Source organism: Lethenteron reissneri, chromosome 37, assembly GCF_015708825.2.
Source record: "Lethenteron reissneri isolate LAM-NWPU_2019-01 chromosome 37, ASM1570882v1, whole genome shotgun sequence".
Lineage (NCBI taxonomy): Eukaryota > Metazoa > Chordata > Hyperoartia > Petromyzontiformes > Petromyzontidae > Lethenteron > Lethenteron reissneri.
In genome coordinates, this window is record NC_083815.1 from 8,678,512 (window position 1) to 8,750,600 (window position 72,089).

Sequence of the window (72,089 nt, forward strand, 5' to 3'; positions counted from 1 at the left end):
CCTGCTGTATATTTATGTCTCTCTCCCCGTGGTCGTGTGTTTTTTTCCTCCGGTTTTTACCTCCACATTTAGAAACGCGCGTTTCTAGTATTTGGCTGCCATCAATATCCATGTGATAACCCACTTTGCGCTATATAGCTTCATGGGCCATACCTAGTAAAATAAAAACATTTTTTGCAGCACACACACATATATGGAAGTGGAGCGGTGGAGCAGTGACGCAGTGGTTAGCGTGCTGCGTGATCAACCCAGCGACCACACATAATTTATCCTGACCACGGCTAACTAACATCATTGGCGAGTGATATCAGAACTGGTCCTGCCCTTTCCTCCTTCACCAACCAGGCCTGACTAGAGTGGTGAAGTATGGCAATAAAGAAATCCCCAAGCAAGGGGCCTTCTTACGCCATCTATTGATAGATTGAGAACGTCTGTAATTCGTTTTAACCAATTATATATTGTATATACATACACGTCCATATATGTATTTACAAATTCACATATGCATGTATACACGTGTATGTTTAGGTACTGCAAATGTGCATGCTAAAATACATTCCCAAGTGGAAACTTTCATAGGTATGCATATGTATTCAAATGGAATGCACGCATTTAATTGATTGCTTAATACAGTATAGGCAATCAATTTATGTACCTCAATTTCTGGCTTCATTATCTTGTAACTTATTTATGACTACAGCATTTGAATGAGACACGATTCAATCCAAAGATTTTGAGAGCTATATCCTCAATAGATTACGAATGATTATGGTTACTTTAATTATCTTCATTATGTGCTAATATAATGATATTCTTACGAATAATCTTCTAAGCAATGTTCCATCCACTGCTGGATGAAAGCCTCCAAAGTTGTCACAGTTCTATATCGCTCCTAAATGCTTTCAAGCTATCAATTCCGGTTCAGTGATTCTGCACTTTCTCTATTACTATAGTACTATACTGCCTTCAGCTTTTATGAACGACTGGGTGTTTAAGGTTAGCGATCTGTCTCCCTCCTTCAGCTGCCACTCTTAGCCTCCATCTTGTTTGGGCAGCCATTGTCCATTCAAGCAACACGTCACTTGCCCAAACCCACTCAATCCGTACTCTTCTCTACAGTCGAGATGATCTCTCACTCTCTCTTCTGATTGCTCCGTCTCTCTTCCTGAGTTGCACATCCATGCGTTCAGTCTTTTTTCGCGTCGCTCTGTGTACACATTCGTCGGTAACCATATTCGTGTTTTTCTCTGATCTACGTCATACCGTAGCAGCTGATGTGCACCCATTGGAAACGTTCTTCTTGAGGCACGGTGGTATGTTGCTTTTCGATACCAAGTTCAGTCCAACCAGCTCGCACTCGCCTATTTAATTCATCACATTAATCTTGGTATGCCCTTAATAATCATCCTAGTAATGGTTTTTTTTTGCAGTTGGGTCCCTCTAACAGATATCTGCATTCATTTCGCAAACGATGTTGTACGTGACTGTCATGTTACTCACACTTAGCTTGAGCCCAACTTGGTAGCCTCCTTTCCCTGATTCTTCAATCGCTTCCCGTGAATAATTTCCATCGGTACTAATGAATGTCATCGTCATGTATCTCTTGCTGACCCCCCCCCCCCCTCCTGCTGATGTGTCTTGCCTAATTGGTTTCTATTTGGTGTTTGAATATCTCAACGCCTGTATTTACCCCAGAAAGGTGAAAGCCTTTTTATCATTCAACATCTTGATACTGGCGAAAGAGTCCCGTGGTTGTATCTTGTTACTCTCGTAATGGCGTCTCAGTGTAGATAATCCTTCATTTTAAATGTTTAGTAAATGTTTCTAAATACCCTTCATTTAGGCAGTTATTTCGTGAGAGCTCGGATGACTGCATAGATTTTAACGGACTCCACTGACCACTGCCCACTATGTTAATGCCCTGCTAAGGCTCTGCGTTATTGCTATCTGACATTCATTAATGTTTTCCCGAAGATAATTGGTGATATTTGCGTGGTCGAGGGCAGAGAAACCTTCCGCAATCGGGCTTGCGAACACGATTGCTTGGCCTCTAAATTGTCCATTATTCTGTTCCCAATGATCATCGCGAACAATTTATATGAACGGTTATAGCAAGCTAATGATCTGTAATGTTTTTAAGTCAGTCAGCTATTTCTCCATTTTTCAATAGAAGAATACTTGAGATAGCATTCCATGGCTGAGGCATTTAATTTCTACGTAAATAGGTCCACTCACGTTGTTCTTTGATGCCGTCCATAATGTTGCCATCGCGATCAGGAGCTTTCGTGTTTCACAGAAGGTGTTTTCCAAAAAAACACATAGGAAATATAAACCATCAATATAAATTATTATCTCAGATATGATGATGGCATAATCATTATAGCAAGCAATGGAAATTAATTACAGGGCTTAACTGAATGAATCAGGTGGCAAAGTTTGGCTCAGGATAATGTCGTAAAATAAATACTGTGTTAGATTTTACGATAAACACGAAGGTGCTTGTTGGAGGGACACATACGGAAAATCCAATCACTCTATGTATACTTGGGGCAACTACTGAAGGCAGACCAAGATCAAAATGATAAAATATCAGAATCTATATTTAGACTGGAGGAATCCGATGAGCTATGATGCTCTTTTTCACGCATGTTTAATAAGGAGTTGAAAAAGAACAGGTTGTGGTGGAAAACGCACCTTGATAATTCCAATAATCATGACCAATATGTCTAAAGAAAACAAGTTTAAAAATATATATATATTTTACTTGCTGTGACATTATGGATTGGAAACGTTGACACCGACAAAGAAAATGGAACAAAGGCTGAAAACTGTGCAAAGAATCGCAAAGACGTGCGTGCTTGGACTTGCACTGACAGACAGAAAGAATAACGCAGACATCAGAGAACAAAGGGAAATTAAGAATATCTTCGTAGAAGTCACGTGAACTTTGGCAGGATATAGTGTTGGGAGGGAGGAATGAGGGCCAATTGATGAAACTGGCGTTGGGTATGGCAGCCAAATGAGAAACATAGCTGAGAGGACAGCCACGACGGAGATAGACATCTCGATTGTTACATCATGAAACCAATGAGGTATGGAGACAGTTTGGGGAGAACTTCAGCAGTGGATAGAGACAGATGCAAATTAATATCTTCTTGTCAAAGGCCCCTTATGCGTGCTTGTGTGTGATTTGCATTGTTGTGGCTTCGCCAAATGTGAGGCGCGTCCCTCCGTGTTCGTGTTACATCGTGCGTTCATTGAAGATGCATTAATTTTGCACGACGGAAACCTTCCCAGTAGAACAATAAATTACAACATCACCCTTTGGTGCAACAAAAATGCACACAATAGTGGATTAAAAGTCATAAATTATCAAGCCAGGTCAAGGGCACAAGCAACAATGCCACCTTCTGGATGATGCGCATTAATGCTCTCAAGCATGTTCAAACACAACAGGGCACTTTATTTCGCCATGTCATACTCTTAAGACAGGGATGGCACTACAGAGGTTGTCGCCGTTGTGCTGTACACATCTCCGATGTGTTTCTGGTTGTTATGCACGTTGCTCCACGCGGTGTGTGACATTGCGCTCCACACGCTGAAGGCGTGAATGCATGTTGAACTTCTTTCGCACCGTACGTGGCCAGCCGTGCTCATTGGATGTGCCGGGGAAGGACAAACCAGCGCATTGGAGCGTAGCGTGGTACAGCCCAAACACACGTCGGGGAAATAGAGAGCGGTGCCGATCATGCTGGCTCAGGACATGTGTTAGATTCCAATGGTCGTTGTTTATATTATTATATTGATGGGTTCAGTGATGACGTCGTCCTGCTGCTCTGTTTAGGCAGGTGGATTGCTTCACTATTCTGGCAAATAGCCCGATTATGATGGATGTAATTACCAGCGAAACGTCGGACTGAAATTGTAATTGTTGTGGACTTACTCACCAACACACCGGTGGGCTAAAGTCGGAACTAATTGGCGTTTTGTTTACGTGATAAATCCCTTACTAATTGGCTGTGTCGGGTGGTGGAGGGTTACGACACATTTATACTTACGCGATCTAACCCAAAAACCTTCATCATGAATAATATTGGTCGCAAAAGCCTACGTGTTAAACTATTATGTTATGGTTTTGCAGCTATTATTATGTTCGGAAAACACGAAAACGCTGCAAGATCCAGTGAAGGTGTTGGCGACCGTTCCTCTTCAGCTGCCGATGGTAATCTTCACGGGGGGAGGGGGGGGGGGGCTCGGGATGAGTTTGAGCGAAGAAAATGTCATGGGCGGCAAGTTCGCTCAGCAACTGAAGAAATCTGTCAGAGGAACACGAATAACAAAAACACATCGGAGTTTGTGTAACTCGGGCAGCTAGAGAACTACTTTTTGTGCCCTTAGTTCGTTGTCCTTCCCCCGCACCTCCGATTCGCACGGTTGGCTACGTTCAACATACATGCATGCATACATGAAGGTCGACCCGGATCACAATGTTTAAATAGAGGCACATTAGACAAGCATGTGCAGCATTACCTTGTTCAAACGGGACACACACAAAGACTCAGGCTGGGGCACGACACAGTCAATGTTAAACAAACTTTGAACAAATCAACCTCATGGCGGTACCCCGGGGTCCATAGTACCCCGGCTCTCGCACAATGTCCGTGATGCAGTCATGTTTAGTCTGTTGATGGTCGGCGATGCGGCAATCGACTCGTCTCGACGAGCTGTGCACGATGCACTATTCAAAGTTAAAATTTTCGATTGCGGATTTTTTGCATTCTAATATTTGGCGTTTCGACATCGCAGAGTAGCACCGATTTCGGATTGATTGGTACCCCAGTCGCGGAGTTAAGTACACCCCTGGAAAAAATTGTGTCCCAGAAATAACATTTAATTGCCTCGGCCAGTTTGTATTATTTGGTTACCCCGGGTTAGCGGCATAAGGATACATGTTGGACGCTTAACACGATCAGTAACAATGAGATCAAATTGTGTCTGTCGTCCATACTGCGCTGTGTATACGAGGAAAGGCTGCGATGCTCGTCGCTTCAATGAGTTATGACCGAATCACGCCGAATGACTCCAATCTCATCAGATCCCTGGAAGCTAAGCAGGATTGAGCGCGGTTAGCTCTTGGATGGGAGACTGCCAGCGAAGGCTGGGGGGGGGGTATTGTGAGCTTGGGTTGCAAGGCGGCCAATTGACCCTTGAAACAGTTCTGTACGTGCAGAGCTTTACTCAAACGTCACGAACGTAGATCCCAATGCAGGACCATTGTGGAAAAAAAATATCTTCAGACTCCAGGCTTCCTCGCCGCATAAAGGGCTTCATTATTTTTCACTTTAAAGCTTTCGTGACTGCAGGGATTCATCTTCTTGGTTCTTTCGGTAAAGTCACGTAGAAGGAAGATAATAAAATAATAAAAATAAAACATAACAAAATAATTCTCACGACGTTTCGGCCACAACGCAAGCAGCCGTCTTCAGGTGGAGAACAGGTCTGTCGAGACCTGAAGACGGCTGCTTGCGTTATAGCCGAAACGTCGTGAGAATTATTTTATTATGTTTTATTTTTATTATTTATTATTTTCCTTCTACGTGACTTTACCGAAAGAACCAAGAAGAGGCTTCATTATTATTAACGTGTTACCATCGCTGTTGTTGTACCCAGCCATTCATCTCTCTGGGGTCAATAAAATCATTACCACGTTGTGGGCATCTCAACAGTGGCTTAGGTCCTTTGGATAGACTTGTCACCATCACGGGAATGTGGAATTAACGCCACTTACTCGAGACTGTTAAACCGGCAGAAGAACACGCGCGCATGTGCTCGTTCGAACGGGAAAACCGCTCTTGATGCCAGATTTACGAAGCGTGTTAGAGCCAGCGTTACATTTCTTATTTAACGACGCCCCAGATATAAGGCCGGGGAGGAGATATGCCTCTTTTCATTACGAGGGCGGCAATGAATCTATCACGATCACAGCTGACTCATCAAAGCGCCATCACGCACGCCAGGCAACGGGTTCACAGCACGCATTGGCGGGGCCCTCCCTCAAGCCACGAGGGTTCACCAGTGGTCCAGTGGAGAGTCCCGCAGTCGGGATTACATTGGCACTCCGCCAGCGCACAACATCGCCCTGTGATATCGCTCATCTCTTCATCCTCCGCATCAATGTTATGGCGCCACGTGGCACGCGCACGCGCGCCGTCCTTATACGTGCATGCGTGCACAGGCTCTGAAGCCCCATTGTGTGCATCTGTCAGGGTTGTACCGCCCTATTACACCACGCTGACTAGTGCGGGTTGGTGACAGCAGGGAGAATAGATTTGGGAAGCATGGAAGAAGAATACAGCAACTGATGTCTTTGCACTGTCCTCCACGGCCCACAATGTGTACTGTATAGCATCACTGTGTTGGGTAAATATACGGGGTGGAGCGGTGGCGCGGTGGTTAGCGCACTGCGTTATTCACCCGGTCGCCCATCCATTTGTAAACATCGGTGGCAAGGGATGTCTTCGATCTGTCATGGGCCTTGCCCATTTGAACAATCCGCAAGTGACCACCAGAGTGAAATACGGTAAAGCATGTTGTGGCGAAGCCTTCATCCAGCAGTGGATTGAAAGAAAGGACTGCACCATCACCAATATTGCTCATATATTTTTCTAGACCACCGTGGTCACATGACAGAAGACATTGTTGACGTTATGGGCAGCACAGAGCAGTGCAGCAAAACACATTACAGTATTTATCATAAACTTCACCCATCTTCACTAACCCCCCCCCCACCCCATTGACCATTGTGGTGAAGTATGATCCGACAACCCTCATTACGTGTGCGGTGTGCGAGGAGAGGCCTGCATCCAGCAGTGGATCAACGTGGATATTGTGTCTCTATCGACATGTGTACAGCATATATCTATTTTTTTAACATACCAGAGACGCTTTAAACATCAAGTACTATTCACGTGGGTCTTTAGCGCTGGCTTTTCATCACAACCTTCTCGGCGTCCTGTATTTGAACCTCGTGGCGGGACCCCAGGGTCCCATAAGCCCTCGGCTCTCGCATGAACTGCGTTGCGACGTCATTTTATGTCTGTTGAAGGCGAACGACACGGTGATCTATTCCTCTCGACGAGTTCTACACGATGCGATCATCAAAGTTTTTTTGTTTCTTCTGCGCATTCGTCATCGCCGCTGCGCTTGGACACGACACGACAACAACGATCCGCGCCAGGCGGGTCGCGACATTCACGTGCGCGGTGGGACGGAGTCGCCAAAAATAAATTAAAATGAATCACGATTTTGACTTCCATTTAGTCGGGACCCCGGGGTCCCGCCGTGAGGTTCATTTGTCCGAGTGCATTAGGGTTTGTTCAATGATCCCCGTGCTTTTCTTAATGAATTGCGCGACACCTATGGATTGTGGAAACCCAATGAACCCAGAGAGGCGGACGCAGCCAATGGCAGCGCGACTGTGGCCGATGCCTTTGTCACCACGGCGCACCGCCAGTGGGGGTGGCACTGCGACGTTTAATTTGCTGTCGGGGAGAGGGAGGGGGGATCCATGCCCCCCCCCCCTTCTCCCCCCCCCCTCCCCCCACACACACCTCCGTACTCTCGCTCTATAGGGCACATCACAGCGAGCAGTCATCATCGCCGAGACGGTCGGTGGGACGAGGCGGGCAGCAACGACTGCAAATAATTCGAGCTCCCACGGGAGCAATCGATGGCCATTACTCCAAAGGCGGAGAAGCAATGAACACGGGGAAGTCGCGGGGTATAGCCGCGTGGAGTCCACCACTGTGGCTGTGTGGAATCGCCCCGCTGCTGGCGCCGCTTTACTTGCCAGGGCCGGTCCCTGCACCGTTCATTCATCATTGAATCTTCCCCGTGCATGCTAAAAGCAGCAGCAGTAGCACGACCTGCTAGCAAAATTGCGGTGAGTTTAATGCGGATCAGAGATAACAGCGGTTGTGTGTGCCTTTGACCAAATTTCCCAGAACGCACACTTCTTCATTTGCTATGAAGAAGGGCTATTGCCCGAAACGTCACCCATTGAATAATGTATTTTTCCTTTTAAGGCCACACTGTTATTGACGAATGTGTTGAGTTGTTTCAAAATGTGCCCGATCATTTCAGATTTCGGAAGCTCGAGATAGATTGAGCCTGGACAGAGCTTGGATGGGCGACCACCATTCATAGGTGGTATAGACTGCTTCCAGACTACGGGGAGCCACGGCGGCTAGGAGATGTTAACTACCTCGTCTGGTATGCAAGAGGTCGTGGGTTCAATCCCGATCCTGACGTCTGTATATTTTGAGTTTGCATGTTCTCCCTGTGGTCCGGGTCCTTTTTTCCTTCCACATTTAGAATCAGCATCACGCGTTTAGAGTATTTGGCTGCAATACATTTCCACGTAATAAGCCGCTTTGTTGAGCTATCATTGGCGGCCAGGTCGCTTCTGGAAAAAAAGCTCTATAGCTCAGTGGCTCTTAGATGGCAAAATAAATAAAAATGTTTAGTTTTACGTTGTCAGCAAGAGAGGGCAGGGTTGCAAAATCCACCGTGTGTATGATATCCGCCTGCACCACAGTGATCAATGTTGCGAAGTATGGTCAAATAATCTCCATGACCCACACGCCGTCGTGAAGCTCTCAATCAGCACGGGTGTACGTACGTACACGCGTGTGTGCTTATTGGGGAGTGGCGCTACAGTTGTTAGCGCACTGCGCTATGAGCCAGGGCAACCTGAAGTCGGTGACTGGCCACGGTGTGTGGCGATTGGTGTCAGAACTCATCCCGGGGTGCCACGTGAGAGGAGGCCCAGAGAGTCCCATAGTCCAGGAGGGAAGATCTCAGTTGAGTCTCGTAGTCGGGGAGCCACATCGAAAAGGCTCAGAGATCGTCCTTGGACTTGAGCTCCGCTGCAGGAATGCAGAGGAGATCCGAGTCCACGACCTCAAAATCCACCACAGTGCACTTCTTTGGGAAATGCTGATGGTGTTTTGTATAATACACACGCGGGCTGAGTGTTGGGTTTCTTTCTTTTTTTCTCTCTCTCACTCCGCTCGTTCGTGCGTGTCGTCGAAACAACGCGACCGCCGATCTCGCTGCCCCAGACGCTTCGCTCGTCAAACTGCCGCTCGCTGGTCATCCTCTCCCCTCACCCCTTCGACCAGGTGCCCTGACATTGCGAGGATGACGCCTGAAAGTCGTTCTAGTGTTCGGGTGTTGTTGTTGTTGTTGTTTGACTCGCATCCCACTGGGATTGTTGCACAGCGTTGGTGTACGGTGCTTTTTTTCTGGAAGACTTTGCCGTTTTTTCCTGGATTTTTCTGTTTGCGCGTAGTCACTTTAAGATGTTTTCTTGTTCATGTTTTTTGTTTGTTGCGGTTGCACCCGATTCAAGAGCCGAATGGCTCACAGGGCTATACCAAATAAATGAAACTGAAACTGGGTGACACCGTGGCAGCTCCTGCCGTTTTCATTTTATTTTTATTCTGACACGAGAGCCCGGCACAGAGAGCTGCAACGATCAGACACAAAGGGAAGGTCGCTACAGACATTCCGCGGACAAAAGCCCGAGGCGCGGTACTCACGGAGCAGGAGATAGATGGGCTCGTCACGTGTGTGTGTGTACGTATGTATGTTGAACTTCCTTCCCACCGTACATAGCCAACCGTGATAATTAAAGGAGGTGCGGGAGGTGGACAACAAGAAAAACACAAACAAGCAGTTCTAAAGAAGTTAATTTTCAATCAAGATCATGTAAAACTGCATCGCTCTAGTGGCTTTCTAATATCGGAAGGAAGAGCGAACGGTCAGTTCCTGTTCTTTTAATTTTAAATAGATTTCCAGTCAACAATCGTCTCTATATATATTGTATATAAAAAAGACTGGCTATCTCTGTGATAGGTTTATATGAGTATATTGCATATGCACCGTGTATTTAGCGTGTGCACAATACGTTATACATCAGCTGCTGCTGCTGCTTTATAAACACTATCAAACAAGAACCTCGTCTGCTAATTTGTGCAAACATCAAAGGACTTGGGGCATTTGCTCGCAAGAAAGGGCCATTGTGCATTGGTTACGAATCGCGTACGTGGCAGCTTTCAATACATTGTCCCTTCATGAATGCGTTCCGGCTGTATGTACAGTTTTTTTTTAGAATTGGTGGCAATCAGAAACAGTCAATGTTGAACAAAAATGAAAAAAATAAGAATAGGTTTTGCCCTTTCTGGCAATTAAACAGGTGTTAAGGTCTAGATTTGAGGTTTTCGTGACTGCATGGATCCATACTCTTTGGTTCTTTCGGTAAAGTCACGTAGGTATAAAATAAAATAAGTTAAATCACGACGTTTCGGGCGCAACACAAGCGTCCGTCATCAGGTGGGACAACCACAGCAAGAAACAATTTCTGAAGTGGGCAAAAGGGCTGCTGTAACAGGAGGCTATATTGGTAAGAGAGGGGGGGGAGCCAGGGAGGAGAGACAGAGAGGGGGGTGGGGTAGGGGGAGTGGAGCGCTGCCGAGTGAAGAGCAGCTCTCTTCCTCTCCTCCCTGGCTCCTCCCTCCCCTCTCTGTCTCTCCTCCCTGGCTCTGTCTCTCTCTTTGAGTTGTGCGCCTTTTGGCGTCATCTGGTCCAACACCATGTGAGACGAGGCTCTAAGAAAAGCTGTCTCGGGTGTGGACCAATCAATTTCAAGGACAGTGCATACATTATCAGAGTTGTGTTTTTTGTTTGCATTCCGACCGCAGGTATTGTGGTCAATGCAAACATGACTCCTTGTAAAAAAAAGGTGTCAGTTTTGTTGCCAGAGAAAAGGGTAAAAAAACAATTATCAAAGAGTAGGTGTTAAGATGTCCAAACACCAAATAGGAACCTTTTGCATGGAATCAAGTTCGCATTGACCACACGTACTCGTGGCGAACACGCTCTGGCTTACATTCGCATTGTCTTTGAAACTGATTGGCCTACACCAGAGTCAACAGGGTTCTTTAGGGCCCAGTCTCGCCAGCGTCAGACCAGAGAACGCCGAAAGGTGAACATCACAAGGACAATGCCACACGTATCGGAGCTTCTGTAACTCGAGGTGTAGCAGCTATAAAATGGGAACCTTTTTTGCCGGCATCAAAGTATGAAACGTTTATAATAGGTTTTACCCTTCCTGGAAATAACACGGGCGTTAAGATGTTCAAACACCAAATAGAAACCTTTTGCAAGGAGCACGTGTGGTTAATGCGAACTTGATTCCTTGCAAAAGGTTCCTATTTGGATTTTGAACATCTTAGTGCCAGGGGGGGTAAAACCTATTATTATATTTTCATACTTTGATACTGAAAAAAGGGTCCAATTTTGAACAAGATAACTTTAACAAACAAATGTTACATGCTAAACAGAATGAGCAACATTATGAAGAAAACTGCATAAAATACGTCGGTGTATGTTTCATCATCATCGTCAACATCAGCCATGCTCAATCTATTGCTAGATGAAAGCGTACCTCCCATCGTATATTGTTCATTACATTTGCAATACGTGCATGGCATAAGCATGTGTGTGTATGTTTTAATTCAAACACTGAGTTCCAATCTCAGAACACCTGGGTTCGATCCCTAGTCATGGACAACATCAGTTTGTGGATGTCCAACGGTAAGTTTTGTTTAATCCATCTAAGTGCCGTTAATTTGAGTAGACTTTTTTGGAAAATCGATTAGATGCATAATAATGTTCACGTCCTTCCAAAAATATCACTCTACTCGTGTAGAGGATCAAACGTCATGTGACCTGTATGGGGGAGGGGGGGTTGTTCTTCAATAAATGTGGCGATGCCACGAATACATCCTTTGCACCTCCAGTTGCAATCAAAGACGTGCTTCTAGATTTGAAGCTTTCGTGACTGCAAGGATTCATACTCTTAGTTCTTTCGGTAAAGTCACGTAGGTAAAAAAATGAAATTAAAATTAATTAAAATAAAATAATAAAATCACGACGTTTCGGAGGCAACACAAGTCTCCGTCATCAGGTGGGACCGTCACAACCAGATTTGCTGCATCAAGTGATGCAGCAAATCCATCTAAGTGCATCAGGTGGGACCGTCACAGCCAGATTTGCTGCATCAAGTGATGCAGCAAATCTGGCTGTGACGGTCCCACCTGATGACGGAGACTTGTGTTGCCTCCGAAACGTCGTGATTTTATTATTTTATTTTTATTAATTTTAATTTCATTTTTTTATCTACGTGACTTTTCCGAAAGAACTAAGAGTACAAAGACGTGCTGTAAGTAAAGTACGAATCACCATCGCACGCTACCGGTGGTGCCTGCTGCAGATAAACCACTCCGTCCTGGAAATGATGACGTTACTCAGCTTATCCAAGAGGGTTCCTATTCAAATACGTTCATTTATTTCTCCCACCTTTTATTTTGTTATATTTCACATTTTCTTGGTTCTTTCGGTAAAGTCACGTAGAAGGGAAATAATAAAATAATAAAAATAAAACATAATAAAATAATTCTCACGACGTTTCGGCCACAACGCAAGCAGCCGTCCTCAGGTGAAGAACACCTCCTACGCATTTGCACAAGTAGTGACTAATCCCATATCTGCATTTACCATAAATATGCTAAATTCCTTTTGATATGCAAATTCCTTTGTCGAGGCGCTCTTCCCCCTCCAACCCAGCTTAAATATACGCTGCCAAGCCTGGTGGTGTTCATTCAGACGCTGTCTTTCCGACAGACCTGTTCTTCACCTGAGGACGGCTGCTTGCGTTGTGGCCAAAACGTCGTGAGAATTATTTTATTATGTTTTCTTTTTATTATTTTATTATTTCCCTTCTACGTGACTTTAACGAAAGAACCAAGAAGATGAATCCCTGCAGTCACGAAAGCTTTAAATCGAAACATTTCACATTGTTATTCAGAATGCAAAGTTAATTTTAGAAGAGGGGGGGGGAGAGCAACAGCAAGTAACGTGTAACAAACCCGGAGCGATGCAACCTCAAAATTAGCCTACACCAGATACAACTGGCTGCCCTTCGGCGGGAGGGGTAACGATGGGGAGCAGTGCATTTCATGGGGGAGGATTAGAAGATGGACGAATAGGGGTGGGGGGGGGATAATGAAACCAAATATATATATTTTTTTAAACATTAACGCGATGTCCAAGTTTGTTATTCATGTTTTCTCCAAGGTGCAGCGATTGTCGCGTGTTCACAGAGGTGGTGCAGTAGCCAACGCACATTCCCTTCTCCCCCCCCCCCCCCCGGCTCACATTTTTCCGGCTAATTCATACCGAGTTTCGCAAGAACGGGGACCATATGGCCTTGTACTCCCTTTCCTTCCATTTTAGTTCGTGGATAAGATGTTCCGTTCCTGCCAGGGCAAGGAGAGTTCTGTGCCAGAACATCTGGAGGGAGGGTTCATGGTCTTTCCAGTTTGCCCAGCATACTTTTTCTTTCCACAATATAAGAAGGTTTGGAGCAGAGCGTGTCGGCACTTTGACACTCATTTTGGTTCTTAGTCCCACAAAGTTGAGTCCACTTAAGGGCTCAGCTCTGTGCCGCAGATCCGGTTAAAGTAGTCCGCAATGTCGTGGTAAAAATATTATTATCTGGGCATGTCCAAAAGGCAATGTAGGTATGTCTGCACCCGTACCCTGTGGGCATCTAGGGCAGTCTGGGGCAAGAGTTGGTGAATTTGGCTCTCCTGTCGTTCGTCATGTAGGTCCCGTGCATGAATTTCAACTGGATGAGTTTCAGCGGCCGTGCCAAGGGGCCTGTAGCTGAGGCCCTCCATATCTGGGTCCACTCCTGATTAGGAATGTCTTGTCCCATAAGCCTTTGCCAAAGCTTTCTAGTTGTGGGTGTTACCCGGACCCCCTCTCCATCGATCAACTGGTACGCCTCTGCGAGTCTGTATTTTCCCTTTTTGCCTCCAGCCAGTCCAGGATGGGATGGGGAGAATGATCCAGAATCCTGTGCGGGCTGTTTGATAATGTAGGTATCTGAAGAAATGTGACCGTGGGATGTCGTGGTGGGCCCGTAGCTGTTATAACGACTTCACATTTTCATTCTTATTTACATTTACAACCCAGTACATTTGCAATTGTTTTCTAAACCCCTCCTCAACATTTTCTAGGTTGCCTTACATAAGTACGTTGTGCAATATGCGAGCATCAACACTGGATAGACACAGACAAAGGTGGCCAGCGATGGCTTCAGTCACGTCACCCCATCACATGCCTCAGTGGCCTTAATAGATGCTTACTAACAGCACTTTCCCCCCCACAGCCTTCACGCCTAATTTGAGTGTCATCGCCTCTGTGAACGAGCGAAGGAAAACTGAAGGTTGCGTCCATTGCGCAATGCCATCTTCAAATGTCTCCTGTGGAAGCATTGGCTTGCGTCCTCATAAGCTTTGGTGCATAATGTTAATTTTTGTAAGTGCAGGATAACCTGGCGGCTCTCACCAAACCCGATGACTTCAGCACTCGCAGCTGCAGGCAATCGGGCCGCAACCGCCAATCCGCGCTGCTTCACCTCTGCTGCGTGGACACGTGGAAGGCGACTTGCAAAGCCAAGGCGTCCGCGAGTGAAAAAGCCACCGGCCCAGGACGTTATTTTTGGGGCCGCTCACTGAAAATCGGTGTCTTTCACGGGACTCCTTCTTCCCTCTGTGGGCAATTAACAAAGTCAAGCCCTCTAGCGTGATCTTCTTTCAAGGGGGGGGGGGGCACAATAAGGTGAATGTTAAACAAACGTTAAAGAAATGTTGAACGCTCAATGGAATGCCAACGATGGCATCTGATTTTGCCTGTCGTGCATTCTGCTCTCACTTTCACCGCCCCATGAATACGAGGAATCGCTCCAATGCCCATCGCTTAATTGCCACTCGTGTTTAATGGTGTACCGACATTGTTTGCACTTGACTAAGAAACGAGAAGGTGGGGGGCTGATGTAATGCAATTCCAAATACGCATCCTTTTTTTGCGCCCTCGTCAGTTTTTGTTCAATCTTGTTTCGTCAATGTCGGTGTTCTGATCCGTGCCACAGCAGGCACAAATTTACTGATTAAAAAAGATCCAGTTTTAGTAAGTGCCGCGAAGTTCTTATGTAATCTTTTTGGTGATTTGTTTTTGTTATCATCAACCTAACCTTGCTCTCTGTTCGGGTATTCGAACATTTCCTGTAGTACGCGTAGCTATGCACTTTTAAATATAGCTAGAGCATCTCAATTCTTTCATAACTGACTTTTGTGTTTCGTTTGTTGTGCTTCGCCTGCACCTCCGATCAGCGTGGTTGGCTACGTACGATGCGAAAAAAAGTTCAACATGCATACACACATTCCCATTGCACATTATGATGACTGTGTCACAAGAAAATCTCAAATGGTTCATGTGTGTCTCTTCCTTCTTTCATCCCACGTGACCTTGCATGACTCCCCTTCTCAAAGTTACGTATCACCTTCGTTGGGCAATTGCGGTGCAGCTGTTCCTTTCTTGTAAATGCGTTTTTATCCTTTCGACATATTATTTAAGCTTTGGTTTGTGTGAGAACATGGATTGATAATGTTGGATAACTGCATCAGAGTAGAATGTCTATTAAGAGTGCACAAAGGCTAGGCACAAGGGCATGTGACATTCATTAGCCTGATTGATAGTATGTATATGGGCGATGGTGGAGAAACTTTAGAATTACAGATCCATTAGGCTCTTATCACACGTATATAAATTGGGAATAGAATAATGAAAAATGTAGAGGCCAACCAATCTTGTGAGCAAGCAGGATTTCGGATAGGCATGTAAATATGCCGAACAAATCACCGTGCACTATCGACAGTTTGTGGCTTTGACCGGTTAAAAAAGTCACTCGTTTTTTTTTTGCTGCAAAGGGAATAAGCTAGTGCTCATATCTTGTTTTGTAAACCTGAGCTACTATCATCATCAGCCACGATCAATCCACTGCTGGATGAAGGTCTCCTCAAGTCAACGGCATCTCTCATGATGCTGCGATGGAACCAATCACCTAGGATCTGCTCGCTAGCTGATTGCATCGCCCAGTCTCCACGGTAGATGCCCTCTCAGATGCGATTCATTCCTTGGCTGCCAATATTCTTGACCACAGGCCCTCTCATCTTTTCTGGTATGCAGGAGGTTGCGGGTTCGATCCCGACCTTGACGCCTGTATATTTGGAGTTTGCGTGTCTCTCTTCCCATGGTCGCGTGGATTTTTCTTTGGGTCCTCCGGGGTTTCCCTCCACATTTAGAAACGTGTGCTTAGAGTATTTAGCTGCAATACATTTCCTCATGATAGGCCATTTCGTTGAGCTATCATTTGTGGCCAGGTCGCTTCTGAATAAGAGGTATACAGCTCCGTAGACATTAACTGGTAAAAAAAATTAACCCGTAAAAACAAAGTTTTTCACTCTAAATCCTTTATATGCGTGGCGGCTAGAGTCCTCTCGTCCTCTGGCTTGAGATGGCTGCCACCTATGGGTCAGATGATTGTCTGCCAGCATTAAGCAATTGGTAAATAAATATTTAAAAAAATTTCCCTAAACAATGTAACATTTTTGAAAAAAAATTTTACGAAAATTTATTGTCACGCACAACGAGTCTGTGTGGAAAATGTCAGCTCGATTGGATCACGGGAAGTGGGTTAAAAAACGACCGAAAGATTTGCATGGTCGTAAGCAAGCAAGCAAGCACGCAAGCACGCGAACTTAATATAAAGGATTTAATAAACATAGTTTCGTGTAATTTAATCATATACTTAACCTGAGCATATCATCTAATCCATGCGTTGCTCTTTCTTTTTAAATTTAATTCCGACCACGTATTTTTTTTCATGCTTCCTTGAGCACTTTTCAGTTTGTATAAAAAGAAAAAGTTAACAACGTGTTCGTAAATCACGTGGCATAGTAGGGGCTACACACAGATTACGACACTTTCTTCCTGAACACATTGGAAAACTACTGCTCATAATCAAATTCAGCTTTCCAGACGTTCTCCAACCTGCTCCCATCCACCTCTTTATATCATCATTTTGATTCCAGCCGGCCTTCAATAAGTTGTCGGTAGTCCACGCACTCTGATATTATTCAGTTGCGTCCTCTTCCTAAGAGATATCAATGGGAGAAATTCCACATCCTGGCAACCGCATAAAGCTGTAAAAAAAATATACGTACGAATATCACGCGCGTTCTCGTTACCACTGAGCAGAACGGTGTTGTTACCACCGTCGGAACAATGACAGCGATTTTTAAATCCTTTATATTAAGTTCGCTTGCTTGCTTGCGTGCTTGCTTGCTTGCTTACGACCGTGCAAATCTTTCGGGCGTTTTTTAACCCACTTCCCGTGATCCAATCGAGCTGACATTTTGCACACAGACTCGTTGTGCGAGACAGTTAATGTTCGTGAAAACGTTTTTTCAAAAATTTTACACTGTTTATGGAAAACAAATTAAATATTTAATTACCAATTACTTAATACTGGCAGACAATCATCTGACCCGTAGGTGGCAGCCATCTCAAGCCAGAGGACGAGAGGACTCTGGCCGCCACGCATATAAAGGATTTATAGTGAAAAACTTTGTTTTTACGGGTTATACTTATAGTAAGTTCACTTGCGCGCTTGCTTGCTTACGACCGTGCAAATCTTTCGGGCGTTTTTTAACCCACTTCCCGTGATCCAATCGAGCTGACATTTAGCACACAGACTCGTTGTGCGAGACAATTAATGTTCGTGAAAAAAAATTTCCAAAATTTTACACTGTTTAGGGAAAACAAATTAAATATTTAATTACCAATTGCTTAATACTGGCAGACAATCATCTGACTCATAGGTGGCAGCCATCTCAAGCCAGAGGACGAGAGGACTCTAGCCGCCACGCATATAAAGGATTTATAGTGAAAAACTTTGTTTTTACGGGTTATACTTATTGTTCTTGTGCCAGACAACAGCACAAGCATTGTGTTTTTGTCCACGTCGGCTGTTTTTTCTCCTCTTCTAAATTATCCTCCCCTCTCGCGTCTCTCACCTTCACTGATGAATTGGGAATGGCTGACATTCCGGCTGAGTGATTTTCTAATAGCATTAAGTGAGAGAGAGAGCGAGGGGAGAGAGACGGAGACGGGGATAGAAGAGAAACACGTTTAGTCGAAAAAAAAAACACATCTCATCATTGTCCCCTTGGTAAACATCCCATCATTTGTTGTCTTGCAGGGATGGTGACGTTTTTAAACAAGATTTGCATTTGTACGTTTGCGCAGCCTTCCGTTGAGCATTATCAGTCTAATTTAGTGTTATTGTTCATTTGTTCTGAAAACTTCCTTTGGCATGCCGCCATAGCTAAACTGAATGAACACACGACCACGGAGTGCACTTACCAACACGTCCTCATTGCGGCAATTGTCAGTTGTTTGCAACGCAACTCGTACGCTCTACTAAAGCGCTATCGGGCACATATGGAAGAAACCCCAAACGTAGGGCCATCTTCACCGCAGCGGGTCTGCACATTTTTCGATTTAAAGCTTTCGTGACTGCAGGGATTCATCTTCTTGGTTCTTTCGGTAAAGTCACGTAGAAGGGAAGTAATAAAATAATAAAAATAAAACATAATAAAATCAAGTAATTCTCACGACGTTTCGGCTACAACGCAAGCAGCCGTCTTCAGGTGCACATGTTACAAAGACAGCTGCTTATCGCAAAATAACTGTCCAAGCTTAGCGAGCGCTGTAGAGCTTCGTAGCTTCAACAAACCCAGTTCTCTCCCAGTAATGGAGGAACTGCGGTCGTCGGCGTTAATGTAAGGATTCCAATCTTAGAGCACAAATAGGCATTGATTTTTTTGAGATATAGGAGGAAGCCAGCGAAACGAAAAGAAAGCCACCACTTTTCCAGACGTGAAAAATGTCTCCACGCACATCGCTGAGCCAGCACTGACACTTTTAGCCAAATGTGCAAGTTAATTTTTCTTATGGATATGTTTCACGCTGAAGTGTTATTCTCGGGCCAAGGCATTTCATTTGGGCAAAGTGCTGCGGTTGCCTTTACTGAATGCATGAATACAATCACTTTGATGATATAGTGCTTTACACATTCACTATTATTTCATATCGAATTCATGCTGCATGGGAAGAACGGGAATGGGTGAATACTGCGAACAATACATATTTTACATATAATCCCGTTGGCTGTCTTGAAAGATTAATCTTTAGTGGGTTTTTTTGTTTTCTACTATACAGCGGTATAGCCAGACGGTTGTCCGAACCAGAGGGACAAACTTAAGTGTGTGGCAATGGGATTTGTAAATGGGAAAATGTCAAAACTGGGTGGTTTTTAACTTTTGCCGACAAAACTGGATCCCAAATGTCAAAACTGGGTGCACCCTGGGTGGCCAAAAACTTGAGTTTTGGACACTCAGGGTGCACCCAGTTTTGACATTTGTCAAACATTTGGGATCCAGTTTTGTCGGCAAAAGTTAAAAACCACCCAGTTTTGACATTTTCCCCTTCTCGACGCAAACACTATCTACCGTTGTTCTACTGTAGTAGGTGTAGCATGCAAGCTGGCACACTGTACCAGTACACAAATGGCAAGTTCGTGTATGTTCGCGAGCTGAAAGTGTTACTGTAGTTGCAAGCTGGCACACTGTGCCAGTATACATATGGCAAGTAAGTGTTACTGTAGTAGCGAGCTGGCACACTGTGCCAGTATACAAACGGCAAGTAAGCGAGCTGGCACACTGTGCCAGTATGCAAACGGGAAGTTTGTGGTGCAAGGTATGGAACATGAGCCACGAGAAACATCATTTGGAACGCTCTAAATCTGTGGCGACATATGGATGAATAACGCAAGGACCTAAACGTGTACAAAATGATACATTAAATCGTACACCTTCTTCACCCAGTTTTGACATTTGTCCACATTGAACATCACCCAGTTTTGTCATATCAAAAAGCACCACCCTGTTTTGCCTGTCGTTTTCCAAGACCACCCAGTTTTGACATTTGGGATCCAGTTTTGTCGGCAAAAGTTAAAAACCACCCAGTTTTGACATTTTCCCATTTGGTAAATGCAGATCCACACTGTCACGTGACCCGATGACGTCACGAGAACCACAGAGCAAGTGAAATGTCACTTGCAGGGTGTATCACCCTTGCTAAACACTCTGCGAATTCAAAACAGTTTCTCATTTAAATTAAGAAATAAGTTGAAAAACAATCATAATTTACTGCCGATTGTCAATCCGATGATGAATTTCAAAGCCCCCCTCCCCCGCCGCCACCATGCTGTGTTGACTTTGAAGGTTCAAGTTCATTTATTAAGTATATTAGGTATAGCCCTGTGAGCCATTCAGCTCTTGAAGGTTGTATCACCGTACTGCATCACGCTGGTCGGTACGGTTAGTGAGAATCAAACTCAGGTCGCCGACTTCATCCTGCTGTGCGCTAACCACCGTGCAACTGCGCCACCCCCGGTGATAACAACGATGCCCGTTTCCGAGGAAAGCCTCGCTGAGTCTCGAGACTCATTTTGCAGGAGGGTCCTGCATTAGAATGTCTGGTCGGTGTTCAATGACGAGAGAACGACTCAGAGGCAGCCAGGCGGCGAGCCAGGGCCAACAGTTGCCCAAGCTCTGTGGGCCTCGATATATTAAGATGATTGCAGACAATTCGTGTACACGTCTGAGGATGGCGTAATGTGCAGTGGACACTTACGGGCTATCTGCCCACGGATCGTGATGATGATGACGATGACGTTTTAGGACATCGGAGTAGCATCATCAGCATCATCTTACGAGGCGAAAACACTCGAAGCTCCGCACAGATAGAGTTCATCCGCAGACAGAACCATTACATTCAATTTACGCGTGGACTCAACCCGTAACTGTACAACTATCCCAAAGGCCATCTCCCAAGCTCATATGTACAACACGTGTACAACACGTTGTATTCCAAGGCAGTCACATCACCTACGCCAGCACTACTGCTATCAGAGGTTTGTATCTGAGAATCAGCAACCCATGATATAACGAGCTTCTCTAAGTCCATCGAGTTGATCGTCTCAGCTCAGTCTCCAATGAGCAACGCAAACAAAATCATAATTGGGGTTTTCACATAAATTGCACATATCCTAGGTCTACCATACAGAATACAGCATACTAATTCTAGATTTAAAGCTTTCGTGACTGCAAGGATTCATACTCTTAGGTTGTTTCGGTAAAGTCACGTAGGTAAAAATAAATAATAAAATAAAGATAATAGAAATAATAATTATAGAAATATAATTATAAATCACGACGTTTTAGAAGCAACACAAGTCTCCGTCATCAGGTGGGACCGTCACAGCTAGATTTACTGTCTCAAGTGATACAGTAAATTATACAGTAAATCTAGCTGTGACGGTCCCACCTGATGACGGAGTCTTGTGTTGCCTCCAAAACGTCGTGATTTATTATTTTATTTCTATTATTATTTCAATTTTATTTTTAAAAAATTACCTACGTGACTTTACCGAAAAAAACTAAGAGTATGAATCCTTGCAGTCACGAAAGCTTCAAATCTAGATTTAATGTTCAGAACATCGTCAAGTGACATAATTCCAGGTATGAAATTAAGGATCCTGTATCGGGTTACTTTGGTGAATGCTTAATACATTATCTAGCGAGGAAATGTTTTATGACTTGTCAAGCTCAATATAGAGACGTTTTGAGGTTAGTATTTTTTGCGGATGTCTACTTTTCAGGCGTTGGTAACACTATTATTTTTATTTTATTTTTTATTTTTACCTACGTGACTTTACCGAAAAAACTAAGAGTACAGCATACTAGCTAGTAAGTTAACTAGACGAGATGCAGCTGTGGCCTCGTTGACGCTTTGCTACCAAAGTTGTGCCTGACCATTCCGCTGCAATGGAGGATAATTCGCTTTGCAGCAATCCCCACTCCTTCTCATCACGTCCGCCGAATTAGCACGGTTGGGCTACGCACGGTGCGAAAAAAGTTCGAGGTCAAAAAGGTCGCACCCCCCCCCCCCGCCTCACATTCTCGGATGGCAGGCAGCGAGGCGGTGATGGGCGAGCTATTATCTGTCAACACTGAACGAGGTTTGTGTCTCCTCTCCCGGGGCAGGTCATTTCCCTCTGTAAAAAAAAACAAACCTGCGTTTTGAAAGAGGGATTTTGTATGTGTGTCTGTGTTTAGATATTTGTGCGGGAGCAGTAGTGGCGTAGTTATAGCACACTGCCCTACGAACCAAGCGACCGAGTTCAATTCCCACTCACGATCAAAAAAAGGGGTGAATATTTTAACCGGTTCCTGGACCTCCGCTGGCATGACGCAGCCTTAAATGATAACCTGGTGCAGTGTGTAACCATCAGCACTGGGGAGACAAAGACGGCCGGGTGTGGCGTTGGCCACAACCACCCCCTCGTGTGCTATGCTGACCTTCATGAGGTTCTCGATAGCAGCTCTTGACCCAACACTCAGATGAAGGTGAAACAGGGGATCTTTGTCTTTTTTGTGGACAGATTTGTGTTGCGTTACTGTATTTGCTGCTCGCGTTATAATCAGAATGACAGGAATATAAACATCTTTAAATAAATTATGAATGGTATGATAATGACGATGATGATTGACAGTGTAGCAAAGCAATGTTAGAGCATGGGAAAGCTCTACTCAGGGGAGGGTAGGAGACGCCCATTGCTATGAAGTCGTGCTTGCTGTGTCAACTTCCAGGGAATTGCCTGATGTGACATGCTGCACCGTGGAGTGACAGAATTCCAAATGGACGTTTGCTCATTTCCTATGCGAAGATCCTTGGCCAATTACTTTCATCATCCTGGGTCAGCGATACAACTCGGCGCTGTGTGTATTTCAGCATTGCAGGTTTTGTAAGCATGAACGTCAAATAAATGTGAATATCGATCCTGTTCTTCGCAACAAAAGTCCACGTTTTTGTCAGTGAAAATAATTCACAGCCCTTTGTCAACCCACTGCTGGATGAAGGCCAGCAGTTGGTTATACTTCACCATGCCTGTCAGTGCAGGCTGGTGAAGTGGGGATATCCAGGGCTGGTGAAGGTATCACTCACCACCGATGTGAGCCGTGGTGAGGAACCTAACTCAGTCTGCCGGGTCCATAGCGCAGTGCGAAAACCGCTGCACCACCTCTCATTAAGAAAACAAAATCCAATTCATAATCGGAGTGTCCATTGAGCACGTGAAGAGCCATAAACAAATAACTAGGGTGGAGGCTTCCCTCTGCTGGGAGAACAGAAGTAATGTCTAGACCATAGAAAGTGCCGAGGGTCTGCATCCCATGACATAATGAATCAAGTGTAGGCCCATTCATAAATAGTTTGTCAGTAGGCAGGTCACGTGTGGTGGGGTGAACTGTGGGTACTCTCACAAGACGTGTGGCTATCCTGGAAGAGTAGGCCCAAATACGCCTCTACAAGGACTCGAGTGGAGGCCCTTCCTCCAGCAATGTTGTGACAAGCAATTGTAGGTCAGCACCTTTACCTTGACCATTCGTGATGTTACACCAAGTGTGAGTTTACAGCCTGTTCCGTCTCTCCGTCACTGGATGAAGGCATCCCCACGGAGTGTTGAGTAGTGGGGGTTAGGGGCCGTCCATAAATTACATCACGCGATTCTCAAATACGACGTCACAAAGCTCTGCCCCCCCCCCCCAAACCATATTTCTATTTTGAAAATAAAACATGCTTCAAATCGCTTTAAACTATTGTCATTGTAGTGCGTATTTAATGTGGCCCTGCACTCTGATGTTATAGGCGACAACACTTATTAAAAAGGAGGCGTTGGAAAGCTGAAATTTAGCATAAAATTCACTTGAAAATATTCAACTGCAGATGTTCAGAATATTATATTGAAATTCTCTTAGAATTATCTATATATATAAAATCGTTCACGTCTGTGTGTCTGTGTGTGTGTGTACTGCACTTTCATTGGACGGCGGTTGCCCCTGGCAACGGCTAGCCACGCCTTCGCCGCTTTCATTGGACGGCGGTTGCCCCTGGCAACGAGTAGCAACTTTTCTCCGCGGGGTGGACGCCATTTTTAATAGCGCGGGGGGGGGGGGGGGGGACCGGCACCCGTACCCAGCGTTCGCCGGGTGGGAAAATCAGGCAAGGCGGGAGGCTCTGCACGGTGCTAGGCCTCGACACCCAACACGCCACTCTGCGGTAAATTCATACAAATTTCACGTCCTCTACAGAGTGGCGAGGGAGGCAGAGTGGCGAGGGAGGCAGAGTGGCGAGGGAGGGACTCAGCCTCAAAACGAGTAACTGGTGTGGCGTATTAACATCGCCACTGGGGAGACAAAGGCGGCCGGGCGTGGTGGATACAAGTCCCGGGCAAAGCCGGGTCATGACTATGTGTGTATGTGTTTATGTGTATGTCTGTGTGTCTGTATGTATGTGTGTATGTATGTGTCTGTATGTGTTTGTGTGTATGTATGTGTGTGTCTGTATGTATGTGTGTGTGTATTGTGTATGTGTTTGTGTGTATGTATGTGTGTGTTTGTATGTATGTGTATGTTTGTGTGTATGCATGTGTGTGTATGTGTTTGTGTGTATGTGCGGTTATGTATGTGTGTGTATGTGTGTGTCTGCAGCAAGCGCGTGTATGTGTACCTATGGACGCGCGCGCGTGTGTTGTGTAGGGGGAACGGTAGTGTAGTGCTTAGCGTACTGCCTGTGTCTATGTGTGTGTGTGTGTGTCTGTGTGTGTGTGTCTGTGTGTGTGTCTGTGTGTGTGTGTCTGTGTGTGTGTGTCTGTGTGTGTGTGTGTCTGTGTGTGTGTGTCTGTGTGTGTGTGTCTGTGTGTGTGCGTGTGTGGTGTGTAGGAGGAACGGTAGTGTAGTGCTTAGCGTGCTGCCTGTGTGTGTCTGTGTGTGTGTGTGTCTGTGTGTGTGTGTGTCTGTGTGTGTGTGTCTGTGTGTGTGCGTGTGTGGTGTGTGGGGAGCGGTAGTGTAGTGGTTAGCGTGCTGTCTGTGTGTCTGTGTGTGTGTGTCTGTCTGTGTGTGTGTTCTGTGTGTGTGTCTGCGTGTGTGGTGTGTGGGGAGCGGTAGTGTAGTGGTTAGCGTGCTGTCTTTGTGTCTGTCTGTGTCTGTCTGTGTGTTTCTGCGTGTGTCTGTGTGTGTGTGCGTCTGTGTGTGTGAGGAGCGGTGGGTGTAGTGGTTAACGCTACGCTGCGCTACCAACCCGGCGAACCGAGTTAGATTCCCGCTCATGGCCACCACCGATCAAGATTATTTGAACCTCACATAGGTCGACTCAGCCGGCCGTGGTGGATACAAGTCCCGGGCGAAGCCGGGTAGTACAGCTAGTCATATATTAAAAGTAATTATCACTATAGAAAAAAATACATGAAAACTTTGTAGTGGAATGAAGCAAAATGGACCGTGCAATTATTTCAATCACATATTCATTCCACAGAATGAAAATCAAAATGTTGAATAACTACATTTTTCTTCTCCATCTGAGAATGGAGAAGCAAAATGCTCCTTCATGGAATAAATAATAGGTGACCTTAGTAAATTTAAACAATAAAATAGTTAATAATGAAAATGTATCAAAATTAGTGTTATCACAATTCTATTTTATTAAGTAGAACGTGTTGTTTATATTTAAAGTTGCGCATTTTGATGTGACGTCAATTTCTCAACACCCCCCCTCCCTCGTCACACATTGTCACAAATGTCTGACCCCCCCCCCGCCCCCAGGTGCGTGACGTCATTTATGGACGGCCCCTCATTTTGGCATACTTCACCACCACGGATCAGTGAGGGTTGGTGAAGGCGGGGTGTTTAGACATTGGAACGTACAAGAATGATATTTGCTCCACTGCCCTCTGCTGGTTCTCTCATCACAGATGAGCGTCGCCTGCGAGTAGCTCCGCAGTACTTTCCTAAGCTGGTCCACAGGGTGGGTTAAGCTGGAGCATAGTACAGTACAACAATGGATGTGGCTGCTGTGCCATCTGCTTCCTTTGCAGTCTTGAAGCAGCCTACAGCCCCTGTTTAATGTGCAAGTGGTCACCCATGGTAGCACTATCCTGGACCCAGTGGCGTGGTCACTACATCATCAGCTCAGGGGGTGCGGCATTCGGTCATGCGGGGGGGCCCAATCCTGCTCTAATTACATAGAAATAAAACGTGGAACGTAAATTAAAAAAAAACCTTTACATTTTTTATTGAAACCGCGTTTTAAGTAAGTGTTTGTTGATCTTTTACACTTGTTGAAAACGTACCTTTTGGTGGTTGTCTCAAGGTCGGGCCCCTAACTCGTCGCTTTGGCCACCAAGGGGCCGTCCATAAATGACGTCACGCGATTTTGGACGATTTTTGACCCCCCCCCCCCCCTTGTCACACGGCGTCACAAAAAGTCAGACTCCCCCCCCCCTCAAATATGACGTTACAAAGCTCTGCCCCCCCCCCCACCCAGAAAAAAACATGCTTCAAATCGCTTTAAACTATTGTCATTGTAGTGCGTATTATTTAATGTGGTGCTGCACTCTGATGTTGTAGGAGAAAACATTTTTTAAAAAGTCTATTTGATTAAGTAGAACGTGTTGTCTATATTTATTAAAAGTTGCGCATTTTTATGTGACGTCACATTTCTCACCCCCCTCCCCACCCTCGTCACACATCGTCACAAATGTCTGACCCCCCCCCCCCCCCCCCCAGGTGCGTGACGTCATTTATGGACGGCCCCGAAGGGAGGGTCAAGGCACCCACCACCTGCATGTCCACGCAAGTTCCGCTACTGCTCAGATTCTGAGAAGTGATGAGGTCTGGGGCATTGCGTGTGGCATGACCTTAACAGCTGTCAACCCCGACACTTTACCCGTGTTCGTGAGCATGGGAATTGAGCGTTCAGGTCCAGTCGTGTGCAGCCGTTTCAATATACAGGCAACATATTCTTAGGTTTTTTCGGTAAAGTCACGTAGGTAAAAAATTAAAATTAATAAAAGTAAAATAAAATTAAAAAATAAAAATCTTCACCTGAAGACGGAAGCTTGTGTTGCCTCCGAAACGTCGTGATTTGATTTTTTTTTACTTTTATTAATTACTAGCTGTACTACCCGGCTTCGCCCGGGACTTGTATCTACCACGGCCGGCCGCCTTTGTCTCCCCAGTGGCGATGTTAATACGCTACAGTAGTTAAGTTACTCGTTTGAGGCAGAGTCGACCTAGGGGAGGTTCAAATAATCGTCACCGGTGGTGGCCGTGAGCGGGAATCGAACTGGGTTTGCCGGGTTGGTAGCGCAGCGTAGCGTTAAGCACTACACCCACCGCTCCTCACACACCACACACGCACAGACACACACACAGACACACACACAGACACACGCAGACACACACAGACAGAAACACACACACAGACAGCACGCTAACCACTACACTACCGCTCCCCACACACCACACACGCACACACACAGACACACACACAGACACACACACAGACACACACACACAGACACACACACACAGACACAGGCAGCACGCTAAGCACTACACTACCGTTCCCCCTACACAACACACGCGCGCGCGTCCATAGGTACACATACACGCGCTTGCTGCAGACACACACGACTTTCAGGGTGCATACGGCAGTAAACGACTGAAATAATAAAGCGGCAATGCTGTGTAAGGAACGCCTTAGACCCGCATTATACATTTGTGTAATGCGAGCGTAAACACACAAACACACACAAACACATACACAATACACACACACATACATGCAGACACACAGACAGACACATAACACACATACATACACACACATACAAACACAGAAACACATACACACACATACATAGACACACACATACATACACACAAACACATCCACAGACGTACATACACACATACATACAGGCACGCAGACATACACATAAACACATACAAAAAAACCCACATACATACACACACACATACATACACACAAATACATGCACACACATACATACACAATTGCATACAGACACACAGACATACACATAAACACATACACACATACACATGACCCGGCTTCGCCCGGGACTTGGATCCACCACGGCGGCAAAACCGACATACATACACACACAGACATACACACAAACACATACACACACATACATACACACATGCATACAGACACACAGACATACACATAAACACATACACATGACCCGGCTTCGCCCGGGACTTGGATCCACCACGGCGGCAAAACCGACATACATACACACACAGACATACACACAAACACATACACACACATACATACACACATGCATACAGACACACAGACATACACATAAACACATACACATGACCCGGCTTCGCCCGGGACTTGGATCTACCACGCCCAGCCGCCTTTGTCTCCCAAGTGCCGATGTTAATACGCCACACCAGTTACTCGTTTGAGGCTGAGTGGACCTAGGGGAGGTTCAAATAATCGTCACCGGTGGTGGCCGTGAGCGGGAATGGAACTGGGTTCGCCGGGTTGGTAGCGCAGCGTAGCGTTAAGCACTACACCCACCGCTCCTCACACACCACACACGCACAGACACACACACAGACACACGCAGACACACACAGACAGACACAGACAGACACACACACACACAGACACAGACAGCACGCTAAGCACTACACTACCGTTCCCCCTACACAACACACGCGCGCGCGTCCATAGGTACACATACACGCGCTTGCTGCAGACACACACGACTTTCAGGGTGCGTAAGGCAGTAAACGACTGAAATAATAAAGCGGCAATGCTGTGCGAGGAACGCCTTAGACCAGCAACACATTTGTGTAATGCGAGCGTAAACACACAAACACATACAACATACACACACATACACACAAACACATACACACAGACATACACATACACACAAACACACACATACATGCACACAAACACATACACAATACACACACACATACATGCAGACACAGACACATAACACACATACATACACACACATACACACACATACATAGACACACACATACATAGACATACACACAAACACATGCACACACGTACATACACACATACATAGAGACACGCAGACATACACATAAAGACATAAAAAGAAAACCCACATACATACACACACACATACACACAAACACATACATACACATACATACACACATACATAGAGACACACAGACATACACATAAACACAAACACACATACACATGACCCGGCTTCGCCCGGGACTTGGATCCACGATGCCCCGCCGCCTTTGTCTCCCCAGTGACGATGTTCACACACGACAGCAGTTACGCTTTTGAGGCTGAGTGGACCTAGGGGAGGGCCAGGTCCGTTTCAAATAATCGTCAGCGGTGGTGGGCGTGAGTTGGAATCGAACTGGGGTCGCTCAAGCAGCTTAATGACTGTTTGTACAAAGAACATATAAAGAATCGATTATAATAACCAGGCAAGAGTCCACATTATAGACTGCCAGTACACGCACTCAGCTTCATAAGCAGGCTAGAGTGTACATGATAGAGTGGCAGTACGCTCACCGAGCTTAATAAGCAGGCTACAGTGTACATGATAGACTGGCAGTACGCTCACCCAGCTTAATGAGTATTTGTACAGTGAACATTAAAGTAATCGATTGTTGGCGCGTTGGGTTTAAAAGTAATATTAATAGCACACATTGTGGTGGGGGTGTAGTGAAGAGTAGGAAAAACTTTGATGAATTTACCTCAGAGTGGCGTGGTGGGTGTCGAGGCCTAGTAGCGTGCAAAGCCTGCGGCCTCGCCTAAAATTGTCGGCTTGGAAGAGGCAGGGTACGGGTGGCGTTCCTTCCCTCCCCCCCTAGCGCTCCAACAATACTGTGTAATGGCTATTATTTAATTAAATACGGAGCTTATGAAAGTGGCGAAGGCGTGGCTAGCCGTTGGCAGGGGCAACCGCCGTCCAATGAAACTGCAGCCCTTGGCGAAGGCGTGGCTAGCCGTTGCCAGGTCCAATGAAAGCGGCGAAGGCGTGGCTAGCCGTTGCCAGGGGCAACCGCCGTCCAATGAAAGTGCGTATGGGCCAAAGTCCACACACACACACACAGACAGACAGACATGAACGATTTTATATATATAGATAATTTTTACCTACGTGACTTTTCCGGAAAAAAACCTAAGAATATGAATCCTTGCAGTCACGAAAGCTTCAAATCTAGAATTAATACGGGCAACAACCAAAACATCGTCTATTTGTTTGTGTTCCTCTCCCTTGCGATGGCACTTTGTAGGATGAACGTTAAGATGTATAAGGGGCACGGGGTGACCAATAAGGTCTGAATTTGTCTGTAATAAGGTAGGGGCACTGATACGTGGTTGACAGGTGTGGATCTTGGTGGTGTACTTTGTAAATAGAGTTTTCCATTCAGAGTAAAGGTTATGCAATGCACACTGGACTTTGGTTATATGTATGTGTACAGTATGTTGAACTTTATTGGCACCGTACGTAGCCAACCGCGCTAATCGGAGATGCGGGGGGAAGGATAACAAACTAAATACAAATACGAGTATTTAACAACCGTAGCATTTTCAGAATAATGATTAAAAGAAAACTCTCATGTACGTCTCCTACATACATGAAGATATCACACGAGCCGAGCATGTGAAGGCAACACTTGATTCAAACGTGCCTTGAAGGGTAGCGTTTATCTCTACAACAGTTATCAAGAGACACCAAATTATCCCCCCCCCCACCCCATTATCAGCCTATCCAAAAAAAACACTCATTTTACGACACGTTTTCCAAATTTCTCACAGAACAGGGGCCGCCCATAAATGACGTCACGCACCTAGGGGGGGGGAGGGGAGTCAGACATTTGTGGCGATGTGTGACGAGGGGGGGAGGGGGGTGTTTGAGAAATGTGACTTCACATCAAAATGCGCAACTTTAAATGAATATTAATTAAATTAAATTGTTATACACTAATTTTGATACATTTTCATTATTAACTATTTGATTATTTAAATGTACTAAAGTCACCTTTTATTTATTCCATTAAGGAGCATTTTGCTTCTCTATGGGAGAATGGAGAAGCATACATTTTGATTTTTTTTATTATTGTTAATAAACATTTTGATTCTAATGATTGTACCAGAGCTTTTCATTCTGTGAAATGAATGTGATTGTTATTATTGTACTCTCCATTTTGCTTCGTTCTACTACAAAGTTTAAAGTATTTTTCTATAGTTATAATTACTTTTAATATTTTATAATTATAAGAGAATTTCAATATAATATTCTGAACATCTGCAGTTTTAGTTAGACGTTGAATATTTTCAAGTGAATTTTAGGCTAAATTTCAGCTTTCCAACGCCTCCTTTTTAATACATGTTTTCTCCTACAACATCTGAGTGCAGCGCCACATTAAATTAAAAAATCGGCCAAAAGCGCATGACGTCATTTATGGACGGCACCACAATAAAGGATTTAGGCCTAAATTAGGCTCCTTTAGGTTGACTGAGCCTTAAATGAGTAGCTGGTGCTGTGTGTAAACATCGAGCACTGGGAGAGACAAAGGCGGTCGGACGTGGTCCCGGCCACCCGCCCCTTCGTGTGCCTTGCCGGCCTTCATAGGTGCTCGCAAACAACACTTGTACCAAAGTCGAATTAAGCTATACGGGAGCTCTTTGTCTTTGTGTTTGTGGGTGGAGGGGGGAGGGAGCGGTGGCGCAGTGGTTAACGCACCGCACGACGAACCCAAGTTCAAATCCGGCTCACGGCCAACATCGGTGACGAATATCTTAAACCGCTCAATGGGCATCCCCTAGGTCGACTCAGCCTCAAACGAGTAACCCGGTGCGGCATGTCAACAACAACAAACAACACGCGCTGGGTGAGACACGTGGTGCTGTCCAAACGCACGTGGTGCTACGTCGATGGCAGCTGTCACTGCTGAGAAGCTGACGTCACTGTTGAGCGTGACGCGCTTTCCGGTAAAGCGTGGAGGGGAATACCCCCGACCCCCCTCCTTCATATCGGCTTCATTAGAACGCGCGTTCGCGTTCGACTTCACTTTCCTGGTTTTTCTCTCACGCAACGCTGCTCTTCTCGAGGGTAAGTTTTCAACCGGCATCGTATATTTATTTGTGTGTTGCCATCATCATCATCACCAGCCAGCCAGCCATGGGCATGCTTAATTTACTACTGGATAGAGTGCCTCCGACCAGCAACCAACCACCACCACCGCGCTAAACCAAATACCATTCTCGCGAGCGACGCTGCCACGCAACTAAGTCACCCACGCAGCCCCAGCATCAGCCACCACCACCACTCTCTCTGGTTTCATCGTTCCATCTCCGTGCGCTCACTGTGTGTTGCTCCTGTGCCTGGTTGCCACGAGCGCGCCTCTTAAAGCCCACCGGACATAAACATTGCAACATCGTTGTTGTGTGTGTGTGTGAGTGTGTTCAGTTGTCCTTATCCACCGCACCTCCGATTAGCACGGTTGGATACGTACGTTCAACCTCCATGCATAATCACTTATATTTGTGTAATAAGTAGCGTTAAGGCACGATCTAAGGCTCATTGAACCATGCCTTATGGGATAATCCGGATTATAAGACGCACTTGTGCCCGCATGTATCTTAAAACAAAAGTTGGGGGGGGGGGGGTGCGTGCGTCTTATAATCCGGTGTGTGAGAGACCAGATTTTGTGTAACTTGATTGACACGAGGTTCAGGCTGCGTCTTCTAATCCGGGGAATCGAGGAATCACAAACCAGCATTGACGACGGGAGGATATAACCTTAAATTCCCGAACTCAGCGACTAACAAATAGAGGTTTTTATGTTGTTTGTTATGCATTGTGTGTACTGTGTGTCTGTGTTTAAGTGTGATATTGTAGTGTTGCAGGGAGCGGTTACCGCGCTGCGCTACGAACCCGGCGACCCGGTTTCGAATCCCACTTAAAGGCCAACACCGGTGACGAATATCTGAACCGGTCCTGGGTTTCCTCTCCTAGGTCGACTCAGCCTCAAATGAGTACTTGGTGCGGTGTGCACTGGGGAGACAAAGGCCGCCGGGCGTGGTGCTGGTCACCCATCCCATCTTGTGCAGTGTCGGCCTTCATAGGTGTTCGCTAACAGCACTTGCCCCAGCAATTTCTTGAGGCTATACGGGGGATCTTTGTCTTTTTGTTCTAGTGTATAAGGGTGACATCGTGTTTAAGCGCGATGTTATAGCGCTATAATATAGCCGAACCTTGTGTTGGGGGGTACTGTGTCGTGTTTAATAATAGTTGGGTCTGCGCGTGTACAGTCCCAGCTCTTTAAATAAAACTTGGCCACGACACACATTGGCACGACCGTTTGCTGGGCAGTGTTATTATTTTCCAGTGTGAGTTTTCTACTGAACTGACACACGAAGAGATCACCTTACGATTGAATACACAGTGTGTACACGCCACAATTGCCCGATTTGCCCGAGTAGAATTTCCATTGCTGTACAACAGCGTCTTAATAAAACACGTGAAAGAGTGCGAGACGGGTATGAAGGCGGCTACGTGTGTACGGTGATTACAGTACCGTGTGTTTTTTTTAGCGAAGAGGCGTGGGGAGTAGAGGAAGGTCTTGAGTCTGGGACCTAAACAAGGGGCCAGGGAGTCGACAACATGGGTGGGGTGTGGGGAAACTTCCATATTCAGGAGGCAACGGATGAGAAGCCACACCTGTCAACCTTATTACAGACCAATTCAGACCTTATTGGTCACCCCGTGCCCATTATAATTCTCAACGTTCATCCTACAAAGTCCCATCACAAGGGGGAAGCACAAACAAATTGACAAAAAAATGTTGTTTTGCCGTATTGAAACGAATTTACGCCGTATAGACCTCAAAACCACATTTCCCTGTACAAGAATACGGGGTAAACCGTATGGGTTCACTTCAGTGCCGGATTAAGTTAGTGTGGGGCCTGTAACATATGTTATAAAGGGGTCCTAAATAAAAAAACCACATACATATTAAACCACTAATTTGTCACTTGCATAGTAAAGTAATTGTATTTTTTCATTTGCTATACAGCCCGATAATACGACAAATCGCTAACCTTAAACACCCAGTCGTTCATAAAAGTTGAAGGCGGTATAGTACTATAGTAATAGAGCAAGTGCAGAATCACTGAACCTGAATTAATAGCTTGAAATTATTTAGCGCGGGGCCCTTGAAAGTGTGGGGCCCGTAGCTACATATGTAGCTACTTGTGCTACTAGGATCATCCGGCACTGGTTGACAGGTACAGAGAAGGGACCTCCCCTCCCTCCCTCGCCACAAAGCAGACACACGTCGTCAGCTTTTGGGCATTGTGCCTCTGTTACCGGGTCCAGGTCAGCATTCTAAACAATGTTACTTGCTGCCCAATTGCATTCCAGTTACGCTCGTTGGCATCACGTGCCGCGAGGTGAAGAAATGTCCATTCGGAACTCTCACAGAAAGCTGTGTACCTACGCTGTCAGTTTAACGAGTCGGCTTTCGCGACCAATATTATTCATAAATAAAGGCGGGGTTTTTTTTGTGGGCGAGTTCGTGTAAATATAAACGTGTCGATAAAACCCGCCACCACCCGACACAGCCAATTAGTAAGGTTTGTCACGTAAACAAAACGTGCCAATTCGTTACACGAACTCGCCCACAAAAAAAGAGAGTAACCAATTCTGGCTATCGCCTGACAAAGCTGGTTGTAACCACCAGCGAAACGTCGTACTCTAGTTGTAAACGTTTTGGGTTTGCATGTTTTCCCCATGGTCGCGTGGATTTTTCTCCGGGTCCTCCGGTTTTCCCCTCCACATTTAGAATCAACGTGCGTTTCGCGTTTTCGGCGGATATAAATGTCCACGTGATAAGCCACTTCGTGGACATTATTTGTGGCCAGGTCGCTTCTGAAAAAGTGCTCAGCGAACCTTGCCCGGCAAAATAAAAAAAATCTGAGTAATAGTAACCTTTGAATATCACGTATGAACACGTTATTCAAGGGTGTAATGTGAGACGTTTTGAGAAACCATCGCTGACTTTGAACCTTACATAAACTTTAACAGTTAAAGTGGTGAGAACCCCACCCAATGCTATCCACCCAGCTACACTCCAGCCGAAAGTGTGCCGTCGGAGCATGCAACTGCTTTAACAAAATACAACACTGTGGGTTTTTTTAACTCCACGATTCTAATAATCCTCTATTCAGCTCGGAGCGATGCAAGTGGGTGCTCTAAGATTCGCTTTTCAAGTCGATGAATGCTGGTTGGGGTGTATTATTAACTTCACAATAACTGTATGCGTGTGTGTGTTTCATGTGCTGCTGGTTTGTTAGCATGGAGTACCCGGACATGATGGAGTGTCCCATTTGTGGGCGGTTGTTTAAGCACTGGGAAATACAATTCCACTCTTCCACTTGCCAGAACTTTTCATCTCCATCGCAGTGCAGCGATGATACGGAGTGGAAAGACCGCGAGAAAGAGGTGAGTTTAAAACAATTGTGTTAGCTCATGAAAAAGTTGTACGAGTGAGAATTCAAACTGTGATTCTTTATCACCGTTAGCCATTGCCTATCCACTGCTGGATAAAGGCCTCCGAACGCCGTCTCTATCCCTTCATGGTCCTGTGTGGCTACAGTTGATCTTCTGGACATGAACATTTACCATCACTCCACGGTGGTTGCCCTCTGTGGTGCATTCTCTCCGTTGGCTACCGTTCCATCACTTTTGCCCATGAGCCATAGTCCTGGCTATGTGCATCACCTGAGGCCACTTACTCTTCTGTGCGCCATATTACCACACATTCGGTGCTTGCCAACAGCACGAGCTGTTTGCCACCTGCAAAGGCCCAAATTGTAATGACAAGGACATGGTCTCACTTGGTGCGTGCACGTACAAGCAGAAATATGTTTACACAACATTAGTACACTCTTTGTGAATATATGAAAAGCCTGTGTTGAGTTTAACAAATAGGCTTTCGCAACCAATGTTATTCATTATTTTTCTTTTTTTGGGTCAGATCGCTGTGTGAGTAAAATCTGTGTCGTAAACCCTCCTCCACCCGACACAGCAAATTAATAAAGTTGTCACGTGATGAACAAACGTATCTATGGGACTTTTCCAGTATCAAAATCATGAAAAAAAAATATGCCCAGTATCAAAATTCTGAAAAAATAAGAAAACAAAAATTCCCATAGATATAACTGCTCAAGCCGAGATATCAAGCTTGATACTTGAATTATTTTGTACTGTTCGCCTTTTTGTGTCCCCTGGCCTATCACTCATAAGACAAGGCCGTACAGAATTCTGCCTGGTGTAGGTCAATTCGTTTCAAAGACAATGCATATATTATTAGAGCATGTTTCTTTGGTATGTTTCGACACAAGCATGTGTGGTGAATGCAGACGTGATGCCTTGTTATATGTATCTATTTGGTGTTTCAAAATCTAAACACCTGTTTGATTGCCAGAAAGTGTAAAGCCTATTTCTTATTTTTTCATCATGAACAAGCGTACCGATTTATCACTGGCTTCAGCAGCACCACTCACTTGTTGGAGAACAAGTCACAACACATAGTAGTAGGTTTTTATCCTTTAAACTGGTACAAAAACTGACACCTTTATACAAGGCATCATGTTTGCAATAACCACAACACAAGCAGTCAAAATGCAAACAAAAAGAAACAACTCTGATAATGATAATGATATGCACTGTCCTTGAAGTTGATTGGTCCACACCCGAGACAGCTTTTCTTAGAGCCTAGTCTCCATTTTTTTTTAGTTGTATGCCTTTTGGCGTCATCTGGTCCAACACCACTGGTAAAGGAGATGTCTCAAAGTCACAACACTTTAACAATTGAGTACGGGCGTTCCGCTGGTAATTCCAGCCAGCATCATTAGGCAGTTTTCAAATATCTCAAACTGCCCTCCAGTTTAGGGACTTTCAAATGCGTAATTAAGGAATGTCGCAATGTGACGCTCATGCTCCTCGAAACGATGTGCACATGTGCAGTCAAAGCAGGGTGCGACAAAGCGTCACGAAGATGAAAAAGAAGAGATACCAAAACGCGTCTCTTTCGACGACCCAGGTATTGAAATTCCTTCGTGCTCTACGAAATAAACTGAGTTTAAAATAAGATGTCGGGTAAATAACTCGGCTTTTTTTCTATGTTATATAGAAATGTATATGTTGAGTAACTTTTGCCATTTTCTAAAACAGAATTGTGTTTTCTTGGTTCTTTCGGTAAAGTCACGTAGAAGGAAGATAATAAAATAATAAAAAAACATAATAAAATAATTTTCACGACGTTTCGGCCACAACGCAAGCAGCCGTCTTCAGGTGGAGAACAGGTCTGACTTTACCGAAAGAACCAAGAAGATGAATCCCTGCAGTCACGAAAGCTTTAAATCAGAATTGTGTCTCTTTAGCAGCTGCTTATTGACATCGTGTTTTTTATGTAATTAACGTGTTGGGGTTGTTTTCGTTTAGAAGTGTCCTGATTTTGACTGTGATTGGATGTACTCCATCACGGGTCGATTCTTTTCACATAACACCCTAAACACATTCATTTGAGAAAATACAAAGGACATGTCAGTGTCTATCCTATTCACGAGCAGTCTACGGTATTTGGAAAGACTCATATACTTGTTTTGCATGCTATTGATTTTCTAAAACACTTTAACTATAATAAGTGACACTTGTTTGTATAAAAATAAAACGCTCATTGTCAACGCCGTAGAGACACTGTGTTTTCTTGGAATGATAGCTCCCTATTGTATTTTCATTTTAACGAGTACACTTCTACATACTGTACAATATACACAACTGGGTGATGCTGTGAACAACATTGCGGTTGGAAGGTTACGAGTTTAAATCCAGATTTGGGGTCAATTTAACGCATTATTTATCTGACGGTTAATAAAATGAACAGCATTGGAGAGACATTCCAGCCATGTTAGTGTGGAATTTCTCCCACAACACTTCATAGTAAGTAGAACATTTACACTACTCGCAAATCAGCCTCAATGGGATGAAGCCACATTGCAGCATGTGCCCACACTCTGCTGTGGAACTTCTGCAGGTGATACTCACATGTGAAGCATAGCATCTGCACAGAGGGCAGTGCAGCAAATGCGACTGTTGTCCAAAATCAAGGTTTTTTGGGTTGGATCTCGTAAATGTAAATGTGTCGTTAACTCGCCACCACCCGACACAGCCAATTAGTAAGATTTGATAATTGGTTTTTTACCCTTCTATCTGGCAACAAAACCAATTATCATATTTTTACTGGCAAATGAGGTCCCCTTAGTAAGATTTGTCACGTAAAAAAAACGTGATCATTAGTTAACACTTGGGTGTTGGAGAGTAAACCCACGAAATTAAAAATGTGAGTTCTACGTTTCGCTGGTGATTACAGCCAGCTTCATCAGGTGATGTTCCAGAATTGTGAAGAAGTCTTTCTGTTTCAGTCTTAAATAGAGCAAAGGTGATCTCGTTAACGTGAGCCTATCAGGTGCAAAGACCAGAGGGGAGTTAATTTAGTCATGTAAATTACGATAAATTATGTTAATCTGAGAATATGCAGGACCTATTAATGGTTGGGTTAGTCACAGTTAATCAACATTCCATTAATCAAAATACAGGGTGCTTCAAAGAAATGTTAACACTTATATGGGAATATCGTTTTTAATGGAAAATAACGGATACTACCCTGTAACATGATGACAAATGTATGTTAATAGCTTCAAAAATGCAGTCTTCACTTGTTCACCATCATCGTCAACACACGCCTGGAATCTTCTCCAAATGGTCTCCAGAGCCCGGAGGCACATTTATTGTGGTATCATTGCAAATTCTCAGAAGTGTTAACATTCTTTCGAAGCACCCTGTATATCCAACGTTAAATACTCCTACGTCGAAACGACCCCCCCCCCACCCTTCACCAACCCGCACTGACCTGTGGTGGTGAAGTATGGCCAAATAATGGCAACGACCCACACGGCGTGGAGAGGCCGTCACCCAACACTGGGTTGACGAAAGGGCTATATAGTAATTCTAGATTTGAAGCTTTCGTGACTGCAAGTATTCATATTCTTAGGTTTTTTCGGAAGCTTGTGTTGCCTCCGAAACGTCGTGATTTTTATTTTATTTTTATTTTACTTTTATTAATTTTAATTTTTTACCTACGTGACTTTACCGAAAAAAACCCAAGAATATAGCTATACAGTACTTTTATATTGCATCTGCACGTCGCAAAGACATTGCTGTGCAGATCATTTGTAAAGTAACAAAATGCATTTTTATATTCTCAAGACATTAATTATCAACAACGATTTTACAGAACGTGAAGATCACTTTGGCAAGATGGAATGGCACGCGGGGAGAGATGAAGGTGATAAGAAGGTAAGAACTTCACCCCAGCAGAGTTAACATCACCGACGATGACCACAACTATCGTTTAAACTCGCATCACATGTTCATACAGTTGTGTTAATCGATGGGATTCAGCTCCATTGATGGAACCACAAAGGGCTCTTATATTCCATCCGCTCATTTATCTCGGGTCCATTGGAGGGATCTGCAAGTTATCGCTAAATCATCCATGGTGCGGATTAGCCAAGCTTGCAAGGAAAAAAGAAATATCTTTACACGCGCGCGCTGCTTTAATTACAAGCTGCTCTTCACTCGTCGAGGGTCAGTGACTAGGCGCCCATGTGACCACGAAAACACTTCGGCAAGTGAACCGATTACTTTTTTAAAAAATCGATAAAAACAGACGGGGCATTCGATGTATTCATCCTGTTCTATATAGGTAAACAATACAATTTCACAGCCTAATCATTTGCATTGTCCATTTTATTTTATTTTATCTGGGCCACCTCTTTCCCCCTCTTCCCCGATTACCCCAAACAATCGACAGTTGAATACTCATACACAGGATCTGGTATCAGCGGGAGCGGTTCAATGTTTCACTGTCCACTCTCCGTCAGCAATGCTCTGTACGAAGTACAACAACTCATCATAGCCACGGTAGATTGTGTTGAACACAAACACATGAACAAACAGAGCGTCTGCCTCACCGTCACCGCCACCATCATCATCAACCATCAATCCGCTGCTGGATGAAGGCCTCCCAAAGCAATCGCCACGTCTCATGGTCCCACGATGCAAGAGTGCATCCAAGCACCTGCACATTTCGTTACATCATCTCTCTCCATGCTAGATCTCCTCTTGGGCATGATCCCTCACTTGGTTCACATTGTAAATTTTACATTTGGAAAAATCATATTTCAGTCCAACAGCCTGTATGTAGACCTATTAGACCAAAATACATATTCTGGCAGCATTTCTTTTAAGCTGCAAGACTCTTGGACTCTTGACTTTCTGAGAATCATCGACAGAGTTTGGCATATTAAACACAATGATTCAAGGTTAAGTGGATTGCTAGACAACAGCACTTGATGAAAATTATTCCTCGTAAAATTCAAGACCAATATGATTAATATTTTGTTTCCAGGCGAGAGCTGAGTTATGTTAACATCTGGTTATGCTGGATATATTCTCCAGTGAGACGTATAAAGTTGTCAAAAACGTACTTACACTTCAACATTCCTCCAATTTGGTGAAAAACCAAATCGACTGCCATACTGGCCCACGTGACAACTTGATTTGTCTCTGTCAGGTGGTGGAGGGTGATCGTTTAAAAAAACGACAGACCTACACAACGACCTCACCTAAAATAAACTAAGTACGAATCATAAGTTACAAAAAGCTGCTGAAAAACATTCTTCCATAAAGTACACAGGCTGATGGACTACAATATTATTTCATATTTACGAGGTAATAGTGGAGGCACTTAAACCTGTGGCAGTGTGAGCAATGGATGTACCTGTTTTAATACATAGACTTGTCTGCTTATTTATTAATTTATTGCCCACAATCCACTACGACCGAGCATCATAATAAGTTTTATAAAATTCACCGTTTTCCTCTGAATATACCCCCACAGTGTTGATGGAAATGCTCCTGCCTATTCTTTCGCGTATATACAGTACATGGAAAGCCCCCTTGTCAATTCACATCCAGCATTATTTTACCAGGTTAGTGAAGGCAGGGGGAACAGAGGCATGGTAGCATAGATGTACAGTACAACAATTAGCTTTTTTCTGCCCTGCTCGCTGCTGCCCACCACGTAACCCAGCATAAATTCTTCTTGGTTCTTTCGGTAAAGTCACGTAGAAGGGAAGTAATAAAATAATAAAAATAAAACATAATAAAATAATTCTCACGACGTTTCGGCCACAACGCAAGCAGCCGTCCTCAGGTGAAGACCAGGTCTGTCGAGGACGGCTGCTTGTGTTGTGGCCGAAACCTCGTGAGAATTATTTTATTATGTTTTATTTTTATTATTTTATTACTTCCCTTCTACGTGACTTTACCGAAAGAACCAAGAAGATGAATCCCTGCAGTCACGAAAGCTTTAAATTGAAATTTAACACGCAAGACAGTCGTACAGGCTCTTGGGGCGAATGCTTTGGCAAAGCTTATATTGGGGCTGGAATGTTGCACGAATGGTTGGTGTGGCCAATTCCACGGCCTGCTACATTTGTTTCCGCTGTTTTCACATCAAGAAGATGAATCCCTGCAGTCACGAAAGCTTTAAATCGAAATCCAGCATAAATTGTCACACAGGCTTCACACACTGCTGATGAGACTCATCAAGGCGAAGCACACGATTACCTGCTTCAGCAAATGCTGCCGGAAAACACAAGGCCCATAGGCCGTTGGTCATTAACACAATTTTATTTTGACACGGTGAAAAATACGCTTGTTTTTTCCATTTATTGTCTCTGTTAAGGTGTGTGTGTGTATGTGAGAGTGTTGTTGTGGGGAGCGGTAGTGTAGTGGTTAGCGCGCTGCGCTATGAACCCGGCGACACGAGTTTGATTCCCGCTCACGGACAACACCAGTGACGATTATCTGAACCGGTCCCGGGCCTCCCCTAGGTCGACTCAGCCTCAAATGAGTACCTGGTGCGGTGTGTAAAAATTGCCACTCGGGAGACAAAGGCGGCCGGGCGTGGTGCTGGCCACCCACACCCTCGTGTGCCGTGCCAGCCTTCATAGGTGCTCGCTAACAGCACTTGCCCCTACAGTCTGTTAAGGCTATATGGGGGATCTTTGACATTATCTTTGTTGTTTATCTGAACCAGTCTTGGACCTCTCTTAGGATGACGCTAGTTTCTGGCCACACCGTCTCCTTGTGTGCCATTCCGGCCTTCATGGGTGCTCGCTCATAGCACTCACGTTCCCCAACAGTCTGTGAAGGCTACATGTGGGAACATTCGTCTTTCTTCTGTGGCTGGTGGTTGTGGTTGTGGTGGCGGCCCTGATGTTAGCAATGTCCCTCCACTCTGGCAGGACCAAGCAGAGGGAGAGTTCGAGCCATGCCAGTCGTGTCCCGTGTGCTCCGACATGTTTCCGGAGGATTTCATCAATTTGCACGTCGATTACTGTTTGGAGAACAATGACGAAGCACAGCAACACGTGTCCAGGACTGACGTTCCCAATCTCGAGTCTTCACCCAATCAGCACTGTCAAGGTAATTCTTACCCTGCATGGACACAGCTGTAAAGGTACACAAGCAGTGACTTTAGCTAAACACATATTTGTGTCAGGGATGAGTTTTTAATTAAAATGTTGAATATTTTTTTATTCTTGATTTGAAGCTTTCGTGACTGCAGGAATCCATACTCTTTGGTTCTTTCGGTAAAGTCACGTAGTTAGGAATAAAATAAAATAAAACAAATCACGATGTTTCGATTGCAACACAAGCAATCTTCATCAGGTATGGAAAACCCCAGCCTCACGTCCTCTCTCCCCTTAGCCCCCCCCCTCTCCCCCTTGCCCCTCCCCCTTTCTTACCTATATAACCTCTTGCCACGGCAGCTCTTTCTCCCACTTCAGCAAATTTTTTCTGGTTGTGGTTTTCCCACCTGATGATGATTGCTTGTGTTGCAATCGAAACGTCGTGATTTGTTTTATTTTATTTCTAACTACGTGACTTTACCGAAAGAACCAAAGAGTAGATTTTTTTTATTTTCTGATGTTTGAGAACAATTTTGTTTATTAAGGTGCCGTGTCTTCCACGTGATAAGCCACTTCGTTGAGCTGTCATTTGTGGCCATGTCGCTTCTGAAAAATAGCTACATAGCTCAGTGGGCCTTACCTGGTAAAAAAAAAATGTTTTTAGTTTAACCTTATCCGATGCCACATTATGACACTTTTGGTCACAAAAGAGCAGGCGTGACATTGTGGGAGCGATGTCACTTGCATGTGTGTATGTTGAACTTCTTTCGCACCGTACGTAGCCAACCGTGCTAATCGGAGGTGAAATCACATTTTCGGATGAGTCCAAAGCCAAAAAAAATGTTGATCATCAGAAGTTATATATAAATATCGACTTTATATTTAGACCTTGTGGTTTCATTTGGAGTTTGGGGACACATCACTCATTTCTATAACATAGCTGCAACACAGCCTAGTGCATATCTGTCAACCCGTATGGTTTACGGCCGTTTCAATACAACACGTTTTTTTGTGTTTCTCCCTTGTGATGGGATGTTGTAGGATAAAAGTTGAGATTTGTAGGGGCACGGGGTGACCAATAAGGTCTGAATTTGTCTGTAATAAGCTCGGCACTAAGGTATGCTCGTAAGAATCAGGTCGTCTGTGATTTACACTCCCAGTTAAATGTATTCATTACATTCATCCTTGTTTCATCTGCACTCTCAATTTTTTTTCCATTTTAAGTCCGAATAACATCATGATATATTTCACATTGTTACGTAATGTATAGATATAAATTACCGTAGATCTTATTGTACACATTGTTGTCCTTCCCCCGCACCTCCGATTCGCACGGTTGGCTACGTGCAGTGCGAAAGAAGTTCAACAAACAAACATGGGCTTTTGTTTGCACGGGTAGCAACTGTGCTGCAACCTTGGCAACCTGATGTTGACTACCTGGTCACACCTCAAGTCCACGGCGAGTCGTATCCAAATCATCCTGTCCCTCCCCTAGGTCGACTCAGCCATAAACGAGTACCCGGCGTGTTAAAAATCAAGGGTGGACATAAATAATGTTGCCCACAACGCTCACTCGTATGCCGTGCCCGGCGGGCCTTAATGGGTGCTTGCTTCAAACGCTTCTCCCGAAAGTACTCAGAGAAGCTACATGAAGGATCTCTGTGTATTTAAAGTTCAAGTTCATTTATTAGGTATAGCCCTGTGAGCCATTCGGCTCTTGAATCGGGTGCAACCGCAACAAACAAAAAACCAAAACATGAACAAAAAAACATCTTAAAGTGAATATGTGACTAAGTGCAAACAGAAAATCCAAAAAAAGACAGCAAAATATTGAAGAAAAAAACACCGTACACCAACGCTGTGTGCAAAAAATCTCAGTGGGATGCAAGTCAAACAACCAACAACAACCACAAGACAACTTAGATTAAGGCCATCAGTCTAACTCTGTACTACAACAAACAAACATGGCTAAACCAATACACTTTTCGAAATCACCAAATAAAGCCATGAAACCAATGAAACAGTGCTCATAGGAACTGTGCAACTGTTTTTCCACAATGCAGTTGGACGACTGTAGCCTAGGCAGACAAGTAGGACAACCATCGTGGGTAGTGACAACCCAGTGAGCTCACGTCAGTATGCTTCCACGAGGTCAAGTCTAAATATTTTGTATACAAGTCAGTTGTTTTCTGCCTTGTGTTTTGTGATTGAATGCTCAGATGAATCGATGGAACGTCCTGAGGACGAGACCGATGATGTAAGTGAAACGGTGCTTTCTGTATTATAATTATAACAGTACAATGTTTAAATTGCATTATCCTTTGGTTAGTTATTTCAGAACCTACTGAGGTACAATAGCTGTTTTTTAATGAACAGCTGTGCACGTAATTAAAATTACTTTTAATTTAGTATTTTGTGATTTCATTGATGTTGATGATATTGTTGCTGGGGATGATGGCGGTGTTACTGATGATGATGGCGGTGTTGGTGATGATTATGATGGGGGTGATTATGGTGGTGTTGCTGGTGATGATGATAGTGGTGTTGGCGGTGTTGGTGGTGATGATAGTGGTATTTTTGGTGATGATGGCAGTGTTGCTGGTGATGATGGTGGTGCTGGCGATGATGGCGGTGTTGGTGGTGACAATGGAGCGAACACCAGTAACAATTATCTAAACCTGTCCTGGGCATCCTCTAGGTCGACTCAGCCTCAAATTAGTACCTGGTAAAATGTATAAACATCGCCAATGGAAGACAAAGGCAGCCGGGCGTGGTGTTGGCCACCCACCCCCTTGTGCACCGTTCTAGCCTTCATAGGTGCTCGTGAACAGCACTTGCCCCAACCGCCTGTTAAGGCTATATGGGGATCTTTGTATTTTGATGGTGCTGGTGGTCATATTGACAGTGACGGTGGTCGTGATGGTTTTAATAGTGGTCGTAACAATTTAATTGGTTTTGATGATGACAAACATGATGACGATGATCAGTGATCAATGTATTCTCCAGAATTTCGAAGATAAAGAAGAAAAGGACACAGAATCAGAGGACACAGAAGAAAAGCACCTGGAGGAGGCTGCATCGGAACAATTGAAGGGGCAGGATGAGGATGGAGAGGGGATCCCTTGTCCTCTATGCCAATACCGCTTCCCAGAAGATGTTCTACAAGATCATGCCGAAATGTGTGGGGAGCATGCAGACGTCATCTCCCAGTTCATCAGTAAGCCCCCACATTATGCACTCTATCATATCAGCATTCCACACCTACAGTGTCACCCACCACTCTGTCTCCTTACACAGAGATCATGAGGGGCACTAAGAGGAAGTCCTCTCTTCAAATGGTGGCCTAATGTAAGATCAGACCTTGGAAAACAAAGACGGTCACCGCATCGTGCATGTTCAGACCACTTCTTCCGATATTAGGAAGCTTCTGGAGTTATTGAAAACTCATGTCTATAGAGCTGTTTTTTGTGTTTAGTATGCTGTCCTTCCCCCGCACCTCCGATTAGCGCGTTTCATTACGTACGGCGCAAAATAAGTTCGATATACAATTGTGCAACAGCTGAGGGATCAGGTAGAAGGTAGCAAGTGATCTTGAGGTATGGAAGCATCAGTGGGATTGGTCCCCATTACTTCGAGACATTGACCAAAGTTGACGTCCTCTTGGATACATTACTATCACTCGGCTGCAAACTCCGTGGTTATAAACAAAACAAAACTATTTTATTTCACCAGGTCAGGCCCACTGAGCTATATTTTTTTTTCAGAAGCAACCTGGCCACAAATGATATCTCAACGAAGTGGCTTATCGTGTGGAAATGTATAGCAGCAAAATAGGATAGAAGTATGTTTCTAAATGTGGTTGTGAAAAACCGGAGGACCCAGGGAAAAGTCCACGCTAACTTCAAATATACAGGAGTCAGGGTCGGGATCGAACCCACGACCTCCTGCATCCCAGGCGAGGGAGTTAACATCTAGACACGCTGGCCATCGTGGCAAGATGTTGAGAATAATTGTTATATATCGACTGGGAAGGAATCGTTTTTTAAACTTAAGAGATGCAATGTGAGGAGGAGCATGATGGTCAAAGGAATGTATTTCTCTCCCAAACGTTGTCCCTTTTAAACACAATAAGAATTCAATCTTTATTTGAGGCTTTCGTGACTGCAGGAATCCATAATCTTTGGTTCTTTCGGTAAAGTCATGTAGGTATAAAATAAAATAAATCACGACTTTTAAAACAGTCTGCCTCAGCAGCAGACTATGCTTTCCCACCTGATGATGGACGCTTGTGTTGTGCCCCGAAACGTCGTGATTTATGTTATTTTATACCTACGTGACTTTAACAATAAGAATTGACAATGGACTTTTGCGTTCAGGATACAGTAAAAAAAAAACATCCTGGTTTGCTGGACTTGCCCTTTCGGCAGACTGATGCTGGCGAAGTAATGGACGTATTCAATGCAGTATCCCGCCCCGCTTTGGGCTTTTGGCTCAAGGGTCAGAACGCGTGTCCACGGGGTCAGTGAGCACGCCCACTCGCCGCCTTGCTCCCCTGCGTAGGGTCCGGTGTTTTCTTCCGAAGCTCCACGTTCATGTCTTTTTCACTCCATCTCCAAACCCGTCACTTGCATTGCTCCGATCCCTGTGTGTCTCTTGCCTCTTTCACTCTGTCCTTGTGTCAATTGATTTCCTTTTGTACTCCTCTTGTCTGCTTCTCGGAGGGCATCAACACACCTCAGCGGTGAGTCCAGTGCAGCACTGAACGTTGGTCGGCACCCAAAATAACAAGATGAGATATTATTTTCTTCAAATTCGGTAAACAAAAAAACCTGAATATTTCATGAGCCGCCTAATGCGATGTGAACACAAAGACGCTGGGGTCCTTGATAGATGACGTCACGAAGCAGCCCTGAAAGAGCAGCACACGGGTCCCGAGCCACAGGTAGCCGTTTTAATACTTTTTTTTTTATATTTGCTGGTTTATTCCAGGATGTTTCTGTTACGCGTCGTCGCTTTAAGATGTTCTGTGTTCCTATTTTGTTTGTTGCGGTTGCAACCGACTTAAGAGCTGCATGGCTGACAGGGCTATACCAAATAAATGGAAACTTGAAGCCTCGCACAGACCAACACATCAAGAACTACGCACAACTCAGTTTGATCTGCGCTTTCAATGTTGATTTGAAGCTTTCGTGACTGCAGGAATCCATACTCTTTGGTTCTTTCGGCAAAGTCACGTAGGTAGAAATAAAATAAAATAAACCAAATCACGACGTTTCGATCGCAACACAAGCTTTCGTCATCAGGCAATTATATTTTATTTCTAACTACGTGACTTTACCGAAAGAACCAAAGAGTTTGCTTTCAATGTTAAATGTGCTTTGGATAGTTGCGTGGTGTTCTATTTTTCTTCTGAATTTTTAGTTTGTTGCATTTTGCAGCTGGTCAAACCTGTCAGCCTTCCTCCCTATTTGTCCAGCGAGCCGGAGTGTCACAGTGTTCACAATACTGCGTTGTCGTCTGTTGCTGTGAAAGATAACGTTGGAATAAACGGAACTTATTTTTGTGTTTCAGATTCGGAGCCCTATAATTGTCCCATTTGCAACGAAGCGTTCCCCATCCCGCAACTCCTTGAGCATGCACAATTCTGCGATGGATGGAGGAACAAAGAAGAGGGCAAGGCCAAGTCCAAAGGTAGCGTTTTGTTTTTCAAATATCCCCCGTTGCGAATCTGTCATTCGTATACCAGCTGAGTTGAGCTTGCAGTGTTGCCGTAGAGCGCCTTGTGTGTCGGTATTTACTATTTAACAGAATAAATTGCAGACCCCCTGGCTCAAAGAAGGATTAGGTAAAGTTCATCTCGGTTGTGTTCCTAAACCAGTGGGTCAAAACTTCCACAATTGTATGTTAGAAGTCAGTCTCTCCATCGAGTTTCCCAATCTCCATTCCTAATGGCTTATCACTGCACGCCATTTCAAGTTTACCACGTTAAAGTACAAACTACGCACTGCACGTGCCTAACGATTGCTAAGCGCTGAATCGCATTGCATGGAGAGCACACCTTCTTTTGAAACGGCGATGTCCACAGTTCATTTTTAAATGGGTTCTCTCTCCCTTAAATGAGTTTGTACGTGAAGAACGGTCAACATGAAAATGCCCGCCGTGATGGATCACACGGACTGGGATTTAGGAAACCCTTGGATAACAACGACTTGACCTCCCTTTAAAAAAATTAAGTGTAATTCACTTCATTGACCTGACGGGAGTGTGGGCTGAAGTTGACCCCTGATCAGGATATGAACTTCACGACCTTCCGATTGTGAGTCGAGCCCTCGCGCGAAGAGCACCGCTCGGAAGGAAACACGATTGTAGAGTACGTTGCGCTCCTTTCATACCGTACGCAGCCAACGGTGCTGATCGGAGGTGTGGCAAATTAAGGGTGCGTGCGCGGTGGCCTAGCTGTCGAGAGTGCGTGGGTTGCAACTCTACCAGGGCCCGTGGCCCCCACGGACAGATGCAGGTGCCAGGCTACAAAAGAGTGGGGCAAATTTCGATTTAAAGCTTTCGTGACTGCAGGGATTCATCTTCTTGGTTCTTTCGGTAAAGTCACGTAGAAGGGAAGTAATAAAATAATAATAAAAAACAATAAAATATTTTATTATGTTTTATTTTTACTATTTTATTTTAAAACATAATAAAATATTTTATTATGTTTTATTTTTATTATTTTATTACTTCCCTTCTACGTGACTTTCCCAAAAGAACCAAAAAGAAGAGTGGGGCAATTGGGGGGGGGGGGGGGAGGGTGGCGGCCATTTCATTCTTTGCACCAGGGCCAGTGGCAACCACAGCTCCGCCGCTTCAGTGTGCGATTGCGAGCACAGTCACGGGGGATCTTCTAATTGCTGTGAGTTCATCTCCTGGACATCTGTGAGAAAAGGGCTGTATAGTGCATTGAACTCCTCCAGTAAAAATACATATTCTGTTTCTGAACTGATCTGTAGTGTTTTCTATTTGTTGCAGTTGATGAGGAAGAGGAAAAAATCAACAGCCAACGTATACTTGACAGGTATCTTTTTCTCTCGATGTCAGCACAAACTTTTTACAGATAACAATCCGTGTGATATATTAGTCTCAGAAATGTGTCTGCTGAAACTGGTTTCAGCCCAACACTCTCCACCAGACTCATCCTGGTCTCTTGAGTTCTTCGCCACGTAATACAAATGAAACTCGACTTGACTCTCAGGCAACTTGTATCAACTCCCAGTATAGGGATGCCACAAGTGAATGTGCGCATGTAATGTTCATATTTAAGAGCTTGTCTCTTGGATTTTTCCTCACTTGATACAGTAAATTTAGCTGTGACGGTCGCACCTGATGACGGAGACTTGTGTTGCCTCCGAAACGTCGTGATTTATTATTTTATTTATATTATTATTTTATTTTTATTATTTATTTTTACCTACGTGACTTTACCGTAAAAAGCCTAAGAGTATGAATCCTTGCAGTCACGAAAGCTTCAAATCTAGAATTAATGTTCAGAACATCGTCAAGTGACATAATTCCAGGTATGAAATTAAGGATCCTGTATCGGGTTACTTTGGTGAATGCTTAATACATTATCTAGCGAGGAAATGTTTTGTGACTTGTCAAGCTCAATATAGAGACGTTTTGAGGTTTGTATTTTTTGCGGATGTCTACTTTTCGGCGTTGGTAACACTGATTGCGGTTCATTTCTCTCATCAGATTACTACAAAATTGCGTTGACGGCGGTGAAGGTAACACAGCGGGTGCCGTGGCTACAACAGACAATTCTACGGAGTCATCGCTAATTAAAATTTTTACAACAATCAGCAACCTTCTGGGCAAGGACAGCAATTGGACAAAGTGAGCCATAGCGCACACAAGAACACAATAAACAAGAGACAACTCTTTGGCAGTGTGGTTTGAGTGTCCCAAAAATAGTGCATCGTGTTAAGTTGTATGTTTATTAGGGCAGTGCTGGAGCATGCGGCCCATAATCCTGCACTAGATACGAAGATTGTTGCATCAAAGAAATGTTCAGCTCATGCAATCTAGGCCCGCAGCACTGTTGTTTAAGTGCCCAACTCACAATCACAACGGTGCTGAGTTAAAATCCTCGTCGGAGGGCATTCCAGTGAATCGTTTTACTGAGGCCGACAAAATGAGTGGCACTCTGAAGGAAGTCAACAACGTTATTGTGTTGTAGAGAATGCCCTTTGCCACAGTAATGTGGAATTTTCACAACCGGTTTAGGGCCATTGGTCAAGATGAACACCACTCAAACCTCGTGTAAGCACAGCGATAACTTATTTGACCTTTTTATGATATGCAGTAGAATGTTTTGCCTTTAGGGGAATTTATTTAAATATTATTCAGTAGCCTCAAAGCCATCTTAAACAATGGTCTGAGACTGTAAAAATATAACCCAACATGTAACCCTAACCCTCTTCCAAACCTGCAGCGAAATGGAAGAAATGTGGAAGCAATGTGATGGATGCCCCTTCAAGTTTATTGGCAAGATCATGAAACTAAACAATTCCAGTAAAGGCGTGAGTAGCATTGGTCCAAACAGCATTTTTTTTGGCATAGTCAAGTTCGTCATGGGAAAAGTAAGTGTCTTTTTTTTTTATCAAACTATTGTTTATCTCGATTATTGAATAACCATGTACCTGTTTTTCCTATCACTTCAAAGTCTTATCACTCCACACAATTGTTGTGCGTGCTGGCAGGTTACGTTGGTCAAGTAACAGAATGTTTATCTTATCTGACTACAGTGTACTATGTAGCTGCGCCTGAGTGAGTGACTAACATGAATTATAATTTTCAATGAGGGTTACAAAGTGAACCGTTGGTACAGTACTAAAAATTGTCAGGTCTGTAGTTCAAACGTCATCAATATATTTTTTTATTTTGGACCTCTCAAATTTAAGGAGCAAGATTGTTGAACTTTTTTACATTTTAACCCTAGGCCCATGAAGGTCAGCATTTGTATGTTTCCAATTATAGCAAAAGTAACAAAACATCAAGATATAAAATGTAAACACAAGCATCACTGATTTTCAGCCCTTACAAATTAGGAGATAAATACTGTATATTGAACTAATTTTTTTTTACTTAGCCATGCAGATGTTTGTATCTGGAGATTTCGAATGCGCCAAACATTTACTTAACTATTGACTTTTTGAAGCATGCCATACTAAAGCTGATAGAACGTGAGCAAAGTCTGTTTTCAGTGACCGGCATTAAAGACAGTTGTGTCGAAGAACAAGTTCCAGTGGTGTGTTAAAATACCATTATGATGTTTGCGCGTCAAAATATAAAGTAAAATTTGAAAAGATAAATATAAAATATATCTATTTCAAGCAATTTTGATTTGAAGCTTCCGTGACTGCAGTAATCCATACTTTTTGGTTCTTTCGGTAAAGTCACGTAGAGTAGAAAAATAAAATAAAACAAACCACGACGTTTCGGGCGCAACACAAGCGTCCGTCATCAGGTGGGACAACCACAGCAAGAAAAAATTGCTGCAGTGGGCGAGAGAGCTGCCGTGGCAAGAGGTTATATAGGTAAGAAAGGGGGGAGGAGCAAGGGGGGAGAGAGAGAGGGGGTGTGTGGGGTAGGGGGGCGCTGCGTGAGCGCTAGGGGGAGAGAGGACGTGGGAGGGGGGGAAGTGGGCGGGGCTGAAAGTGGGAGGCTGGGAAAGATGTGAATGCGGGGAGAAATTAACTCGGATAAAATTAACCCGTAAAAACAAAGTTTTTCACTATAAATCCTTGATATGCGTGGCATCGGTTTTATTTTATTATTCATTTCTGTTTTTCTTGAGTAAGAGTTTCATTTTAATCACAATGGTATTTTAAATTAAATATGACATTTTCTTTTTCCATAAAAAGTGGAAAATTTTGGATTTTTTTTTCACGAAAATCAATTGTCACGCACAACGAGTCTGTGTGCAAAATGTCAGCTCGATTGGATCACGGGAAGTGGGTTAAAAATCGACCGAAAGATTTGCATGGTCGTAAGCGCGCAAGCAAGCAAGCAAGTGAACTTAACATAAAGGATTTAAAAATAGGGTAGTACCCGGCAGATATGATGGAAACAATCATAAACAGTTAAGGTTTTACCTGGTTAATAACATCCTTCCAATGATTGCTCAATTTGTATCCATCTTCTCGGTTGAAGTTATGCCTATGTTTATATATCTGGATGGCTTATCAAAGGTTTGTTCATGAAGCCATCCAGATATAGAAACATAGGCATAACTTCAACCGAGAAAATTGATACAAATTGAGCAATCATTGGAAGGATGTTATTAACCAGGTAAAACCTTAACTGTTTATGATTGTTTCCATCATATCTGCCGGGTACTACCCTATTTTTAAATCCTTTATGTTAAGTTCACTTGCTTGCTTGCTTGCGCGCTTACGACCATGCAAATCTTTCGGTCGATTTTTAACCCACTTCCCGTGATCCAATCGAGCTGACATTTTGCACACAGACTCGTTGTGCGTGACAATTGATTTTCGTGAAAAAAAAATCCAAAATTTTCCACTTTTTATGGAAAAAGAAAATGTCATATTTAATTTAAAATACCATTGTGATTAAAATGAAACTCTTACTCAAGAAAAACAGAAATGAATAATAAAATAAAACCGATGCCACGCATATCAAGGATTTATAGTGAAAAACTTTGTTTTTACGGGTTAATTTTATCCGAGTTAATTTCTCCCCGCATTCACATCTTTCCCAGCCTCCCACTTTCAGCCCCGCCCACTTCCCCCCCTCCCACGTCCTCTCTCCCCCTAGCGCTCACGCAGCGCCCCCCTACCCCACACACCCCCTCTCTCTCTCCCCCCTTGCTCCTCCCCCCTTTCTTACCTATATAACCTCTTGCCACGGCAGCTCTCTCGCCCACTGCAGCAATTTTTTCTTGCTGTGGTTGTCCCACCTGATGACGGACGCTTGTGTTGCGCCCGAAACGTCGTGATTTGTTTTATTTTATTTCAAGCAATTGCCGTTCATTAACGTTCAACCCGAAAATATTTGCACGAAGCAATAAAAGTGTTTTACATTATTTTTCCTATATGAACAACGTTTTTTTATACGAAGGACACTTTTGTTTTACAGATACAAAACCAGGATGAGCGTCAAACAGTTGTTGTGTATTGCAAAGGACTCTTCATCAAGCAATTATTGCCATGGGTTGAGTCGATCGGGGGATGGGTAAGCCTCAACTCGTCTGTACTGTGGAAGTCACTTCAGCTGTGCACTTTTAAATCATCTACATTGAAAACTAATTTCTTTAGAACTGATTTTTGTGTTTAGTTTGTTGTCCTTTCTCCCGCACCTTCGATGAGTACGGTTGGCTACGTAATGAAAAACATGTGTTTAGATTCATATTCTTGGGTTTTTTCGGTAAAGTCACATAGGTAAAATTTTTTAAATTTAAATTAATTAAAGTAAAATAAAAATAAAATAAAAATCACGACGTTTCGGAGGCAACACAAGCTTCCGTCTTCAGGTGGAACCGTCACAGCACGCTTGCTGTATCAAGTAAATGAGAAATGCTGTGACGGTTCCACCTGAAGACGGAAGCTTGTGTTGTCTCCGAAACGTCGTGATTTTTATTTTATTTTTATTTTACTTTTATTAATTTTTATTTTTTTACCTATGTGACTTTACCGAAAAAACCCAAGAATATTAATCCTTGCAGTGACGAAAGCTTCAAATCTAGAATGTGTTTAGATTATTTGGCTGCTATGGATTTCCACGAAATGGGCTGCCTCGTTGGGCTATAGTTTTTGGCCGGATCTCTTCTGAAGAGGAAGCTAATAGCTCAGTGGGCTTTGCCTGGTAAAATTAAAAGTATGTTTTTTGTCATTTGCTTACCTTTCCTATACTTTGCTCCTCCTATTGTAGTTTTTGTACTGTTTGTTGTTGTCATGTTCTGACTTGGCGACTAGACATCTGTAAAAAAGAGCTTAATAGCTCGTCGGATTTCTCCAGTATAAATAAAGATTCAGATTCTGATGTTGGTTTAAATACACATGACCAACAGCAATTTTAATCATTTATAAAGTCAAAGTGTATCAAATTGCCATGGGTCTGTGCTCATCTCCATTGGCACTCTTGCAAATTGAACTGTCGTGGTCTTTCTGCGTTATCACGTGGTTGGACAAAATGAACTTGATTGGCAGCTCTGAGCCAGTTATAAGAAATTCCCACATTTGTACGTTTGGGAGCCCGTTCGTCAAAAGGGCTGTCAACTGTTGACTCTCCACAGTGGTACTGATGTTATACACTTCCAAGCGATGAGTTGAACCATAATACAACTTTACAATCGTGAGTTGAGCCCACAGAGCCACCCAAAGCTGCATACAAACTACTCCCTGTTTGAGCAAGGCTCGGTGTGTTTATATCTGAAGCGTGCCTGTATCAGAAGTTGCCCTTCGCCTGATGATGCTGGTTGTAATTATTGGCGAAACGTCGTACTCGGATTAAAAATGTTGTGGATTTGCTCTCCAACACACCGGTGTGCTGTACTAGTGACGAATTGGCACGTTCTGTTTACGTAACAAATCTTACTAATTGCTTGTGTCGGGCGGTGGCGGGTTTAATGACACATTTCCGCGATCTAACCTAAAAAAAAAACGACATGTAAGGGATGCACTGCACTTTTATAAGATGTGCTAATAACCAGCTTCAACTGTGCAGGATAATCGCCAGAACACACTGTGTGCAACCAGTGCTACTGACACCACCACGCCTTGCCATTGCTTCCACCATTGGTTCATTAAATTGGTGATCGATCGTTTCAGGATTTCTCACGTCAATGCCAACGTCGTGTTTTGCAGAAAATCTTGCTGATGTGGCTGGTCTTCCTGGTGGCCATTTGTGGAGTGGTGTATTTGGCCTACTTGTCCTACACCAAGTTCAGGGAGTGGCGCCAGGCACGGAACAAGTCTTGAAGTTGCGGCCTACGACGACATGATTATTTCAATCGGACATCATTTATCGAAGCTGCCCGTTTACAGTCACTGGAGGACACTCTATTCAACTGTCCAAACACACATTTAAAAAGAAAAATACCTGAAATATCTTTGGTAACTATTTCTCAGTGTTAAGATTGTTGTATTTCTCGATGCCAAAAACCGAACCATACATATCACAGCTAGCACAAACACGACCATTTAAATACGCGATCTCATACAGTTACCTTGTTATTGACTACTATATTTACCCAAGAATGTCAGTGTGTAACGCGCGTGACGTCACTCCACGCCAGCCCCCCTCATTAATAATCATGAACAGGTGACGTCCTCCATATTGGACCCGCCCGCCATTAATAATAATTAGCAGGTGACGTCACTCCACATGGGGGGGGCGAGGCGTCTCCTCCCCCCTCCTCATCGTCAACTCACAACCCTCACTACAAAGGCAGAACCCTCATGTCACGTGATCTCCGTAACGTTATTGAGACATCAAAGTAAAAAAGGACGTCATGATGAACAAGGGATTATAACCTTTAAAGCAGGCATGTCCAAAGTCCGGCCCGCGGGCCAATCACGGCCCGCGGTCAGATTTCATACGGCCCGCAGCTTCGGTCTTATAATGTGTTATTTATGGCTCGCTAGCTCTGTCAGAATAAATACATCATAAAACTTTAAAGATGTAATTCCTCCTTCCGCCACACAGTGGCAGCACCATTCTAATGCTCTCTGGCTCTGCATCCGTGACGCGAACTAGGCCTCAGCAAGGTAAGGTAAAAGTTAAAAGGTAAAATCAACGAGCCTACCTTTACCCTACCTTTTACCTTACCACAATACAATCACTCTACCCTACCTTTTACCCTTTAGCAGGTAAGGTAACAGGTAAAAGGTAAAAAGCAACGAGCTTACCTTTACCCTACCTTTTACCCTTACCCCATACAAATTACCCGATTACAGGGTAATTACTAGGGAACTACTACACATGAGCAAGGTTTATAACGGTAAATGCTAGGTAGAGCGCTTTAATCATATAGAATACTCTCGATGATTCCAATTTTACACACTTTCTTTTAACTCACTCTGTTATTGTTGTCGTTATTGTTGTTGTTGTATCCTCAAATCTTGAAACTAAATTTTTACCCACTTCCTAATGTGGTATCGACTGCAAACTTGGTATACTTATGTCATACTGATGACAATACTATATTCTATCATAAAAAATCTAATATTTTTGTAACATTATTTTTGACATGTTATGTTTCGGCTTGGGTCTAATTGTCCACGCTCAACTGACGTTGGCTGTAAATCCCCACGGCCCCTTACGCTGTGGAAAGCTTCGGGGCCACTTCCTGGAGTCGTGGAGTTCTTTCATTACTTGTACATTTCATAAAAGCGTGTTTTTAATAAAGTTTGTTTTAATATTACTTATTAAATGGAGGCCACGGACTGCACGACGGAGCTTTTAGAGGTAAACAAGGTACTGTATTTACCGGGTAATACTTTGCACTATCTTTACCCTACCGGGTAATTCTTCCAAGCTACCTTTACCCTACCCTTTACCTTACCCCTTGGCATGTCGACATCTTTACCCTTTACCCTTTTACCCGGTAAAAAGGGTAAATTACCTTACCTTGCCGAGGCCTACCGCGAACCCTTCTCGAATCATTTCTGCCATGGCGACTGCAAAAAAAAAGAGAAAAGTTGATAGTGAGGGCCGCCGCTTTCAGGAGCGGTGGGAATTACAATACTTCTTCATTGGAAATTGAGGAAATTGTGTTTGTCTAATTTGTAAAGAGACCGATGCCTTGTTTAAGGTTTTCAACGTAAAGAGACACTACGAGACTAAACATGCTACAACATACGACAAGCTAACAGGGAGTGACCGCGCTGACAAAGTTAAGCAACTCCAAGCTGCTCTGGCATCGCAACAGCGATTCTTCACGCGGGCCTGTGAGTCAAAGGAAAACATCACCAAAGCCAGCTACGAAGTGGCCATGTTAATAGCTAAACATAGCAAACCTTTTACTGAAGGTGCGTTTATCAAAGACTGTCATGAAAATGGTGGAGAACATTTTCCCCGAGAAGAAGCAAGAATTTATGAATGTTTTCCTGGCACGCAACACTGTGGCACGGAGAGTTGAGGACATATCGTCAGATATTCAGAGACAACTGGGGGACAGGGGAGTGGCTTTTTATTATTTCTCATCAGCCTGCGATGAAAGCACCAATGCATCTGACACTGCACAACTACTTACTTTTTTTAAGAGGAGTTGATGAAAACATGAACCTGACAGAGGAGCTGCTTGACCTCAAAAGCCTTAAAGCTGTTGATGATATGAAACTACCATGGAGTAAAGTTTCTGGGATCATTACCGATGGTGCGCCTGCCATGGCTGGTGAGCGAAGTGGATTGTCCACACTGATCTGCAATAAAGTCAGCGAAGAAGCAGGCAATGCTATTAAACTTCACTGTATCATTCACCAGCAGGCTCTCTGCGCCAAACATCTCAAATTTGACGATGTTATGAAACCAGTGGCAAAGGCAATCAATTCTATTCGCTCTAAAGCTCTATACCACCGACAGTTTCAGCAGTTCTTGGGTGACATCCAGGCTGAATACGGTGACGTAATATATCACAACGATGTGAGGTGGCTAAGTCGGGGGTCCGCACTGCAGCGATTTTTCTCTCTCAAAAGGGAAATTGGACATTTTTTGGGTGAGAAGAGACAACCAATGGAAGAACTGTCCGATCCTGTATGGCTGGCAAATCTGGATTTTTTTGGTTGACATAACGAAGCATCTGAATGCGCTGAATGGATGCAATGGATATTACGTCGCGGTCTGCTTTTCGCTTGCAAGTTTCAGATTTACTGAAATACACCCGTCAATTGGACGGGCAAAAGGCTCGTAAATGATAACAAAAAAAGGTTGAGAAACGCAGAGCTCAATGAAATGTCAGTGTCGTGCCTGTGAGCCAAGTTCACATCACTGAACATATAAAATTTTGACTTAAAACTTTCGTGACTGCAGGAATTCATATTCTTGGTTCTTTCGGTAAAGTCACGTAAATAGAAAAAAAAATAGGGATTTTTTTTTCTTCTATTTGCTCCGATTTTTCCCTCTCCGTTTATAAACATGCGTTTAGAGTATTTGGCTACGATAAAGTTGCACGTGATAAGCCACTTCGTTGAGCTATCATTTGTGGTCAGGTCGCTTCTGAAAAAGAGCTATACAACTCAGTGGCCCTTATCTGGTAAAATTAAAAAAATCTTTCTCGCCATGCTCGTTATGAATGTTTTCATATCTGTAAATGTATTCACATTTTCTTCTTTGAAATGTATTTACATGTTCACATTGATCTCATTCATATGTAACTCCCTTAACCAAATCACATTTCGCTCATCTAATTCATTAATAGTTTAACTCGTTTAACATTTAATTCATTAAACTCAATACTCATTCAACTAAAAGAGTTGGAGCCGCCCCTGTGGAAAATAAATCTGCCAGACGGGAGGTGATGGCGTGGCATTTACGAAAATAGGAAATTAAACATTTTGTACATGATATTGAACCAATCGAGAACTACCGTAATTGTTTTTGGTTTAAGTTAAAGTTTTCCTGATATGTTTTTTTTTTGCCCGCGTGGTTATATAAACTTATGTGTTCGTCATATCATATCATTGTCCGGTGCAACATTACTTGTAACACGCTTCTTTGTATGAAGGAAATAATTGAAATATTTATAGATGACAAAAGTTTTAATAAATCTAGTTCACTTGAAAATTAACGATATGTACATCATTAGAGACAAATCCATTTGCATGTGTAGTGACATATATATGGTCACTACGTAGCATAGCGCTGGCTGCTGGCAGGGAAGGGGATCTGCAGCTTGAGGCAGCCCTGACTGACAGCAGGCCACGTGACAGACCCGAGAGGGATCTAGGGTAAAGGTTACGGAAGGGACACATCGAGAGCCCACTAGTAGGTTCCAGAAGGGGGGCGTGTCCAGGGCGGAGCGAGGCCACGCTGGAAGTATAAAAGGGGACCCCGAGCAGGAGCACGGGGCTGTCGTTTGGAGTGGGATCCCCGTCGTCGTCGTTGCTGAAGATCGTCGCCATCACCGCTGTTGTCTCGTGCCTTCGTCGCTGTTGTCTCATCTGATATATTGCGCTGCTAGACGTAGGTGGCTGTCTTAGTTCAGCGCCGTCAATGTCAGACGGCTAGCGTTGTGTTGTAGGCTAGTAACCAGTGGAGAGTTGCGTACATGATATTGAATCATTTGTGGCCAGGCCGCTTCTGAATAAGGGCTTAATAGCTCAGTGGGCCTTACCTGGCCAAATAAAAAAAATATGTTTTGAATAGTTTTTTGAAATGTATGCAACTTCCCTTTGTGCACAATGGCGGCGGAGAGTATATTCGACAGCTGCGAAGCTGATTACATCATTCATGAGCAGAGAGTTCAGATGTTCCAATCAGCCTTTAGCTCGGAGTGAAAAACCAGACTACTGAGCGCTTGGCCACACCGAGACAATGTGTTATATCTGGAAGAAAAAAACACATTTGTTTTCGCTGCACAGAAAATATGTTCGCTTTGACTCCCTGAAGACTAGGCGACACATATATAAGTAAAATAAAAGTATTTATAATAATAGGTTTTTTACCCTTTTATCTGGCACAAAACTGACACCTTTTGCAAGGGATCATGTTTGTGTAGTGACATAAGAAGGGAGGGGCTGCTGTAGGCTCTGGGTTCCCAGGTGGGTCCAGACGCGTAATCCCCTGGGCGCCAGGCGCTGGGTTCCCAGGAGGTCCAGACGCTTAAGCCTCTGGGCGCCGCCAACGGGGGGGGCTGTGTGTGCTCTGTGGGATGTCTGGTGGCGCACACGGCCCCACCCCTCGTTGGGGACTGGGCATATAAGCGGAGCTCCCTGGACGATCGGGGCCAGTTGTAACTCAAGACCCAAGACCCACGACCAGCCATCTGAAGACCCTGGGATGCTGCGAGAGCCAGCGCTGGGACTCTGGAACTCCCGACGCTACGACCTTGTGAGGGCGAGTTCCGGAGCGTAGCCAGAGTAGAGTATCTAGGCTGTGTAGCTAGGCTGTGTACCTAAGCTGTAGCAGAGTACCAGGACTGTTGGAGTGTTGTGTTGTAATAAAGAAGTTACCTCTACAAGTGTCTCCGGAACCCGTTACATTTGGTGTTAGAAGTGGCTATGGAGACAAGAAGTAAGCCACGTACCTTCAGTCCTGACGGCGATGAAGAGGAGCAGGCAGCGATGGGGCGGCCAACGCCGGCCGACAGCGACGCTGCACCGCCGGCCGACAACAACGCCGCACCGCCGGCTGAGCAGCTGTCTGCTCCGCCGACCGTCCCCTCTCCAGCGTCGGGAGCAGAGATGGAGGAGGCGCTGCTTCGCCTCGCAGAGCTGCTCTGCGCCACCGCCTCCCTCCTGGGCGAGCTGCGGTGCTCGCGGCCGATGGCGGGAGGGAGAGAGGCGGCGCGGCGCTCGCCCGAGCCCGCCGCCGCCATTCCCCCCACGGATGTGAGAGATACTTCCGGGTGTGTCGTCACTTCCACCAGAGGAGCAGTGACCTCTGGGAGCGACGTCACTTCCGGGCCCAGCGTGTGCCAACCCGACGACGCCGCGTCATCAGCGCTGCGTCCCTCACCGCCGGGTGACAGCTGTTGGAAACCTAGCACAGCGCGTCATCAGCGCTGCGACCGGACAGTGAGGGCGCCATTCTTACTGTAACTGGCGCCGGGGCCGGCACATGGACCGACTCGCTGCTCGCCGCCTTTGCTGCTCTGGCCAAAGGTTGGAGGTCGGGAGACCAGGCCCCTGACACTTCGTACATTTTACGCGCTCCGGATTAATGATTTTTTTGTTGATATTTTCTTCGTTGTCGTCGGGGAGTCGTGACTGTTGTTGGGTAAACTGTGTGGAGCTTCGCCCGTGAGTGTTGTCAATGTGTGTGCGAAACTTTGCTTGTGATTGTTAACAATGTATGGTTTATATTGAGCTTTGTTCGTGATTGTTAATGTATAGCTTGTGCTGTCATTGTTAACGATGTATATACTGTATGGGGCATTTATCTTGAGATGGTGACATGCTGCCAAGGATTTGGAATTGTCATGCTGGCTCTCAAATATCTTGGGGTGCAGATCCTGACCAGGATGGCCCAGCGGGTGTTGCGTGTCTAACACGAGAGTTGTGGTCCCGTCATGCTATGGCTGACGGCTTGACCTGACAGCCCGGAGATAGAGACACTCCGTGGCATGTCTAGCCTAGTGGGCTGTGTGCTCACATGGCTCGGAGAGTGTGGTCCCGTCATGCTATGGCTGACGGCTTGACCTGACAGCCCGGAGATAGACACTCCGTGGCATGTCTAGCCTAATGGGCTGTGTGCTCACATGGCTCGGAGAGTGTGGTCCCGTCATGCTATGGCTGACGGCTTGACCTGACAGCCCGGAGATTGAAACACTCCGTGGCATGTCTAGCCTAGTGGGCTGTGTGCTCACATGGCTCGGAGAGTGTGGTCCCGTCATGGAATAGCTGACGGCTTGACCTGACGGCCCGGAGGTTGAGACCCTCCGTGGTACGTCTGGAGCAGTAGGCTCACCCTGACGGCCCGGAGATTGAAACACTCCGAGGCGCGTTGAAACAGTGGGCTGGAGATTCGTGGTGTTCAGGGGTAGTTGTCCCGTTACGTTGGGACTGTATCCCTCAGTTGTTAGGGTGCATGTTGTGCAGGGAGTGAACAATGGGTCGTCTCCGATCGGTCGGTACAGCTATATGCTGCGATGCGAGTCTTGGAGAGAGATTGGGTCTCAGATCGGTCGGTACAGCTATATGCTGCGATGCGAGTCTTGGAGAGAGGTTGGGTCTCAGATCGGTCGGTACAGCTATATGCTGCGATGCGAGTCTTGGAGAGAGACTGGGTTGAAGTCCCCCCCGATATGGCCGACGTGCGCGGTTTTAGGATGGAGACGCCCTGTTGGAAAGGCGGGGGGTGCAAACGGTTGACATGTAATGTGGGTGGTGGTCCTCATTGAGGGCTGCTGGGACGCAAGCACGGGATGCCTTTTGGAGATGCGGTTCATGCGTGCGGCCACCATTTATGGACAGGAACAGGCAGATTTATTTTGTTTGTGTCATGTAAATTTCATATATATATTTTTAAAATGTAGATACTGGAGCAGCCCTGAAGTGCGACTTCTTTGCCCAGTACATGGGTCGGCCCTGAAGTACGACTTCTCGACCCGGGACGTAGACAGACGTCCGGATAAGTGCGTGTAGAGGGATGCTCGACATGTTGGTCTTCGCCTTCTCTCCACCTGACGGATGGGAGGCTGGCAGGGTGGTGTGGATCCCTGCCATCCATGCGGTGATTATGTGATTTCGGTTCGATTACCGGTGTTGGTTGTGCATCCAACGCGTCGGAATCTGTATATTTGTTGTTGTTAATTCCCCGTTTTCTATGCGGATCCCGAGGAGGGCTAGGTGTGCCGCGGGTCGTTTGTTCACGTGTCATTGCTTCACTTTTTTGTTGATTGATGCTTGTATATAGTGTAGAGTTGTACAGGTTGGTTAGGGTATTTATGGTTGCTTTCTTGTTCTCTTTTCTTTTCCTGTTGAAGCTCGCGTATTTTTTTTTCTTCTCTCTCTCCCTTTCGTTAATTTAAACTTTCTAATTATTGACAGCCAGGACGGCTGGAGGCTACATAGAGGAGGGTAATGTAGTGACATAAGAAGGGAGGGGCTGCTGTAGGCTCTGGGTTCCCAGGTGGGTCCAGACGCGTAATCCCCTGGGCGCCAGGCGCTGGGTTCCCAGGAGGTCCAGACGCTTAAGCCTCTGGGCGCCGCCAACGGGGGGGGCTGTGTGTGCTCTGTGGGATGTCTGGTGGCGCACACGGCCCCACCCCTCGTTGGGGACTGGGCATATAAGCGGAGCTCCCTGGACGATCGGGGCCAGTTGTAACTCAAGACCCAAGACCCACGACCAGCCATCTGAAGACCCTGGGATGCTGCGAGAGCCAGCGCTGGGACTCTGGAACTCCCGACGCTACGACCTTGTGAGGGCGAGTTCCGGAGCGTAGCCAGAGTAGAGTATCTAGGCTGTGTAGCTAGGCTGTGTACCTAAGCTGTAGCAGAGTACCAGGACTGTTGGAGTGTTGTGTTGTAATAAAGAAGTTACCTCTACAAGTGTCTCCGGAACCCGTTACATTTGCATTAACCTCAATACCTGCGGTCAAAATGCAAACAAAAAACAGCACTCTGATAATGTATGCATTGTCCTTGAAATTGATTGGTCCACACCAGAGACAGCTTTTGTGTTCACTACATCTTTAGCTTGTTGATTTGTTGAACAAACATGTATGAGACATAGTACTCGATTCTTCCTGCTGAAACGGATGATCGTCGTCATAAAAGCAAAACATTGTCGAGTTTAGAGAAGCAGGACATGAAGTATGTGTTTTTGTGTTTACGGATATTTTGAAAGACAAATGACGTTGCTTTATAGAAATTAAAATAAAATCTAAAGTTGGAGGGTGTGTCTTATATTTCGTAGGTGTGTGAGAGAGAGAGATCAGATGTGTACTTTCTTTTTAAAACGGGAACAAGTGTTGAGTGCGTCTTGCTTTGTGGAGCGCCTTGTCGTCTGGACGGTGTCCATTGCCGGATTAAGCTAGTGCGGGGACTGTAGCATATGTTATAAAGGGGCCCTAAATTATTTTTAAAAAACACGTAAATATTAAAACACAAATCTTGCATAGTAAAGTAACTTGCATAGTAAAGAAATTGTATTTTTTTATTTGCTATACAGCCAGATAATACGACAAATCGCTAACCCTAAACACCCAGTCGTTCATAAAAGTTGAAGGCTGTATAGTACTATAGTAATAGAGCAAGTGCAGAATCACTGGACCGGAATTGATAGCTTTAAAGCATTTAGCGCGGGGCCCTTGAAAGTGTGTGTATAGCTACTTTGCTACGAGGATAATCCGGCACTGACGATGTCTCATATTTGTCAAGTGCTGAGATAGGGTCGCATCGCAAAGCAATCAGAACATACTTTGCGTTCGTTTTGCAGGTGGTGCTGGACCCATGTCGCGCATTGCACACGATTCAAATGTAAACGGATTTTGAAAACTGCACCGGCCAAACCCTATGTCCTTGCCCTCTGTGCTATGGAGGAGAGCCATCACCCGGGGTCGTCACATATTCTATTTATTTTTCATTTTAAGGCAATGTTATTATTGACATGTGCTGAGGTTTTTTTTATTGGTTACATTTGTGCACAAGTACAATTTTATTTCATTTGACAGATTATGAAAACCTTTTACCCGGAGCACAACAAGGGAGGAGAGTAGAGGTGAGGGTGTAAGAAGCAAAACGAACGGGAAGGGAGCGACTGGCATGAAGGGGAAGGAGGGGGAGAAGGAATGACCGGGACAAGATGTCGGGGATGAGAGGGTGATGGTGGTGGGAGGGTGATGGTGATGAGAGTGTGATGGTGATGAAGATTGTCATGCTGGCGAGAGGGTTATGGCGGTGAGATGAGGGTGATGGCGGCGAGAGGGGAGGATGGAAGATAGGGAGAGAGAAGGGAGGAGCGAGCAGAAGTGAGCTGCACGATGGAACAGCGTCTGTTTTCACAGGGGGCGGGGAAAGGGGCGGATTCAGAGTGGGGGTGGCCACACAAGTCACGTGGTTTACGCGAGGCTTGAGCTTATTTAGATATACAGATGGCCAACCACTGAGCCAAACGCATTGCATAATGGGATAATCGACTCTAAGACAAATCCAATATTGCCAACTGAGTAATTTTGTCACTAGATCTTGCGCGTTTTGGGGTTTTCCTGAGTGACAATAATTATTTCAAAGTGACGAGTGACAAATCAAGCAGCTTTCTGGCACTAGTACATTTTCCAGGTGTGTCTTAAGAATCCCGTATCGGTCCCTATGTGTAATATAGTGTTATCGTTTGTATGCAAAACCTTCTTAATACAAATGTTTAATTATCCAGTCACAAACTATTACACAAACCATCTCGTACATTCATGTGTAACACTGAGTTGCTGGTAATTATTGTGTGGCAAGGCCGTAATTATAATATATATTGGAGGGGACACATCCCCCCCCCCCAATATATTGCTATACAAATAATTGCTATGCTATGTAAATAAAAACAACACTTTGCTAAACCTTGGCCACAATATCTGGACTTGTTTTCATATAAATCAATGCATAGATTTTTGTTGAAATGATTGTGGTTATGGTTGTACTTCATTAATCCCTAATTTCTGCCATTACATACAATGAAACAAGAAAATGTAAAAAAGAAAATAGAGCAATGTAATACAATACACTATTAGACATTATTGTAAAACATAAATAAAAAGTCTATGCCATGTTAGTGACTTTTTTATATTTTAGGCAGGAAATGAGTTTTCAAATTTAGATATTTTTCTGGGTTGGGACCCCCAGACCCCCTGGGAGATTTGTTCCCCCCCAATGTTGACTCCATGGCTACGGCCTTGTTGTGTGGCCACTTCGAGGCATTTCTTATAAAAATTCACCCTAAGCCATCCAACCAGCAGCTCAATTGTTACAGTTCAGGGAAGCAATTTTATTCCAGAATCCTTGTTTGTGACATTGTTATTGCCTCGTTTGTACCATTTGGAGTTGACTTTCAGCTTTTTCTTTCTTGTTCCTTTCTAGCGCATCAAAGCAAGTTTAGAACATAGAAAAATAGGACCACAATCGAATCATTCGAATGTAACATGTCTACACTTATTGTTCGGAGACCATCCTGACTGCAATCACCGTCGACTCCATAATTTGTAAGGAGGAAGAACAGGAGACAACACATGCAGAATTTGATACTTGAGTCACAGTGGCGAGATGTTAACTACCTCGCCTGGTATACAGGATGGTCGTGGATTCGGACCAAACCCTGGCACCTGTATATTTGGAGTCTGCATGTTCTTCACGTGGTTGCGTGAAAATTTCAACACGCGTTTCAAGGGTTTGGCTGTTGTAAATTTCCACGTGATAAGCCACTTCGTTGAGCTATCATTTGTGTCCAGGTCGCTTCTGATAAAGAGATGTATAGCTCAGTGGGCCTTACCTGGGAAAATATAAATATTTTTTGGTACTATAAATCATTACGTGCCGAACGTTTAAGAAAACCACACCACAATTACACTTAACCGGTTGGTTTACTCAAATGCATATTCTTGAAAAAGAAAAATACAGTACAGGTTACTCTTATCTGCGACTCCGATTATCCACAGCAGCTGTAGGTGTTCTAGATGCCCGAGAAAACTCTGATTATCCACGTCCCTGTTTATTTCTAGAATCCGTGGTTACACTCAATGTTACCCATAGTGCCTAGCGAATCTACTTCCTAATACTCCCGATTGTTTTTTTTTTACAGATCGGAGGAGTTAGACAAAAACATTCATCCAACTGTCCACAGGTTATCCGCGATGTTTTACTCATGTGGATAAGAGGAGTAAAATACCACGGATAACCTCATAGATCAAAGAATCCACGATATTGCCCCCCCCCCCATCACTGTGGATAAGAGAAGTCCTGAATCTATTTTATGGTTGTAAGTGAAGCAATGTTTCCTACTTCTCCGTGGACACCTCGTGCAGGGATAAATATAATGCCAAGATGAGCAGTGAATATGTCATCTCAGCAAATCATCTGTTGTGCGCTGTGCTCACTAGAACAATTTGCTAAAAAAAATACGTGTAAAGCTATACGGCAGATGACCAAAGGTGAAAAAGTGTAATTGTGGAGTTTCTTAATTAGTATTGTACAGTACGTATATATCGGTGTATATATAAGTGTATTTATATATTCTTGTGGGAAGTTGTAAAATCGTGGTTCGTGGAGTGAGATACAAACCGAGCAAGTTTCACTGCCAGCTATGGCGACCATCAGCAGCTAGCGCTATCAGAGCTCTCCCTGCGTCTACAAAAGGTCAACTAAGCCAGGGGCGGTTTCTTCATTAGGGCGATTGGGCGACGCACCACCAATCTCAGCCGTTACTGTGCCTCTGGATATAGTCCAATCAGCGTCATGTCACGTTCTGTGGAGTACCGCCTCTTTTTGGGCGATTTCACTCTGGCTGAGAATCGCCCAGAGTGTTCCTATAGACTGACATTCAAAGATGTTTTTTTTCGAACGGCGGGCGCTGCAATGCATTCTCTATGGCTTCCGGGAGGGCTTGCACTAACGTGCTTACGTCATCATACGTAAGCACGTTTCAGTCAACAATATTATTTGTCGCTACCTCGTGGAATCTTTAATAAAAGAAACTGAGTGGATTGTAATAATAGTGAGTATAGAAACAAACAAGATGTATTGTAAGAGTCACTTTCTTTTTCATTAATATTAAAGAAGTGAAGTTGCCTTTACATGCTTAAGCTGTTAATTTATCCATTGCATGGGTGAACCTTATCCTTATCAATCATCCAGACATTTGCCCCCCCTGAGAGATTTTGCAGGAGCCGCCACTGAACTAAGCCATATATTAATACCCAACGTGGTGTGAAAACATCAGCATTGGGCAGGCCAAAACATTGGTCGGCAATTGTGTTGGTTACACCAAGGCCGTAGCCATGGAGTCAACATTGAGTTTTAAAATCTAAATTTTAAAACTCATTTCCTGCCATTTCCTGCCTAAAATATATTTGAAAAAAATCACTAACACACAGGACGGACTTTTTTTTTACAATAATATCTAATAGTGTATTGTATTTATTACATTGCTCTGTTTTTTTCTTTTTTAACTTTTCTTGTTTCATTGTATGTAATGGCAGAGATTAGGGATTAATAAAGTACAACCATAACCACAATCATATAAACAGAAATCTATTTTATAGCAATATATTGGGGGGGACATTTTGAGCATATTTGAATATTTGGGAGGATGTGTCTCTAGTGTGCCCCAAAAAGTCTAAATAAGATCTACTGGTAATCTTGCTCTATGTTATGTACAGTTTTGTTGACATCCTTTAAAAATATATATAGATAAAGCGGACGACCTGTCATGGTTTGTGCAACTCAAATGTTATTTAAGCTGCCCTCTGCGTTTCAAGATAAAGGCTGTTGACTTGCGCATCAGGTTGAGACACATTCTGATTCGTCAGAGGAAACTGGGCCGTCCTGAATTTTCACCATTATTTTTTTAGAAACAGCGCAATGGTGGTGGTGGTGGGCACGTTAGCTATGAAAACAAATGTCTATGTAAAGACACCCAGCGTAGTTTTGTCGTGACCTTGGCATCCAGCCACACAATATAATACAATGCAACGTAGATCATGTAGAGTCTAAATGCAAGAACATTAAGTAGCATCAATTACAGTCAATCGGGGGACCCTTTAAGTGCTTAGGGACCTACGCTTTTTAATTCAGAATTAAAATATGTATTTATACTGGAGGAATGTCCAGTAGGGGCAGGTCACAACATTACAAAAACTAACAATACAAAAACACGATAGGAGTGCAAAGTAAAGGGAAGATAAACCAATCACTTAAAATAAATATATACAAATAAAACTAAACTATTTTTATATTTCTAGATTTTAAGTTTTCGTGACTGCAAGGATCCATACTCTTTGGTTCTTTCGGTAAAGTCACCAAAAGAACCAAAGAGTATTTTAATCTTACCAGGTAAAGCCCATCCACTGAGTTATTAGCTTCTTGCAGAGGTGGGACAAAGTCATTGTTATGCAAGTCCAAGTCGAGTCTGAAGTCATCAAATTCATGACTCGAGTCTGACTCGAGTCCAAGTCACATGACTCGAGTCCACACCTCTGGCTTCTTGTTCAGAAGCGACGCGGGCCACAAATGACAGCTTAACGAAGTGGCTTATCGCGTGTAAATTTATAGCAGCAAAAACATATTTTAATAATCATGTAGTTGGTTTGCTTAGGCCCTTACTTGCAATACTGCACCCCAACTGTCACGTCAACCATCTGTTGTCGTTGTTGTTGTGATGTTCGGATGTGGCAAAAGCACAGAAGCAGGCGTGGAGACGCGAACGGAATGCCCCATTTGTCAGCGCCCGTTCCCGAACTGCGCGGTGGAAAGACGCGGGCAGCCCAGTGCGGGCTGCCGCCGTCACGTGAGCGCTCACAGAATGACCCGTGGGAGGACGGGGGTCATTGAGGTGGCAGTACCCAGCAACGACCCGGGCAGATGCAATCCCGCAGCGACTGGTCCCCATAAAGCCGCAAAAACGACGGGGAAAGGTGACGGTTGCTCCTGCTGTTGTGGAGTGACTCATGCAGCCAGCCATGGCTGCAGGGTTTTGGTAGTACATGTTGTTTATGCCATGCATTGTGAAAATTCCGTCACAGTTCCTATGATTGCTTTTTCATTGCTTTCATGGCTTTATTTAGGTGATTTCGAAAAGTGTATTGGTTTAGCCATGTTTGTTTGTTGTAGTACAGAGTTAGACTGATGGCCTTAATCTAAGTTGTCTTGTGGTTGTTGTTGTTGTTTGACTTGCATCCCACTGGGATTTTTGCACACAGCGTTGGTGTACGGTGTTTTTCTGCAATATTTTGCTGTCTTTTCTTGGATTTTCTGTTTGCACTTAGTCACATATTCACTTTAAGATGTTTCTTGTTCATGTTTTTGTTTTTTGTTTGTTGCGGTTGCACCCGATTCAAGAGCCGAATGGCTCACAGGGCTATACCTAATAAATGAACTTGAACCTGAACGTTCGTGAGAGTTGGTCTGTGATGGTGATTATGTAATTATACAATTGGCCTGCATTGGTTGCGTTTGTAAGCAGGTTTTTTTTCTCTCTCTCTCTCTTATGTTTTTATAACTTTTATTTCATCACGTTAAAGTAGTTTGCATGGTATAATGGTGAGCAGACTGGACCTATCATCTATTCTAGAGTCTCCTGCAGCGTCAATAAATAGTCTTAATTCCCCTACCTCTTTTCGATTTAAAGCTTTCGTGACTGCAGGGATTCGTCTTCTTGGTTCTTTCGGTAAAGTCACGTAGAAGGGAAATAATAAAATAATAAAAATTCAACATCACCTGAGGATGGCTGCTTGCGTTGTGGCCGAAACGTCGTGAGAATTATTTTATTATGTTTTATTTTAATTATTTTATTATTTCCCTTCTACGTGACTTTACCGAAAGAACCAAGAAGATGAATCCACTGTCTCTGTCCACCGACCAGTATAATTGGGTACAACAACACTTAGCCGATCGATCGACAGGTCGTGTGTGATGAGGTGAAGTGCAGGTAAACACACCTCTTACGAAATGACCAGTGTGTAAGTGGAGGCCAAATGTCCTCCTTGAACAGAGCAATATCAAAACTACACAAACTCTCTCCTCTCCTGAAGCCCCCTCGTGGCTAGGAAGCCATCGACATTGGCAGTTCGCTTCTGGACACATTGCCACCAGACGCAATACTAGAATAGGGACATGGTGATTGCTTGGGGAGGCCTTCAACCGGTTGTGGATTGATCAGCTGATGATGAGGCCCATGTCCTGCTACATTTTCAAGTTCTGTCCCTCCAACGATTGATTTTATTTTGTTATGCAAATCTCGTGTACGTGGCTTTGTTTTGCTCATAGTTATCTTGACTCCCACCTAACTTTACAGCCTTCTTTGCCAAGCTATTCGATCATTTAATTTAATTAATTGGCATGTATTGTTATATTGACCGCATACGCAAATCTGAGATGGTGCTTATACTTTCCCCATTTATGTTTATTCCTCTAATTACTCGAGACAATTTTCATCAATGATCTACTTGTTTCACTCGAATTCTGCACAACAATGCATTGACTTGAGCTTGTTGTAATTGAGAGGACAGCTTGCAACTACCAGCTATGCCGAATGCAGATGCAGCAAACCCATCCAATCCATAACTCGTGTTTAATTAGGTTGCTTTGACCCGTCTATCGTTGATTAATCTTGTGAATAGTAATTTCACCCTACACGTAATTGCGCCATACATCACAGTCTGGCCACGTATTTCCGCGGGCTGCATTGTCTATGCCATGGGTCGACAACCAAAACAAAAAGGGCGATTTTTATCGAATTCGGTAAAAAACTAAAAATACAATATTGCAAGTGCTGCAGTGCATGTGAATACGAGATGGCCCTTAATACAACAGTCTTTAATTAGCTGCAGGATGCTGGCCCCTGTCCATGTGAAACTGGACTCCCATGGTGAACTGGACTCCCATGGTGAACTGGACTCCCATGGTAAACTGGACTTCCATGGTGAACTGGACTTCCACGGTCGGGTGTCGGCAACCAAAAGAAGAGCCATTTATTTAGAATTTCAAGAGCCCCACTGCAGTCCCTAAAGAGCTGCATGTGGCTGTGGAGTTGCAGGTTGCCGACACCCGCTGGTCTACGCCGATGTTTCGCAGGGACAGGAGAAGTGCAAGTCGGAGGGGATG

General features: G+C 44.4%; 1 protein-coding gene across 2 annotated transcripts; it reads left to right on the forward strand.

Moving 5' to 3' along the window:
• The first annotated feature begins 26,774 nt into the window (after nt 1-26,774).
• LOC133351400 (uncharacterized) lies at nt 26,775-59,298 on the forward strand. 2 transcript variants are annotated; one of them, XM_061566565.1, is made up of 13 exons: nt 26,775-26,825; nt 35,362-35,509; nt 37,037-37,112; nt 39,366-39,427; nt 42,445-42,625; nt 44,832-44,869; nt 45,619-45,829; nt 48,184-48,303; nt 49,633-49,678; nt 50,356-50,496; nt 51,095-51,242; nt 53,761-53,856; nt 55,488-59,298. In XM_061566565.1, exons 1-13 carry the CDS (start codon nt 26,821-26,823, stop codon nt 55,599-55,601), a joined length of 1,386 nt encoding a protein of 461 aa, XP_061422549.1. In that variant the 5' UTR covers nt 26,775-26,820; the 3' UTR covers nt 55,602-59,298. The 2 variants fall into 2 exon arrangements, with proteins under 2 accessions (XP_061422549.1, XP_061422550.1); XM_061566566.1 differs by lacking the exon at nt 26,775-26,825 and adding an exon at nt 32,014-32,116.
• The last annotated feature ends 12,791 nt before the right edge of the window (nt 59,299-72,089 follow it).

Bases quoted from the DNA above. Each gene is read 5' to 3' on its own strand.
- LOC133351400 (XM_061566565.1), top strand. The intron at 37,113-39,365 runs GTATTGAAATTC...ACGATTTTACAG, and splicing joins CGTCTCTTTCGACGACCCAG to AACGTGAAGATCACTTTGGC. The intron at 49,679-50,355 runs GTATCTTTTTCT...TTCTCTCATCAG, and splicing joins AGCCAACGTATACTTGACAG to ATTACTACAAAATTGCGTTG.